Here is a 72,089-nt window from a genome sequence, read left to right as displayed (position 1 = left end):
GCATAGAACTTCTAGCTAAATCTAAAACTACATTCATCACACATAAACATTTCAAGTTATTGGTAGGCACAGCATTAACCATAACACAATCCTTTGTTGTTCTTTGGTCATAACACAAAATAAAAGTAGAACCTGATATTGGTTACTAGGACCAAAATGTTAGAGGAAAGGAGGGTTAAAGGTTAAAAGGCTTATCCTTGGAAATGATTGGGGTTAACCTGTTGGATGGGCTCAGACTGGTGTGTAAAACGCGGCTGTACGAGAAGGAGGGAGTCCAGTCTGGCCTGGCGTGTGCAATAATTGCAGTGATGATCTAACCACTAAGAAGGAGCCAGAGGGCAACCAAACTGATAGGGTGTTCTTGGTAAGATGACGATCTGCTTATGTGACTAGAAAATATAGTGGTCAAGCCAGTCGGTTTGAGACTGAAATTCACTAATTTTGTCCCTTCAACCTGAAGCTGCTGTTAAAGGGTGTCATCAATGGTGAGGTTGTGACCTCTAAATGCGTCCATGATCTCAATTTCTGCGTCATGTTTGTCGACATTGAGATGATGGAGGACAATATTGTCAATGTGCATGGTGGCTCCTTGGGGAACGATTAAGAACACTGTTTGGTTTGGTAGCCTTAGTTTAGTGGTTGTATCATAGCAGTTGTATGACATTGGACTTCGGTGGCTGGTGTGTTAACAAGCCAGCGATTGCCTGCTCGCTCTACCCATGTCTCTGTTCCTTCGTCTTTGACAGACATGCTACCTTGACACTTTTGTTCAGGGGATTCGGGCACTTAGGCCACAGAGGTAGTTAGTCACCTCTCTAGCAAAGGTTTGTGTTTGGACAAACCCATTGAATGTCCTTTGTCTTGGTACACATGTTTAGGTTAGGGATAAGGTAGAGCGAGGGGTCCTCATCATGGTAGGCGAGTGTTGGTGGTGTTTTGAGGTGAATGTGTGCATTACCTCTCTGAAAACCAACATTAAAGCAGATCTAAGGATTTGTTCGACAAAGTCTAGGGAGACCAAGTAAGCTGGAATCCTTCCACCACTCAGACTGCTGACTGAGGAGCTAATTTCCCTGAGGTCCTGCATTAGATATCTAACGATACGCACATAAGTTGTCTTCTCTGACAAAGTCCCTAAAGCGTGCAAAGTGTTATTGATAAGAGCGGAGTGCAAATTTACAGTGACTATAGTACCCTGAAGGGTTTTACCCTGGCCCTGTAATTGTTCTTGTTGGAGTCGTCGTCTCTACTGGATTTTTGGATGATGGCGACTTGTCCATCTGAAACTGGCAAACTGTTTTCTGGACCAAGTGGTCTCGGTATGTCAACCTGAGCCCACATGTGTTCACGACAGCAGTCAATGAGCAGAGCCAATCGGTTCAGTAGGTCCTGGCCAATTAACAGTGGTTTCATATTAATGGGACATTTGTAAATAGGGTGTACTAGCGTCATCCCTTGAAAGATAATGTCGATCCACACCCGTTTTGTGATAGATGACCTATCTTGCGTGTAGCTTGTGATGCTTACGCTGCAGTTCTGTCTGTAACAGTTTGCCAAGGGAAAGCTTTGCTCTAGCCACCTCTGCGAAGATGTTGGAACCCATTAGACTTATTTCAGAACCAGTGTCGAGCAGTGCGTGGGAGCTGATGCACCCATGTGTCAGGCGTTACCCTTATGGAACAGATCACCCAAGAAGGTCAGAAAAGGAGGGCATGGCATGTTAGGAGTGACTGTTTTGGGGAGCAACTTGGACCCTGTTCCCCCTTTCCCGACCTACAAAGTAAACTTTGGCGTTAATGGGAGAGGGTACATCATCTAGTCATACTGACGGGGTTTCAGTGCCGTGTTCCTTTGAGGAGTTCGGCGGACCTGGTGAACGACGGAGCATGTCAAGCTTCGTTACTAACTCAGTCAAGCATCTCCTTATATCCTCCATTTCCTTTCTCAAATCTTGTTCTCTGAGGGGGTTTGAAACTTTTTCTACCCACCCACCTTCTTGGTTGGGTTTTCGTTGGAACTGCACCTTTCCTTTCGGCCGGCCAACGTTTTGTCGTTTAGGCCTGCTGTGACCCTGGGGGTGTGTCTGGTCACCACCCCCCTGGTTCTGTTGCCTACCCTGCTGGTGGGGTGATCGGCGCCTCTGGGGTCCTGTTCTAGCATTCACCTTAATGCAAGGCATTTCGTTGCCTTCAAGCGCTAGGTCTGCATATTCTGAGGCTTGGATCCCCAGGGCTCTGGCATCGCCTTCGTGCCCTCGGGCAGGGCGCACACGTGTCTCCCATGCCAGTTGCACGTACCTTCTGATTTCCTGCATGGTGAGGTTGCCCGTTCTGTAGTGCATCGTGACGTCATATCGCACGCACTTGTGGAGTTTGTGAAGGAAAAGATACTTGAAAGCTCGTTCCTCCTCCAGACCTGGTGCGTTACTTCCTTGGAAGTACACGGTTCTCAGGCGTCTGTAATACTCATGTGGAAGCTCGTGCGTCTTCTGGGTGATGGCGAAAGCACCTATGGTAGCGGAGACTTCATCGCCATACAGCGAATACTCCTTGCGTAGGGCTTTACACAGAGCTGAGTAGTGGTTTCGGGTACCAGTCGGTAGTGTTTCCATGAACACATGGACACTCCTTACCGTGGTCTTCCATATGAGCTTGAGTTTTTCACGTGACGAAGCATAAGGCAAGTCAACCAGGCAGTGCTCAATTTCTCTGAGATAACTGTCGATGTTTGAATCTCGATTACTTGGGTCAAAGCGCTCTACATCCCCTGCGAGGGACTCGAGTTGTCAGATGCGCAAGCCTTGGTGTCGGTATGACCATGGGTCATCCGAGTCATCCGAAACACCATAGTCACTCGGATCGCTTTAGCAATGAGGATGACTTCCTCCCCTTTGTGGTGGGGAAGGAGTCCAGTCGATGTGTGGGGGTGGACACCGGGTTGCATACAGCTCCCTGGCTAATGGGATCTTCAAGCCGCTTGCACCACTCTGGGCTTGGAAGTAATTTTCCCCCCTCCGTGGTGTGAAATCAATCAGGTTTGAAACGCAAGGTAGCATGACTTAAAGCTGACTGAGGGGGGCAACTGTAAGGAGGGGCACCTGCATCCAACCAGCAGGTCCCTGGGTTTCTCAGGGGAGAAACCTGATCTGCACTTACCTGATCTGACTCTACTCTTAGCTGGGCAGCTTGAAGCTGCCTGCGCAGGGTTTCGTTTTCCTCCTGCATCCGGGCATTATCTTCCTGTGCCTGGACTTTTTCAGCTTGGGTGCACCTAACTTCTTGGTGCAGGCTGATATTTTCCCTGGTAGCTGCTCTGCAGCTGGGCGAGCTGGGCCTGGTGCTCTGCTATTTACAGTTGGGTTTTGCGGTGATGAAGAAGGAACATTTGGCCAACTAGGTCTGGGATTGTGCGCTTTGGCTTCCCGACCGGGTTGTTGACATAATCAACTAGTTCCTGCAGTGCTTCATCACAACGACTAATATTGTAACCGTTAAGGTTATCTTTCTCTTCTACGGAGAGACAGAGGACAGCAGCGACCACATCTTGCAGTGCTGGGTCTACTGACCTCTGTGGAGCTTCAGCTCCAGTCACGCGGGGCGATTGGTGACTCATTTTACTGGGGCAGTAAAAATACTTGCGACACAGTAGCTCTGATAGCTTGTTGTTTTACAGTTTCTATAATGCTGACACGAACTCACAGGTGAGTGGCTTCGACCTGTGGCTTACGGGCTACTGTTATGTAACGTGCAAATTTCATTACATTCTCTCTTTGGTGGACGTCAATGAGGTGACCTGACATCTCTCTGTAACATCTAGGTGAAAGTGTTAGGAGTTAAATAACAACAACAGCAGGCTTTGAGCAGACTATCATAAACTTACCAACCCCTAATTCACTCTTAAAAGCACTTTCACACCACACTGGCTTATGCTTGGCAAGTTGTGAGAAGTCAATTGTCAAACAGAACCAAACTTTGAAGTAATGATTCAAGTTATTACTTCAGATTCTTATGCATACACACTGTAACAAACTGGCACGTAGGATTCCTCACATGGGGCACCAATTATTATGTAGGTTCTACTGGTTGTTGAGATCAGTGTTACTATCAGAAATAATTAATAATTATTTCTTTAGTTATTAATTAATATTTAAATTAAATAATAGAATCTAACTCATTAAAACCTCACATGGCGCACCATTAAATGTAGTGCGCCACGTTCAGGAGCAGGTTTGGTTTTAGCAATAATTAATAATTATCAAAGGTAATTATTCATTATTAAAATCAATAGAACATTGATGAGAATCAATGTTAGCATTTTTAATCCTTTAAATCAACAATTATCAAAGATAATCATTAATTATTAACATTGATGAAACATTGATTAAAGTTAACACTAGCTTATTGATCCTTCAAATTCAACAATCATCAAAGATAATTATCAATTATCAAAAATCAATAGAATATTAATAAGGATTAATATCACCGAGGTACCACCCTGGAATCAGGGACTAATAACCAGATAGTATAACAGTCTCAATATTAGATTGTTCTCTTAGGAAAATCGACATCCGAAGAATATCGACCTTTGAAAAGAAACAATGAAGGCTTGAATCCGAGCACAGACATCCCCTGTCAGCATTTGACACAGGTGTATGCAAAACAAACCAAAACACTTCTCTTTGTAATATAAACAAAGTTTATTTATGCAGTAATATCAATTAATAATCAATACAATGCAGTCAGTAAACTTCCGACTTACAACTACAAACTAAACAGTGACATGATTAGATATGGTAACCAAAATAAGCCTATAACACATGAAGGGAAGGTGTGTGTGTGTGTTTGTGTGTGTGTGTGTGTGTGTGTGTGTGTGAATGTGTGTGTGTGTGTGTGTAAGGTGTGACGCGCACAAAATGGCGGACGTGACCCTCGTGGAGAGTACGTCACGTGAGATTTCCGGCCAGAGAATATGGCCGCGAATGTGGGCGGAGAGAAGCTGGTTAATGGCGTCTGCCAGTTTACCGCGTGTCTCCGCTCGTACGATAACTTAGGAACAAAGCTGAGTTTTATCACGGAGTTATCTACTAGCCAAAAGTGTGTGCGAGAATGTTTGTGAGGGGTCACGTGTGTGTGTGTGTGTGTGTGTGTGTGGTTAGTACGAGAGAGAGAGAAAATAAAGTGGCGGCACCAAAGCCGGTTTTGCGATCGTGGGAGAGAAAGCAGCTGTTAGTTTATCACTCAGAGACGCGGTGAACGGCTCGTAAACCGTCCCGCGGTCTTTGGTTCTTTAATGGATAAACTCAGTGTGCCGGTCTCACCCGCAATGGCAGAAATACACAACAGTCCAATGTGGTTGGACTACGAACACAGCATATCTCATTTGTGATAACAGTACATTACAGTAATACCTTGAGTATTATTAGCAATGAGCGGACTCGGCGGTCCGTAAACTTTACAAGCAATAACCTTGATACACAAGAATAACACACTATAATATTCTACCTTTGCCCAGACGTAAACCTCTTACTTGAATCGTATGAGGATGCAGGTAGAATATGTGTTCATCCTTCCTTTAACTCTGACTCGGTTCCTCGAGGCTCGGGTGATGACGGGAGGCCGTTTCCTCGCTCTGTCGGCAGGCGGTAAGGCTGCTGATTCTCAGCGGGCTGGTGGAGAAATCAGCGACGTCGACTTGATTGAAGAGGGAAGAGAAATCTTTTCTCTTCTCTTCTGCAGGCAAACGGATGAAGATGCGGATTGCTCAGCAGTCTCCTTCGGATCCGTTAGAGTGTTTGGTGGAACACAGAGTAATCTCAAATCGTCCAGCGAGATGGAGATTGTATGGCCAGTTTCAAGTTGGATGTTACTTCCTTGTGCCACGAGGCTACACCTGAGGGCAGCGATGAGCTGCGTCTACACCCGGTGAGCAAAGTTGCTGAAAGCAATGCCCGGAAGGGTCTCAGAGTTATTTCTACTCCCGATGACGTCATGGTTGTGGGCCGTTCTGTTGTGTGCCTCATCCAATAGGTGTTGAGAGTTCGATCCTTTAGGGAGCAAGGCTTCATGGGATTTGTAGTCTGTTTTGGACTCCCTTTGTTTGATTTTGGCGCGGTTTTTATCAGTAAGATTTATGACTGTTTGTGGGCCTCAGTCAGGTTTTACGACTGTGTTAGGCCTGCCTTTGTCTTCTATCTGAATACATGAGGCCCACCACCTTCCTGAACACAAAAAAGTTAGTTCAGGAAGAATTAGAGGCAATGCTCGAGATGGGAGTAATAGAAGGGTCACACAGCGATTGGGCCAGCCCAGTGGTTCTGGTACCTAAGAGCGACGGGACGGTCCGATTCTGTGTGGACACTCGAAATGTGAATGTGGTGTCTAACTTTTACATGAACCCAATGCACATGATTGACGAATTGCTCGATCAGTTGGGTGCGGCTCAATTTTATTCGACACTGGATTTAACAAAGGGTTATTGGCAGATCCCCTTAACTCCAATCTCCCGAGAAAAAAACTGCATTTTCCACACCGTTCGGCTTACACCAATTCGTGACCCTCCGTTCGGTTTGTTCGGGGCCCCCGCCACGTTCCAGCATCTCATGGACAAAATTCTCATGCCACATACAGCATATGCTGCCACTTATCTAGATGATATCATAATTTATAGTGATGATTGGCGGTGGCACATGCAGCATCTGAGAGCCATCCAGAGATCGCTGCGGTGGGCGGGGCTCACAGCCAACCCAAAGAAGTGCGCAATTGGGCGGGTGGAAGTTCGGTATCTGGGGTTCCACTTGGGCCATAGGCAGGTGCGTCCCCAAATTAACAAATTTGGCAGGCCAGATGTGATGTGAGCCCTCTTTGGCTGATTGAAGACCAGACGAGCTGCAGCATTCTGGACCATCTGCAGTGGCTTATCATGCTAGCTGGGAGGCTGACCAACAGGGCATTGCAGTAGTCCAGTCTTGAAATGACCAGAGCTTGTGTGACGCTCCTGTTCTACCTGCTCCGTACAGGACTCGAACCGGCGTCACTGGCATGGGAGGCGGATGCGCTAACAAGGAGGCTAAAGGCTACAGCCCCAAGCGTCAGACGCTAGTGCACCACTTGAGGTCAGGAGAGTGAGCTTTATACACATTGCACAGCTATCTATCAGCTGACCACCATTACATTTGGATCAGGAGCTGTGCAGCATATTCAGACGGGAAAGGTCTGATTTTCCTGATGTTGTAAAGTGTGAGCCTTCAAGACTGGGTGGTTGTTGAGATGTTGGCAGTGCAGTTAAGTTGGTCATTGACCACAACTCCCAAGTTCCATGCTGTCCTGGTTGCTGTTAGTGTAATTGAATCAAGATGAATAGAGAGGTTGTGATCAATAGATGGGTTGGCTGGGCTCACAAGGAGTCTTGGCAAGGTTGAGCTAAATGTGAAGTTCCTTTATCGAGACCAAGATCTCAGAGAGTCAGGCAGAGATACAAGCTGAGATGGTGGGGTCATCAGACTGGAACGACAGGTAGAGCTGCGTATTATCTGCGTAGCAGTGGTAGGAAAAGCCATGTGCCTTAATGATTGGTATGAGTGATGTATTGTAGATCGAGATGAGGAGGGGTCCAAGCACTGATCCTTGAGGAAGAGGAACACCAATGGTCAGATTTCCGTCAAACTGAATTGTTTAATCGTTTCGTTTTGCTTAGGACCCCCAAAAGGCTAGCTGTAGCTGTTATGTGCACATTCAGGTTTGTTTTTCTAGCAAATAGTAAACTAGTCAGACTGTAATGTAGTTTATTTTTTTCCAATAACCTCAAACAGATGCTTTGTGTTTTCAGGTATTAGAACCAGATAGAATTAAATATAAAATTGGTTGTTGATGTTATTCATGACTGTTATTATAACTGTTATAGTGTGTGTTACCAAATTCTTTTCAGCAAATCAGTCCACTCTTCGGTCATCTTTGTAACACACCTGGGCGGCTTTTTTCTATGTCAGTAAGTGCCATCCAAGTGCAGCTCCTATCTACTTGAATGGGGAAATCAACAAAACAGTTGGTCAAGATTACAATCAAAGAACATATTTCAAATCAGCAGTAAAATCTGACAATAATAGTAGGCTATCATAAATTGTTCTTATTCACCTCAGATTACACTAAAAACCAAAATTTTTCCGGCTTGTTTAGCTCATGCGCATGCGCGTTCTCGGTTTAATTAACAGGCGATGTCTGTATCTAAAAGCTGATTGGCTCTTTTACCTGTAAGGCAGGTCTTCCTTTCTGCATTCATTGACCGTTGGGTGTTCCAATTTCTCCCATTAATTTTAATAGAAGTCTGTCTCTGTCTCCGATGTTTTGAATAAAGTCTATCTAGTATTTTTTATGTTAGGGGTCCCTGAGTTGGAAAAGGTTATCAAACCCTTTGTTTGCATGTTTAAGTCACCCAAGTGATGTGATTTTATTCCAACATGATCACACGGCAGGTCGGCATGTTGTTTTTCGAGATTCCTAGTACCTTAGAATCGGCTGTATTATGCCGACAAGCACCATCAGACATTTTTGCATCGACTCCAGTGACCCTCCCTTGTGGCGTGACCAGAAGTATATTGCGTCAGCACCGCTGGAGACCTGGAGATCCCATGTAAAACCAAAAAGTAATCGCATCCGCATAATAAGTAAAGAGCGTGATTCGGAGGTTGCATTTTTCCTTCAAACATTAAATTTTTTTCTCCACTGATGGTTAGGTTTAGGTTTGGGTCGGGAGGTACAGTTTATAAAATATGCATTCCTCTTTCAGCCTGTACACTGAAAGCAACTCGCTTTACAACTCTCTTTTGGAGCCCCTCTGTGGACATTTCACCAGGAAAAATGGAGTTCCCATGCACCCAGGGGCGGAAGGATAAAAAGGGCAATGATTTTTTTTTTTTTAATGAGTAGTAATTATAAATACTTAAAGGGATATTTCAACCAAAAATAAAAATTTTCTCATTATTTACTCACCCTCATGATATCCCAGGTGTGTATGACTTTCTTTCTTCACCAGAACACATTTGAAGAACAATATTTAAGAACTTTTTAACTATAATCCAACACTTCACGAGAGGGTGGAGTCCAAGGGTCTCTGGTGATACACATGTAATCTCACTTTCTCCACTCAGTTGAGACATCCAGGACGAGCGCACAAACGCACCACTGTGAGTAAAGAAACAGATCAATACAGATCTAAACAAAAACCAACCAAGATACTGTACAGCATTCCTACTCACTTGTAGAACAGCGCTGCTCTTCCGGTTGTGACGCATTTGCGTCAGTTCTCGAGTTTTTCAAATGCCACTGCGATTACGTCACGCGCGTACCGCTGCTCACCGAAAGCATGATTTAGAGTTTAAAAAAGTACTTAAATATTTATCTTTTTTGCACCAAAAGCAATCGTGTAGCTTTAGAAGACATTAACAGCTGGTGTCGTATGGATGAAGTTGTATGCTGACTGTGTGTGATATTTGGAGAGAAATAGGTAACACTTTACAATAAGGTTCCATTTGTTAACTTTAATAAATGCATTAGTTATCATGAATAAACAATTAACAATATATTTGTTACAGCATTTATTTATCTTTGTTAATGTTTGTTAATAAAAATACAACTGTTTATTGTTAGTTCATAGTGCATTAACTAATGTTAACTAATAACTTTTGATTAATATATGTTGAAATTAACATGAACTAAGATTAATAAATGCTTAATAAGTATTGTTCATTTTTAGTTCATTTTAACTGATGTTGTTAACTAATTATAAACAAATGAAACCTTATTGTAAAGTGTTACTGAGAAATCTCCATTCACTTGCATTTTAAGGACCTACTGAGCTTTCTAATTTTCTTCAAATGTGTTCTGGTGTAGAAAGAAAGTCATACACACCTGGTATATCATGAGGGTGAGTAAATAATGAGAAAATTTTCATTTATGGATGAACTATCCCTTTAACTTTTTTTTAGCATGCTAATTAGTATGTTCACTAATGCTTTTGAGTGCTCACTCTAAACTCACCATGTCTCTTTCAGATTGTTGATGTGAATAAGCTGTTTGGCTTAGTGGTTAAAGCCTTGGATGTTGGTTCAAAAGACCTGATGAACCTTGGTTCAAATCTCACCTTAGCTAGTCTTAATGTTGTGTCTTTGTTATACCAGAGCTCAGTGCTATGTGCTCAGTTCATGATAGAAGTGGCCGTGAATATACCCCACACAAAATTTGGTGCCTCTACAACAAACTCTATTGTGCCACCACCATGTCAAATATTAACATTTCTTTTGTGTGTATCTTGTAAACCATTTGTTTTAGAATCAACATTATTTTTGTGTCTGATTACACTCCTCTTGATGATTTGAATGAACCCCATACATTAAAACTCTGCCCATTACAGTGGCCGCCATCTTGGATTATAATATTGATAATATTTCCCTACTATTTCTTGAGATTTCATCCGACTTGCCCAAACAATGGCTCAAAATATTTGCCAGACCAAGCTGCACAGAAGAAATAATAACACATTTTGATTTTCACCCCTGTTAAAAAGTTAAGTTTACACAAATTGAATGAGGTAATGTGAGGCTGTATTTCGGCAATGGTTTGTCCTATTGAAATGAAACTTGGCATGCTTCATCAGGACCATGATCTGAGAATACATGAACAGTTTGGAAACAGTGCCACCTATGGTTCAAAAGATGTGAAAAATTGCTATTTCTGTCCGTAACTTTTGACCTGTATGTCCAAAAATCATGGCAAATTTGTTGTCTATGGATTCTGTGGGTCATGAGGGTTTCAACGATACCAATTTGCCCATACCAACCATACTTTCCCTCTGCCAAAGTGAATTTTATTAAAACGTTACAAATCTTTTAAAAGCATTGTCAGATTAAAAAGAAATCTGGAATGCATCATCGACATTATGTCCTGAAGATAACTGAGCAGTTTGGAGACAGACCTATAGTTCAAGAGATACTTGTGTGCTACTCTAAACTCTGGATGTCTCTTTGCTTTGTCTGCGCCATGGCAACCAAGTTGTGTGGTGTATTAAACACTTGACTATAGTTCTAAAGTTTACAGGTTTGATCCCTGCCTCTGCAAGTCATGCAGTAGAAATTTCTGTAGTTCTGGTGATTTTGTATTGTGGTTGCTGGTGTTTTCCAAAATTGGTAAAATTGGTAAAAGAAAATTGGTATGCATCATCAACATCATGTCCTGAAGATAACTGAGCAGTTTGGAGACAGCACCACCTATAGTTCAAAAAATAACCTACACTTGTGTGCTGACTCTAAACTCATTTGCCATGATTGTGCCATGGCAACCAAGTGGCTCAGTGTGTTAAGCACTTGATCATAGTTACAAATGTTGCGGTTTGGATCCCTGCCTCTGTAAGTCATGCAATAGGAATGTGTGTAGTTCTGGTCATTTTTGTATTGTGCTTAGTGGGTTGCTGGTGTTTTCCACAATCAAATTCTGATTTTATCTCTGTTGGAATGGAAAAGCATAGGTTCGAATCTATCCTGAGGTTACTTAAAATGTTGTGTGTGTTTGCTCTGTGTGTCATATGTGCTCTTTGGGCTATGCTTAGTGTTGTGCAGTGGTTGCTATGTTGGTTCTTGGCCCCATAATTGCTGCTTGCAGCTATATTTAGGGGTTCAAGCCTGAAAGGCTAGAAACCCTATTGTATTTGTTAGGATTTTTAGGGGTTCAAGCCTGAAGGGTTGATATCCTTTTGTATTTGTAAGGATTTTTATTATTATTATTTTTCTGCCCTAAAACTGATCATGCAGACCAAACCGTAAGGCCTAAAAACTTGAAACTTTGGGGAAAGGTAGTACTCCTCCAGTCTACAACAGCGCAAAGTCTCACCCGGGTCGACCTCACGCTACAGTGATCAAAACAAAGAAAATTCTTGAACCGTAAGTGCTAAAAACAAACTTCTTTTTTCCCGTGATTCCTTGCATCCGGCCAAAGAGTTTTACCCCCGTGTCCAATTTTTGCTCTGCCCCTTCGTTTTCCTGCTATTTTGGATTGTTTGAAAAAAATTCAAAATGAACTCGTCCTAGGCCGTTCACCAATACATAGGGGGCAGGGCCACTTTTACTTAAATTATTATAACTCTTGGACGGAATGAGATATTATCACCAAATTTGGTACACTTACGTAAGTGGTCATTCTGAGGACACACAAAAAATTGCACACCTCTGCCTCTTGGGGGCACTATAATAATTACAATTTTTAAAAGCCAATAACTATGGAACCGCTGGTCTGATCGACTTGAAATTTTGCATGCAGTTTGTACAAGGTGCCATCAAGGTCTATGAGGACAGTCGCATATCTTTAAAAACATGGTCGCCATCAACCAATAAGCTTTCAGCAGCTTTTATATAGGGTTAAATAAAGCAGATCGAAACTAAACTTGGTAGGCCTATTTGTCTCTTGGCCCAAGAAATTGGCCACCGGGAGGTGCTATTGCGTTTTACATTAATTGTTGAATATTGTGCGGTTTGTCACAAAGTCAAGCATTGTTCATATCATATGATACATCTCTTACTGAACAAATTTGCCTCAAGAACCACTGTTGTAAATGAAATAATTCATTTCATATTTGAGTTTATTTGAAAAACCTATGGCAGCCCGTAGAACCATTCATGGGAAAGTTATGAAATTTTGCAGACAGGTAGAGGACAGTGTGAAGTGCAACCATAGCAAGTTTGGAGTCTTTATCTCAAGGCCAGTAGCACCACCAACAGTTCAAAGTTTCACTTGTGTTTATGCTAATAACTTTTGAAATATAAGTCCTCTGATTCCTGAGCTCATGCCGATGAAAGCATACCATATTTCAGTTTCCACCCGACTAGATTTTCTGCCATTTTGAATTTTCAGAAAAACCTAATTTTTGGAACTAGTCCTAGGCCGTATGTCTGATTTGCATGAAAACTGACATGTGTAATCTGGAGACACTCAGGACAAAAAGTTATTAAAAGCATTTTGATAGACCAAACCGTTTTTGAATAGTGCTTCAACAAATTCAACAAAGAATGCATAAAATTTAATTTGAGGTTGTATCTCCACAACGCATTGATGGATTGTGACGAAACTTGGTATGTGTCATAGCCATCATGCCCTGAGGTGACCTGCAGCATTTCGACACAGTGCTCCCTACAGGTCAGGAGATATAAAAAACTTTTAAAATGTTTATTTTAAAAATATAAAAAGAAAATGTTGCTTATAACTTCTGAATGGTTTGTCCTAAAATCATGAAACTGGACTCTTTAGATTATGTAGGGCATACCGTGTCGAATGATACCAATTTTGCCTATGTCGGCCATTTTGTCCGTCGGACATTTTGAATTTTGCTGTAAAATGCTGTATTTTACAAACGCATCAGTGTATCATTACGAAGCTAGGTATGTGTCATCAGCACGATGCCTTGAAGGTGCTCAAAAAGTTTCAGGACAGTGCCACTTCGTGGTCAAAAAATATAACTAAATATACAGTATAAAAATGCTAATAACTTTTGATAATTTTATTGTTATGGCACTGTCTTGATCGAGTCCATGGGTCAAGCCAAGTTCAACGATACCACATTTGTCATGGTCGGCCAAACTTCCTGTTGGCCATTATTAATTTAATTGAAAACCTACTTTTTCTAACTCCTCCTAAAAAGAATGTGAAAGTGATCTGTTTCTCCTCCACATAATCCCATATGTGATATATGGCTTTAATTTTCTGTAATTTGTTTGGGTGCCACATATATTTTTTTATATATTTTTTAACAAATGAAATAAAAGTTTAATGCATTGCATTTTTAATTAACAACTGGTTTCACTTGCAGAATAATCTCCCAAATGTTTTCTTTAAAAAGACCTAAAAATTAGGTCCCTAGTCCCATGCATTCAAGAGTAACAACCATTTAAAGTTGTAAATGTAATTTTCTGGTAAATGTTAAAAAAGGGGAGTGCCAGTTAAAGGGATAGTATACCAAACATTTGTTATTTTGAAGTCAGAGATGACTGAGATTTAAAAAATGCAGTGCAGTGAGTCAGATGTTTATTTATTAACTGGTCTGGGCTGTGTTTCCCAAAAGCATCAATAGTGTAAGTTGATCGTAGGTACCATATGCACCAATCGTCTTTACGATGTAGGCTAACAATTGATTTGGAGTTCTCGTCGTCAAATTTCTTCACAAGTTATTCAAGAATGGTTTGGTCTTTTAAAAGATCTTTGAACAACTTTTTGTCTGCATGGTCTGAAGATGATCTGAGCAAAATTTGTTGAAAATCGGACCAACTGTCTAGGAGGTTGGTGATCCACAATCTTCTCTGCATATCTTCTAGCAAAAAATGTCTTAAATATTGATCTGTTTCTCACCCACACATATATCACTTCTGAATATATGGATTTAACCACTGGAGTCATATGGATTACTTTTATGGTGCCTGCATTTGCTTTTTGGTGCATAACACTTTTGGCATACTTGCATTGTACTGACCTACAGAGCTGAAATATTCTTCAAAAAAATCTTAATTTGTATTCTGCAGAAGAAAGGAAGTCATACACATTTGGGATGGCATGAGAGTGAGTAAATGATGAGAGAATTTACATTTTTGGGTGAACTACCCCTTTAAAGTGATAGCTCAGCCATAATTTAATATTCCGTCATCATTTCCCTACCCTCATGTTGTTCCAAACCATGTGACCTTCTGTATACTTGGAACCCAAAAGATGTTAGACAGAATGTTAGGTACTGACAGTCTCAGTCACCATTCACTTTCAATATTTATATATATATACACAGTGCATCCTGAAAGTATTCACAACGCTTCACTTTTTCCACATTTTCTTATGTTACACCTTTATTCCAAAATTTATTAAATTCATTATTTTCCTCAAAATTCTACAAACAATACCCCATAATGACAACGTGAAAGAAGTTTGTTTGAAATATTTGCAAATTTATTTAAAAAAAAAAAAAAAAACACACATGTACATAAGTATTCACAGCCTTTGCTCAATACTTTGTTGAAGCACCTTTGGCACCAATTACAGCCTCAAGTCTTTGAGTATGATGCTACAAGCTTGGCACACCAATTTTTGGGCAGTTTCTCCCATTCTTCTTTGCAGGACCTCTCAAGCTCCATCAGGTTGTATGGGGAGCGTCGATGCACAGCCATTTTCAGATCTCTCCAGAGATGTTCAATCGGGTTCAAGTCAGGGCTCTGGCTGGGCCACTCAAGAACATTCACAGAGTTGTCCCGGAGCCACTCCTTAGTTATCTTGGCTGTGTGCTTAGGGTTGTTGTCCTGTTGGAAGATGAACCGTCGCCCCAGTCTGAGGTCCAGAGCGCTCTGGAGCAGGTTTTCATCAAGGATGTCTCTGTACATTGCTGCATTCATCTTTCCCTCGATCCTGACTAGTCTCCCAGTTCCTGCCGCTGAAAAACATCCCCACAGCATGATGCTGCCACCACCATGCTTCACTGTAGGGATGGTATTGGCCAGGTGATGAGCGATGCCCGGTTTCCTCCAGACATGACGCTCGCATTCAGGCCAAAGAGTTCAATCTTTGTTTCTCATGGTCTGAGAGTCCTTCAGGTGCCTTTTGGCAAACGCCAGGCAGGCTGTCATGTGCCTTTTACTGAGGAGAGACTTCCGTCTGGCCACTCTACCAAACAGGCCTGATTGGTGGAGTGCTGCAGAAATGGTTGTTCTTCTGGAAAGTTCTCCTCTCTCCACAGAGAAATGCTGGAGCTCTGTCAGAGTGACCAACAGGTTCTTGGTCACCTCCCTTACTAAGCCCCTTCTCCCCCGATCACTCAGTTTGGCCAGGCGGCCAGCTCTAGGAAGAGTCCTGGTGGTTCCAAACTTCTTCCATTTATGGATGATGGAGGCCACTGTGCTCATTGGGACCTTCAATGCTGCAGAAATTTTTCTGTACCCTTCCCCAGATCTGTGCTTCAATACAATCCTGTCACTGAGGTCTACAGACAATTCCTTGGACTTCATGGCTTGGTTTGTGCTTTGACATGCACTGTTAACTGTGGGAACTTATATAGACAGGTGTGTGCCTTTTCCAAATCATGTTCAATCAACTGAATTTACCACAGGTGGACTCCAATCAAATTGTAGAAACATCTCAAGGATGATCAGTGGAAACAGGATGCACCTGAGCTCAATTTTGAGTGTCATGGCAAAGGCTGTGAATACTTATGTACATGTGATTTTTTTTTGTTTTTTATTTTTAATAAATTTGCAAAGATTTCAAACAAACTTCTTTCACATTGTCATTATGTTGTATTGTTTGTAGAATTTTGAGGAAAATAATGAATTTAATCCATTTTGGAATAAGGCTGTAACATAAAATGTAGTAAAAGTGAAGCGCTGTGAATACTTTCCAGATGCACTGTATATAAACACATTCAATGAAACTAAATGGTGACCAAGGCTAACATTCTGTCTAAAATCTCCTTATTGTGTTGCATGGAAGAAAGAAAGTCATACGGGTTTGGAACAACATAATGGTGAATGATGACAGAATTTCCATTAATTATAATAATAATAATAATAATTCTGTAATTCTGTAAAATGTTAAATGTTAAATGTGTATTATTTAATGAAATGTAGGGAGTTAACATCCATTATGTCATTTGTGAAAGTAACGAGTTACTCACTACTTGAATACTCTTTTAATTGGATACTTTCTTACTCAATTATTTATGTTAGCACTTTTACTTCTACTTGAGTAATTATTTTTTAAAGTAATTATACTTTTACTTAAGTACAGTTTTTGGCTACTCTACCCACCTCTGGTAATGGTGGCCTTAGGTTCTCTATCCAAACAAACACTAGGATGACATAACTGTTCTGGAATGAGCAAGGCCAACCCCTGTAACCATAGAAACGTCATACCAATGGCTACATGACCTGTCAATCAAATCTTGACTAGCGATCCATTGGCTGAATCTATTCACTGAAACAGCCAGTGCGCATTTTGGAGAGGCCATGGAGCCTTTGATCTGGTTGATTGACAGCTCCACCTGTGAATCAAAGAGAGACTCCTGGGTGGGCTCAAACAATACAGAAGTTTCACCAGAATAGCAGAGACCTCAAGACCCTGATGCCGATTGATAAAATAAGTTTTATAATCAATATTTGATTGATAATAGACATTTTAATTTACGTGATGACGCAAGCAAAAAATCAGTCGGTTTTTCCTCAGTTTTCGCTGTTTTGGATAAAATGGTCAAGTCTACTTTCTATTGTGGACATATACCACGGATTGTATGCTTGAATTTCCTGCCATCATCCGTTAAGATCAAAACCAGAAGATATAAAAGATAAGTAATACCACTCACATGTTGCATGTTTTAAAATCCACTCTTTCAGTATTTTAATGCATTACTGTAATGAGGCCATTCAGATCGCAAAACAGTGTGCATATTTGGAAGCTAGAGACTTGTAGCTTTCAAACGATATAAGGTTTATCAAGATTAAAGTTGGATATGAAGGTAATATAGTCCAATAAAAAAAAATTATAAAAATAAAAAAAAACAACGGTAAAAAAGCATATATGGGACAATGCCAGTTAACGGGCTAAACTAGCTCTTCAGTATACTTACTGCCTGATTGTTCATATGACAACTAAAGAAGAAAACATTTGCAACTTTTTGTAAGGAATTTATTTCAATTTTAATTTATTGTATTTAAATATTTTATCAATTTTATTATGAAATGAAAAAAAGAGTTCACATCTATCTGAGTGTATATTTTTATAAAATAATTAAAATACGATAAGATGTATCATGCTGCATCAAGACTTATTTTGTAATCAAATCATAATGTTTCTAAAAATGCTAATAACTTTTGATAATTTTAGTCTATTGTCATTGATAAGACTCCTTGGCTGATGGCAAGAACAATGTATATTACATTACAAGTGACTCTATTCATTGCTTTTCGAGCAGTTTGCCTAAAATCTAAACAAAAATGCTCACAAAATATATATATTTTTTTTACCATTCCTGTGCTTGGCCATGATAATTGAAGCTTGCAGCTATATTTCAAACTGTGTTCATTTAACTGTCCGAGGAAACTGAATGGTTTTTTTTTTTTTTGTGTGTGTGTGCTGGTTCCGCTAGAGGCTGGAGTTTGTTTTGTGGAGGAACACACCTTCGGGACAGTTATGCAGATGAACCTACACATTCGTTGTGTTTATTCTGCCTATTGGCTGGAGTTTGTTTTATGGATTTTCTTCTGTTATGTAATTCTGTCTCACAAAATTTGTATAGAAACACCGGACTTGAGCAATCTGACGGCAAAGTTGTTGCGGGGGCCCTCGTACACAGACTGTTTGAGTTTAGAAGGATGGACGCCAGTTGGTGCTGTTTTCTGTTTGTTTGGTTCGGGGGGAAGTTCGGGATTTGACTGTTGCACTAATGTTGGAATGTGGTCTTTATAATTTTGTTTTTGACACACAATCTATTTTTTCTCATATGTCAAAATGTCAAATGTTAATATGAGTGGATTCTCTCTCACAAGTGGAAGGTGAATGGGTTGGGGCACCCCATAAAAAGAAGGAAGGTTATTTCTTTTCTTAAACGAAAGAAATATGATATAGTGTTTCTTCAAGAAATGCATCTTTCCCCACAGGAAGCTGAAAAATTTGGGAAGATATGGGGTGGACATTTTTTCTTTAGTGCTGGCTCAAGTAAGAGCAGGGGAGTCATTACATTGATAAATAAACATCTACAATTCAAATGTCTCAAACAAAGTAAAGGTAAATTAGAAAGAGTCATTATTGTTTTAGCAGAAATTCAGGGGCAATGGTTGATTTTGGCTAACATTTACGCACCTAACACTGATGATCATGGCTTTTTTATAAATCTTGAAGGGATGCTGCAAGCTGCTGGCACCCCTCATAATATAATATTGGGAGGAGACTTTAATCTTTTGATGGACTCAGTCCTTGATCATAGTGAAGCAAAACTGTGTAAGCACCCTAGAGCAACATTGACACTTCACAGGATGTGTAAAAATCTTGGTCTTACAGATATTTGGAGACTTCTGAACCCATCTGGTAGGGACTATAATTTTTTTTCATCAGTCCATAAGATTTATTCTAGAATAGATTTTTTTTTTTTTATATCTAAGTCCCTCATTTCATCTGTTGTTGATTGCTCAATTGGAAACATCTTAGTCTCAGATCACGCCCTGGTGAGTTTAGAGGTGTTGCCACATATGGAGAAAAATAAATAATATAGTTGGCACTTTAATGTATACCTTTTGCAAAATCCTGATTTCCAACAAATGTTAAAGGCTGAAATCAATGTTTATATGGAGACCAACTGGTCCTCAGTATCATCTGTGGGCATGGCTTGGGAGGCACTTAAGGTGGTTCTTAAGGGTTGGATCATACAGTACGCCTCACTCATCAAAAAATCCAAAGCACGAGAACTCGTGGAGTTGGAAGGGAATATTAAAAGTACAGAGACAGAGCTGAAGCGCCAAATGTCGTCTGATGGCCTCAAAGAATTGACCCGATTGAAATACAGATATAATACTATTTTGTCACGGAAAGTGGAGTTTTGGTTATTCAAGGCAAGACAGTCATACTTTGAGTTGGGGGACAAAGCAGGGAAGCTTTTGACTAGATATATAAAGCAGAGAGAGTCTTTTTCTACCATTCCCTCAGCTATTGATATTAATAATGCTTTTAAAGAATTCTATCTTGATCTCTATAGTTCCACATCTTCATCTACTGATGAAGATATTAGAAACTTTGTGGAACCATTAGATCTCCCTAAACTGACGACTGAGCAAAAAAATTCTCTTGATCCTGAGATAAACTTGGAGGAGCTTGGTGAGGTAATTATGTCCCTGCCTACAGGCAAGACTCCGGGGCCAGATGGCTTTGCCGCTGAGTTTTTTAGATCTTATGCTACAGAACTGGCTCCACTTTTGTTAGAAGTTTATACGGAATCATTAAAGAATGGAAAGCTTCCGCCAACCATGAAACAAGCCTGGATCAGTCTGATTCTTAAAAAAGACAAAGATCCAAGTGAGATTAAGAGTTACCGTCCAATTTCCCTGATCTAGTTAGATGTTAAAATATTGTCAAAAATTTTGGGTAACCGATTAAGTAAAGTTATGACATCTCTTATACATATAGATCAGGTGCGGTTTATTCAGGGCCGCAGCTCTTCTGATAACATTAGGTGTCTCATCAATATTATGCGGTCAGTGGCAAATTATCAGACTCTGGTCGCGGCCATCTCACTTGACGCTGAAAAGGCATTTGATATGGTAGAATGGGATTATCTTTTTAAGATTTTGGAAATATATGGGTTCGGGAATACTTTTATTGGATGGATTAAGTTACTTTATAGACACCCGGTAGCGGCGGTACAAACAAATGAATTAATTTCAGATTATTTTACTCTGGATAGGGGCACCCGGCAGGGTTGCCCTCTTTCCCCATTATTGTTCTGTCTTGCCCTGGAACCATTAGCAACTGCGATAAGAAGGGAAGATGATTTTCCAGGGGTGATGGCGGGAGGTGTGGCACATAAGCTTTTGCTTTACGCATATGAAATTGTATTATTCGTCTATGACCCCACTAGATCTATGCCTTGCCTCCATAGAATTATTAATTCCTTTTCTAAGTTCATAGGATACAGAGTCAATTGGTCTAAATCCGAAGCTTTGGCTCTGACAGCGTACTGCCCAGTAAAGGCTTTCCAGCTGGGTGCCTTCCAGTGGCTCAAACAGGGCATTAAGTATTTGGGCATTTTATTCCCAGAAAATTTGTGTGATTTAGTTAATTTAGTTAATTTTGATCCCTTAATAAAAAGGTTTTCGAGTGATGTGGGCAGGTGGGCTTCATTACATTTATCTATGCTGCGAAGGTTAATGTTATTAAAATGAATTGTATTCCAAAATTTAACTACCTGCTACAATCTCTCTACCTGGTGGAACAGTGGAGAGAGAGGGGTAGTTGTTAATGTTTGTGATTTTTTTATATATATATTTTTTTATTATTTGTTTTTTGTTTTTGGGGTGTTTATTGAGGGTCGGGGTGGGGTTGGGGAGGGGTGGTAGTGGGAGTTATCTGTTAAGCCTGTTGTAAGGACTGTAAAGAGATGGACCAATGAAGCAGAGCTGGAACTACAAGCCTGCGTTGACTGCACTGATTGGAGTGTTTTTGAGGCTGCAGACACCAATCTGGACGAGCTCACAGATACTGTTACATCATATATCAGTTTCTGTGAGAATATGTGCATCCCTGCTAGGACTTATTTAACATTTAACAATGACAAACCATGGTTTACAGCAGAACTCAGGCAGCTTCATCAGGCCAAGGAGGATGCTTACAGGGGTGGGGATAAAGTCTTGTACAATCAGGCCAGGAACACGCTGAATAAGGAAATCAGAGTGGCTAAAAGAAGATACTCTGAGAAGTTGAAAAACAAGTTTTCATCCTCACCCTGCATCAGTGTGGAGTGGCATGGAACAACTTACGAATTACAGGACTCCTACCCCCAACCCTGTGGTGGACCAACAACTGGCTGATGACCTGAATGTGTTCTACTGTAGATGTGAAAGGCCCAATCTCACACCCCACACCTGCTCTAACCTTCACTTCACACAAACACCAACACCTCCTGCAACCCCCCTCCTTCCCCCTCCTGCTACTCAACCTGCACTTAAGATCTGTGAGATGATGTGTGCCGTGTCTTTTGAAAACAAATGATAAGGAAAGCACAGGGCCCAGATGGCGCTTCACCTACATATCTTAGATCCTGTGCTAACCAGCTGGCCCCAATCTTCACACAGATCTTCAATAGATCACTGGAGCAGTGTGAAGTCCCATGCTGCTTCAAACACTCCACCATCATCCCCATCCCAAAGAAACCAAAAATCACAGGACTTAATGACTACAGACCTGTCGCCCTGACGTCTGTTGTCATGAAGTCATTTGAGAGACTGGTGTTGGCCCACCTGAAGGACATCACTGGACCCCCTTCAATTATCGAGCAAACAAGTCTGTGGATGATGCATTCAACATGGGATTGCATCACATCCTGCAACATCTGGACAGACCAGGGACATATGCAAGGATCCTTTTTGTGGACTTCAATTCAGCTTTCAACACCATCATCCCAGCTATTCTCCGGACTAAATTACACCAACTCTCTGTTCCCATGTCTATCTGTCAGTGGATTACCAGCTTTCTGACAGACAGGCAGCAACTTGTGAGACAGGGGAAATTCACTTCTAGCACCTGTACAATCAGCACTGGTGCCCCCCAGGGATGTGTGCTCTCCCCACTACTCTTCTCCCTCTACACCAATGACTGCATCGCCAAGGATCCCTCTGTCAAGCTCCTGAAGTTTGCAGACGACACCACTGTCATCGGCCTCATCCGAGATGATGATGAGTCTGTATACAGAAGGGAGATTAAACAGCTGGCTGTCTGGTGCATTCAAAACATCCTTGAGCTGAACATGCTCAAAACGGTGGAGATGACTGTGGACTTTAGGAGGAACACCCCAACACTGTCTTCCCTCACCATTCTAAACAGCACTGTGGCAGCAGTGGAGTCATTCAGGTTCCTGGGCACTACCATCTCACAGGACCTGAAGTGGGAGACCCACATTGACTCCATTGTGAAAAATGCCCAGCAGAGGTTGTACTACCTTCACCAGTTGAGGAAGTTCAACCTGCCACAGGCGCTGCTGATACAGTTCAACTCAGCAGTCATTGAGTCTGTCCTTTGCACTTCAATATCTGTCTGGTTTGGTTCAACTACGAAATTGGATATCAGAAGACTACAAAGGACAGTTCGGACTGCTGAGAGGATTATTGGTTGCCCCCTGCCCTCCCTTCAAGAACTATACACTTCCAGAGTGAGGAAAAAGGCTGGAAAAATCACTCTGGACCCCACTCACCCTGCCTACTACCTTTTTGAACTGTTGCCTTCTGGCCGACGCTTCAGAGCTCAGAGCACCAGAACCGTCAGTCACAGTTTTTTCCCTCAGGCTATCCATCTCATGAACAGTTAAAACTGCCCCATTGAGCAATAATTAATGTGCAATACACAGCTTAGTCTTTTTATATTATCCAACACATACATCCTCTTCTGCCATTACATTCCCTTGCACTGTATATAACCAATTTGTATTTAGATTTGCACTACGTATGTGTATGTGTGTGTGTGTTTGTGTGTGTGTGTATATATATAAATATATATGTGTGTGTGAGTGTGTGTGTGTGTGAGTGTGTGTGTATGTGTATGTGTATGTGTATGTATGTGAGTATATTTTTTTTATTATTATTTTTAAGTCTTGTTGCTGTTTTGTATTGTTGTGTACTGGACGCTCCAGTCACCAAGACAAATTCCTTGTATGTGTAAGCATACTTGGCAATAAAGCTCATTCTGATTCTGATTCTGATTCTAAATGTTGATTCCGTGTATTTATGTTTTGCTTTTATGTGTTCGATTGCAGGAATCAATAAAAATGTTAATCATAAAACAAAAAACAAAAAATAAATTGTATTTTGGAAATAGTAAATGAAGCCTAATTTATTATCATTAAGATTTTTTTTTTTTTTTTTTTTTGTAATGTAACATTATTTTCATCACAATATTTTCAATTCTCAGTAGATTCACATGTCTGTAACAAGAATCATCCTGTCAGAGGAAAGTTTTTTTTTTTTTGTAAAATCAGCATCAGTTAAAAGTAAACATTTCCATGATGTATAAATATTGCACAATTAAAGGAATGTGTCATTGTATGATTGTTCTTAATTATGATGAAAGTAATGTCACAACATTCAAATATTAGTGGTCCTAAAATATGCTTAATTTTCTATTTGCACAATATAACTGATTTTGGGGTGATATATGAGCTGGTTCTTAACAAGGTTTGTAAGATATATAAAAACCCAAATAATAGCACAATAAACACATGCGACACCCTAGCAACCACCACAGTAGTCACCAAAACACTACAGGAATCCCCCAGCAACACTCTAGCAACCACCTCGAAATGGCCTAGCAACAACTGATCACTCTAGCAAATACCTGGAAATGCCCAAGCCAGCATTTAATTGACCATAGCAACCCCTTGAAAAATGTCCTAACAACAACCTAAGTCACCATAGCAACCACCCAGACCACCACAGGAACTGCCCAGCAACATCCTAGTAACCAACCAGAACACCCTAACAACCATATTATAAAAGCCTAGCATTTGCCCTGATCACCCTAGTAACTAACTGGAAATGCCCTCGCAACTACCCAGACCACCATAGAAACTACCCAGCAATATTCTAACAATCATTCAGAACACCCTAGAAACCAGCCAAGCATTGTGCCGGTGAGTTTTGCACGGGCAAGCACTATCGAGTCTTGCAGTTTCTGCTGTGTTTGTCAGATTATGTGTGAACAGAGAGTTCAGTCCTTATGGGCCACACATATGAGACTTTGAGGTGTGTTTTCAGCCCCCCTGCAAGATGCTGCCCCGTGCGGCTGTCCATGTCACCCATGCCTAAATCTGCAACTGACATCATGAACACTGTTTCTGCTAAACACTCAATTAGTGAAAGACGTCTCACAGTCACACGTCAATTATGCTGCAGAACTGTGTGCATGTGATTAATGTAGGTGTGAAATGTGCCATTGCATTAAATGTACTTCAGAGTTCTGTGTGTATGATGTGGTTTTGTAGTATGATGAATCAGACAGAGACACATTACAAAAGAAGATTTTAAACCACAGATACTGAAAGACAAGAAGAGAGCAGAGGATTCAGGGTGGTTTCATCACTCTGTTCTTTTCAGTATAATAACAGCACAGGTTTCTGTCACGGTTACAGCTTGATGATTCAACTCATTGTTTCTGTATTAAAACTCTGGAGTCCAAAGGACTGAAAATTGGGAACAAAACAAAGACTGCTGTATAGTGCCAGCTTTAGGCCTTGTCCACACTAATATGTTTTCGTTTGAAAACGCATCTTTTTCTCTCCGTTTTGGCCTTCCGTCCACACTGAGATGGTGTTTTTGTCTGCAAGCTTTCTGAAAATGCACTCCAAAGTGGATAAATTTGAAAACGCTGTTTTTGCGTTGTAGTGTGGACTGTAAAAACGGAGGCTTTTGAAAACGATGATGCATTTTTAGTCATGTGACGCAGTCATGTGACCCATTCAGTCCAAAACAAGATGGTGGATGACACTGTATCGCAGTTGATTTGGTTACTCTCCAGTTTGATTGCGTTGTTAAAGATTAATGTCAGTTTGTACATACTTCAGCTTACGTTTCTTCAAAGGAGACGGGATGTTTACTCGCAGTTGTTGTTCAGTGGCAGAACGCGAGGACAGTTGTGTTTTCAGACCATACATGGAGCGGAGATTTTGGGTGAGACCTGGACGCATCCGCGCGTGGTGGGATAATTTTGTACATGAAATTATCGTGCCCGAGGAGTGGCGTGAGAACTTTAGGATGTCTAGGGACTCTCTATATCATCTGAGTGAGCTTCTATGACCTCATATTCAAGGCCAGACAACACGACTGAGATCACCGGTGGATGTTGTTACAAAGGTTGCATGTACTCTATACTACTTAAGCGACGAAGGTAGACTCCAAAAAATGGCGAATGGATTAGCCCGACAAACTGTGTCTAAAATAATCAGAGAAGTGTGCAGAGCTATTACATTACACCTGGGTCCCGAGTATGTTTGTCCGTCCATTTAAAAAACTCGGTGCCTTTCCTCGACATTGCCATGACGTTTCAAAGAGGTGGAAAGTAAATAAATGCCTGACAGAAATGACACATGTTGAAGTCTCTTACATTTACATTTATGCATTTGGCAGATGCTTTTATCCAAAGTGACTTACAGTGCCCTTATTACAGGGACAATCCCCCTGGAGCAACCTGCCTTGCTCAAGGACACAATGGTGGTGGCTGTGGGGATTGAACTAACAACCTTCTGCTTACCAGTTCAGTGCTTTAGTCCACTACACCACCACCACTCTGTCTTATACGTGTGTTAATGTTGCATAAAATTATTTATTTTTTTACACAAACCTATCAATTTGCTTCAGAAGACATTAATTGACTGGAATCGTGTGGATTATTTTTATGCTGCCTAAATATGCCTTTTGAACCATCAAACAGCCAGCAGCCTGATGGCACCCATTTACTGTACATGCACTGTATGAACAAACTGAGCTGAAATCTGCTTATAAAAATCTTCACTTTGGTTCTGCAGAAGAAGGAAATTGATACACATCTAGGATGGCTTAAAGGTAAGCAAATCATGAGAGGATTTTCATTTTTGAGTGAAATAACCCTTTGATCAATCATGTCCTAAAATCAAATGAGAGATGAACAATCCTCCATACCCTAAAACAACACCTAAACCTAACACGTGTCAGCTTATGAGCTATCGACGAAGGTAATCACATTAGAATGAGGGTGTAAATGTAGATGAGTCTGTAATACAAGCGTTAAAATGAATCGTTTTTCAAATGATGCGTTTGAGTAAAAGTGTTTAGATATCATAACAGTGTGTCAGTTAATAGTGTGAAAAATAAGTGTTTATTAAGTCATAATCAGCCAATGTAGTTATTATTTGTGTGAAAGTGAATAAAACGCACAGTTGTTGTAGTGCCTGTAGTGTTCATTTCACCAGGAAACTGCAGCGAAATGTAGAATTTGGCATGTAAAATGTAGTTAAAGTTATGTTCATTCTATAAGACTAGGTTGGATCTTTGCCACACACATAGCCCTCCCTCAACACTTGCTGCACAAAACATGATTAACGGTCACAAACAATGGATAACTTTTTGATCCTGAATGGGTAATTTCTAATAGAAAAACTTTACACTTCACAAAAAAAACAAACAAAAAAAAGTTACCAAACGTGTCAACAAAATCAACAATAACAACAGTGTAAATAAAATTGGCAAACATCGAAACACTGCAAAATAATTAATTATACAAGCCCACTTGAATAATTCGAAAAGTTATTCATTTTATTTACCAGTGAAATTGACTCACATCAGTAAATAAATATTACTGATATTCTTAATAAATATATATATATATATATATATATATATATATATACATACACATGTGACACACCTAAGCTAAATACATTTAAACTCAGTTTTTCACAATTCCTGACATTTAATCATAGAAAACATTCTCTGTCTTAGGTCAGTTAGGATCACTACTTTATTTTAAGTGTGTGAAATGTCAGAATAATAGTAGAGAGAATTATTTATTTCAGCTTTTATTTCTTTCATCACATTCCCAGTGGGTCAGAAGTTTACATACACTTTGTTAGTATTTGGTAGCATCTTTAAATTGTTTAACTTGGGTCAAACGTTTTGGGTAGCCTTCCACAAGCTTCTCACAATAAGTTGCTGGAATTTTGGCCCATTCCTCCAGACAGAACTGGTATAACTGAGTCAGGTTTGTAGGCCTCCTTGCTCACACACGCTTTTTCAGGTCTACCCACAAATTTTCTATCGGATTGAGGTCAGGGCTTTGTGATGGCCACTCCAATACCTTGACTTTGTTGTCCTTAAGCCATTTTGCCACAACATTGGAGGTATGCTTGGAGTCATTGTCCATTTGGAAGACCCATTTGTGACCGAGCTTTAACTTCCTGGCTGATGTCTTGAGATTTTGCTTCAATATATCCACATAATTTTCCTTCCTCATGATGCCATCTATTTTGTGAAGTGCACCAGTCCCTCCTGCAGCAAAGCATCCCCACAACATAATGCTGCCACCACCATGCTTCACGGTTGGGATGGTGTTCTTCGGCTTACAAGCCTCACCCTTTTTCCTCCAAACAAAACGATGGTCATTATGGCCAAACAGTTCCATTTTTGTTTCATCAGACCAGAGGACATTTCTCCAAAAAGTAAGACCTTTGTTCCCATGTGCACTTGCAAACTGTAGTCTGGCTTTTTTATGGCGGTTTTGGAGCATTGGCTTCTTCCTTGCTTTCAAGTTATGTCGATATAGGACTCGTTTTACTGTGGATATAGATTCTTGTCTACCTGTGTCCTCCAGCATCTATACAAGGTCCTTTGCTGTTGTTCTGGTATTGATTAGCACTTTTCACAGCAAACTACATTCATCTGTAGGAGGCAGAATGCGTCTCCTTCCTGAGCGGTATGATGGCTGCGTGGTCCCATGGTGTTTATACTTGCGTACTATTGTTTGTACAGATGAACGTGGTACCTTCAGGCATTTGGAAATTCCTCCCAAGGATGAACCAGACTTGTGGAGGTCCACAATTGTTTTTCTGAGGTCTTGGCTGATTTCTTTTGATTTTCCCATGATGTCAAGCAAAGAGGCTCTGAGTTTGAAGGTAAGCCTTAAAATACATCCACAGGTACACCTCCAATTCATTACACCTCCTATCAGAAGCTAATTGGCTAATTGTCTAAAGGCTTGACATAATTTTCTGGAATTTTCCGAGCTGCTTAAAGGCACAGTTAACTTAGTGTATGTATACTTCTGACCCACTGGAATTGTGATATAGTCAATTAAAAGTGAAACAATCTGTCTGTAAACAACTGTTTGAAATGTAGACATCCTAAACGACTTGCCAAAACTATAGTTTGCTAATATTAAATATGTGGAGTGGTTAAAAAATTAGTTTTAATGACTTCAACCTAAGTGCATGTAAACTTCTGACTTCAACTGTATGTACTTGTATGAAACCAACATGGACACCAATATTAAATTTTTACATATCAGGTTTTATTTATTTATTTATTTATTTTATTCTCAGTTTTATCATCTCGGACAACCTTATTTGTCTATGACCCATAAATAAATAATTCAGTATTATATTTATACATAATATTAATTCATATTTTATTTGAAAAAATAATTAAAATATGACCTATTTGCATATGAAGGAATATTTGATTCGTCATGACCTGCAAAATGTGTACTTTGTACTTTTAATGTCTAAATAAAACTGTGAGGAGAGAAAAGTATCCCCCCCCCCTTAAAAATGTAATTGAGAAAACAATTCCGTTCTGCACCTTTTTTTTTTTTTTTTTTTACACCCCTGTACATCGTCTGAACGCATTTTCAGAAACAAGAAATTGGTTTAGTATGTTTATATTTGTGTATAAAGATCTACAATAATTATATGAGATATACAAAATATTGTCATATAGTCTAGGTTATAGGTAATTTTGGCCTATAGCCTAATATTCAAAACAATACAACACATTGGTTTTGATTGTACTGATCATATGATGGCGCTCTCGAACAGAACAACAAGACTGAACAAACTCTCCCGCTTTACTTCCGAATGTTTGAGACACCTCCATCAGATGAGCACCTCCTCCTGCTGCTGAGCTCGTGAGAAGACACATCCCCGGAGATCATGACTGACAACAAGCGCGCGGCGAGAACTCTCAAACACCTGCTGCAGAAGGCGGGAAACAGCAGCTGCGCGGACTGCGGCGTGGACAGTAAGTTTGAGACATTCACTTGCGTTAAACCACCGACAAACAGACCTGAACCGGAGCACGCACGACAGACATGACATGCCCGAACCTGCGCGAGAGGAAAAATGCGCCCTTGAGACACACAGGGGGCGTGACGCACGTCAACTCACTTGAAATTCCTGAACACCTTTATTACTCGAGAATACAAGACGAACTTTTACATTTGAGCAGGTGTAGCTTAGAAAATGAGATGTTTTGAATGGAATATTACATACGTATTATATATGTTTTGACTTTTTAAACTCGTGGAAAATGTGTTCCTGTTTTTGAATCGAAAAGATACCTGTGTCATGAAAGAGACTGCAGTGTAGTTTGTAAAAGGGAATGTAGTGATTTTTTGGTGCTTGTGGTTTTGCTCAAGGCAGGATTGCATTTCAGCAGCTTCACTAAAGCAAAGGATCTGAAAAAGCGCGTGCGTGTCTTTTGAAGTCAGTCAGTGAATTAGAAATTACATCCCAGACTTTAGGATTGTGGGGACGTGTTTGAAGGTGTGGCTGTGTTTTCTAGGAACATGTTTCTGGAAAGAGAAAAGAGACAGACAGATATAAAAGGGGATCTGGGTGGAGTTTAAGGACGCAGATGAAGAAATAGGAAGTGAGTTTCTGACGACTGTACACCCAGATAGCAAAATAGCTTTGGGCCAAATTTGGCGATATTTCGGCAGTGAGTTTTGCCCACATCCTGTACCACTGTCAATCCATGTGCAGATCTTAAAAGTGGTATATTTTGTGTTTATTAATCTATTTTTATTCCCCGATGGCCTCTTATAATGTGTCTTGCACCAAAATCAGTCATAATTTAGTTTATGACAATTTTCCGCTCTCTGACACTTAGAAACAAACAGGCTGTTTTTTTTGCTGCTGTAACTTTAAGACATCTATGGAAATGCCCTCTTCATAAGTGAGTAGCAGCGCTTTGCTATTTTCATGAAGTTATCTGAAAACAGTGTGGTGGGCATTCTTTACTGCTATATGGCTAAATTAAATCTAGTTTGTAAGGCACTGTAACAGCAGCTACAGAATAATCTCTTAATAACATAGTGATCCATTCAATCATCACCAGCCAAAACCTTGATTTAAAGGATAAACTCACTCTATCAAACTTAGGGGCCGTTTACACGACAACGTTTTCAACTAAAAACGGAAAAACTTTTTATGCGTTTTGGCTCTTCGTTTACACGACAACGGCGTTTTGGGGCCTGAAAACGCAAACTTTTGAAAACGGTTTCAAAGTGCAAATTTTTGAAAACGATGCCGTTATCGTCTCCGTGTAAACATACAAAAACGCGAATTTGTGAAAACGATGACGTCATGCGCACGCGTATTACGTGTTCAATCTATAAGCATGCGCGCGAGTACTTAAAAACAACGCGCGAGTATAAAAAACTACAGTGGCGGACTACAGGACTGTGTTTGTGCTGCTCAAGATTTTGAATTTATTGACGCTTCTACTACGACCAGCGATCGCCATCATCATTGTTTGTATTCACCGCTCTGTAGAAGAATGCTTATGTGCGCAGGCGCGTAGTGTTTCTTTACAAATTGACATCGCCACCTACTAGCCTGGCATGCATAATACAGAGCTTTTAGTCGGATCCGTGTGAACGGGGATCGTTTTGACATGTTGTCGTCTGTACGCGAAACTTTTCAAAAACGCAAAGGAAAAACATTTCCGTTTTTAGTACATCGTTGTCGTCGTGTAAACGTACCCACAGTGTGACAATTTCAAGGGTTTGTCAGCTGTTCTTCAGACATTGATAACATAGTATTTGTGTTCTGTGTGCCATACTGGAAAATCAAGACTGAACGCTTACACTTTATCTGACACGTATTTATTTTATTAATCTTATTTATTTTTCTCTCTTGCTCTCTCAGATCCGGAATGGGGCTCTTGTTCTTTAGGTGTGTTCATCTGTCTGGGCTGCTCTGGAATTCACCGGAATATTCCCAGTATTGGAAAAGTGAAATCACTTCGACTCTCGCGCTGGGAGGATTCAGAAGTTCAGGTTTTCATTGATGTTTCTGCCTTTTGCTCATGTCATGCTCTCAGACATCCAAATTAAAAGATAGTTCACCTAAAAATGAAAATTCTATCATTATGTACTTACCATCATGTAATTCTAAACCTGTATGCTGTTATTTATTCTGCGGAACAATCTTCACGCAGCTCTTTTCCATACAACGATGGTTCATATTGACAAAGCTCCATATAAGTTGTCCAAGTCTTCTGAAGCCATGTCCGCATTCTGAGTCAAAACATTACTTCTGACACCAAACACCATTGGTTCTCATATATATTTTAATCGAATGCAGCGCTCCAGTTGGAATTAAGTTTTCTGAATAACAACTTAAATTTGGAAAATAGCACACAAGTTATATGGATAACATTTGTATTATATACAGGTGCATCTCAATAAATTAGAATGTCATGGAAAAGTTCATTTATTTCAGTAATTCAACTCAAATTGTGAAACTCGTGTATTAAATAAATTCAGTGCACACAGACTGAAGTAGTTTAAGTCTTTGGTTCTTTTAATTGTGATGATTTTGGCTCACATTTAACAAAAACCCACCAATTCACTATCTCAAAAAATTAGAATATGGTGACATGCCAATCAGCTAATCAACCCAAAACACCTGCAAAGTTTTCCTGAGCCTTCAAAATGGTCTCTCAGTTTGGTTCACTAGGCTACACAATCATGGGGAAGACTGCTGATCTGACAGTTGTCCAGAAGACAATCATTGACACCCTTCACAAGGAGGGTAAGCCACAAACATTCATTGCCAAAGAAGCTGGCTGTTCACAGAGTGCTGTATCCAAGCATGTTAAGAGAAAGTTGTGTGGAAGAAAAAGATGCACAACCAACCGAGAGAACCGCAGCCTTATGATTGTCAAGTAAAATCGATTCAAGAATTTGGGTGAACTTCACAAGGAATGGACTGAGGCTGGGGTCAAGGCATCAAGAGCCACCACACACAGACATGTCAAGGAATTTGGCTACAGTTGTCGTATTCCTCTTGTTAAGCCACTCCTGAACCAAAGACAACGTCAGAGGCGTCTTACCTGGGCTAAGGAGAAGAAGAACTGGACTGTTGCCCAGTGGTCCAAAGTCCTCTTTTCAGATGAGAGCAAGTTTTGTATTTCATTTGGAAACCAAGGTCCTAGAGTCTGGAGGAAGGGTGGAGAAGCTCATAGCCCAAGTTGCTTGAAGTCCAGTGTTAAGTTTCCACAGTCTGTGATGATTTGGGGTGCAATGTCATCTGCTGGTGTTGGTCCATTGTGTTTTTTGAAAACCAAAGTCACTGCACCCATTTACCAAGAAATTTTGGAGCACTTCATGCTTCCTTCAGCTGACCAGCTTTTTAAAGATGCTGATTTCATTTTCCAGCAGGATTTGGCACCTGCCCAAACTGCCAAAAGCACCAAAAGTTGGTTAAATGACCATGGTGTTGGTGTGCTTGACTGGCCAGCAAACTCACCAGACCTGAACCCCATAGAGAATCTATGGGGTATTGTCAAGAGGAAAATGAGAAACAAGAGACTAAAAAATGCAGATGAGCTGAAGGCCACTGTCAAAGAAACCTGGGCTTCCATACCACCTCAGCAGTGCCACAAACTGATCACCTCCATGCCACACCAAATTGAGGCAGTAATTAAAGAAAATGAGCCCCTACCAAGTATTGAGTACATATACAGTAAATGAACATACTTTCCAGAAGGCCAACAATTCACTAAAAATGTTTTTTTTATTGGTCTTATGATGTATTCTAATTTTTTGAGATAGTGAATTGGTGGGTTTTTGTTAAATGTGAGCCAAAATCATCACAATTAAAAGAACCAAAGACTTAAACTACTTCAGTCTGTGTGCATTGAATTTATTTAATACACAAGTTTCACAATTTGAGTTGAATTACTGAAATAAATGAACTTTTCCACGACATTCTAATTTATTGAGATGCACCTGTAGATATTTTTTTGTCCTTTTGGAGCTTGACAGATGTAGTCACTACTGTATCAGAGACTGACTGATATTGTTTTTTTAATGACTGCTATGAAACTGATTATTTTTGTTTAATTGTCTGATAACCGATATGCACAACCAATTTTTTATTCTTGTTTTATTTCTGTTTTTAGGCACATTAACAACTTAATTGTTTATCACTAACCTCTGGTGAACTGCTTTACAAAACTAATATTGTACACAGTCTACAAATAATTAATTTGACTAGTTTTAGTTGTAATTTATGTTTGTTCAAAGCCCATCAAAGCCCTTAAGGTAAAGTCCAACTTTATCAGTAAACCCAATTTTAAAGAACTGTTAACCGATTAAGTAAAGAGAAATCGGTTAAAAATATCAGTCAAATCGATTATCGGTCCATCTCTAGTCACTATGAACTGTCTTTCTATAGAAAAGAACTGTGTAAAGATTCTTAAAAAATTCTCCATTGTGTTCCATGAAAAAAAGCTAAACAAAACTACAGAATACATTTTTGGAATGACATGAGGATGACAGAAGTTTGGGTGAACTATTCTTTAACTAAATATAAATCTATTTAAACTATATGCATTTATGTTTCATATGTGTTTGTCTGTGCATTTATCCAATGACATGCCTATTAATCATGTTTAATTGGTGCTACATAAATGCAGATTTTGCTCAAATTGTTGTTGTAATGTAAATGTAAATATGTATGTATGTTTTTGTTTGTAGTTTTTGTCTGAGCATGGGAATGAAGCCATGAAGGCCAAATATGAGGCTGCACTTCCTGTTTACTACCACAAACCCACTCACAGAGACTACCAGTGAGTTACCAAGGCATCATGCCAGCATCTCCTGAGCATAAAGAGCACATTTATAACAATCTGTCTTCTCTGGTATCGCAACACTTCTGCCAGTCTGAGACACATCTGTCTGTGTGACATGACAGTTAGTTGGATATTTAGTCAGATTTGAGAGGACAACAAAAGACTCTGAATTCACTCCAGATTCTTACCATCTCCAAGTACTTCAGTCTCTCCCATGGCGAGGAAACCTGACAGATTTAACTTTAGGGTGAGATCAGGGTTACTTTAACTTTAGGAGAGGTTTTTGAGTTAATTTACCTGTAGGGCAGAGTTAGCCTCATCCCAAGGACCGCCCACAGTCCGTTCACTGACTGTCTGATGCACATTGCACCCAAAAATGTCAAGGCCTAGTTAAAATCGTTACGGTTGACTTTACGCAACTTTTAGAGTTAGTGTTGTGTGAGAATGAGCATCAGAGAGTAACACATTATTTCATCATACTGTATGTATGTGTGTGTTTTTAGGGTTCTAAAGGAACAGTGGATTCGGGCGAAGTACGAGAGACAGGAATTCATTGAAGAGGGCAAGAAGCTGACCTACGAGGATGGTACATGTGTGTGTGTGATTCTGAATACTCGCTTTTATGATGCTGAAATTCTGGGATTCTGTTTCCTGTCTAATGATTGACATGCTTGTTGACTAATCACAGAGACGAAAGATGGCATGCTAATGAAGAGAGGACGGGACAACGGACAGTTTCTCAACAGACGATTCGTCCTGTCTTTGAGGGACGGCACACTAAAGTACTACACTAAACTTGATGTGAGTGACACACATACACACACACATGAGCTTTATTAGATATATACTAGTGATTACTGTAGTCTGTAAAGTGTGTTTCTCAGATTTCCCAGGTTGTCTCCTTACACATATTTTTTATTTATTTTTTCTGGCCGGTGACTAAAAAAAGAACTCATTCCACCATTCTTTACTGAAAAGTTCTTTCTCCATTTTCCAGTTTTTGAATATGCATTAGCTGCAGTCATAAATAATAAAACAGTCTTCTTACATTCTTAGTCATCTTAAGTCAACATTACAACAATGCCAGTCTAGAATCTATTAATATTTTTTCTTCAAGACTGTTAACATCACAAATGTATTCTACCTGAATATTTCTAATCTTCTACATTTCCAAAACATATGGAGCATTCTGGCCTTATCTGCACAGCACAAGTGGAAAATTTGAAGATGCATTTGATGCAACTAAATACATTTTGTAAGGGGTAAAATATGAGCAGTTTATTATGTTAAATTTAGTGCTGTCAATAGGGGTGTGACGATTCGCTCTGACAACGATTTGATTAGGTTATGATTCTCTACCTAACAATTACGATGCATTGTGATGCATCGTGAAATCTGAAACCAGAAATTACAGATGAAATGTAATGTGCAGGCAGATAGTCTGAAATCACTCCCTATTCTGTAGCATTCACTATAAATTGAATGAATTAAAGAGTGTGTTTTCGTTCAAAGCCAATGTCTGCCCACCAGTCACATTTATTTAAGCTGAGTTCTATTCGTGGTTAAACTGTTTTATGGAGAAATTACAAATTTTATGTAGATACAAAAGCAATATTAACCTAATATATATCGTAATTGGGGAAGAAGGCAACAACAATGAACCTATGTTGGTCAAATGGATGCAAACAGTTTTGAATAATGACACAGAAAGCCAAACTCGGCAGTATCCATCCATCCTAAGTAGGTTCGCGGGGTGAACTCAGCTGCATAAACTATCTGTATTTCAAGTTTTCTCGCGTGCTCCGCTCCGTGTCTGTTGCGAGAAGATTCATGTAATATGAGACAGACACATTGGATATTAATATATAATGATAATCGCTTCTTAAATTTCGTAACCGATGCATCGAAATTTCTTTGATAGATCGTTGTACCGCAATGCATCGATGCATTTTTCCACCCCTAGCTGTCAGTCAATTAATTGCATGATCTTTCATAGTTAATTGCAGATTAATCGCAGATTTTGAAAGTGCTGACATTTTTGAAAACTCTATATATACTCCTTTTCCTGTCAAAATGCATATATTTCCTTTTTAGGCAAGAAAACAAAACAATATATAACACTAGTGTTTATTAACATTTTCCAAATAAAGCCTTACACAGTACAAAGATAAAAATGCACTAAAATAGCTCCAATTCAAGTAACATGTTTTCCAAAGTCTAAGTGGGAGGTTGACTAATTGATAGAACTAGTCCCAATAGATTGTGTTTTCATTGCAATGAACATTAAACCTCTCCACAATATTAATCCGGTCTGTCCACTTTGCTACAGCAATCGTGAAGCCACATTCACATGATTCACGCTGTTTTGAATTCCACATGAGAAGCGTTAGCAGAGAACATCTTGTTTTGCTCTGGCATTGCACATGTAAATTAAATTTTATCCTAATTGTACAGTTAGACAGGAGCGCAATGCGGCGCCAGGGAAATGTTAATGCTTCAGAATCTAATGTCAAAATTGGTAAATGTGTTAATCGTGTTAAAGAATAAATTAATAAAGAATTTAATAAATAAAAATAAAAATTAAAAAATTGCATGTGTTAATGCATTAAAGTGAATGGGTGAAATTGGAATGCCCGTTATGGCGGATCTAGAAAAGGAAATCCCGTCTTACAGGTAAAAGAGCCAATCACCTTTTAGATACAGACATCATTTGCCAGTCAATACAAGAATGTGCATGTGCTTTAGCTGGACCAGCCAGAAAAATAGTGTTTTTTAGCCTTATCTGGTTTAAAGAAGCACAATTTATGATACCATTGTTGTCAGATTTTACTGCTGATTTGAAATATGTTCTTTGATCGTAATCATGACCAACTGATATTCCCAAATGTCTCTAATGTTGCACTTACTATTTAACAATAATAATAACAATTTAAAAAAAAAACCTTGTCTGTCTATTTCTTCTACGCTAGCTTTCTATTGTTTCAGTAATGTCACTTTTCCCCACAGCCGGCATATTTGTGACCATTAGTTAGGGCTGGGGGATATGGCAAAAAAATTAAATCTCGATTTGTTTTTCAAACTTAAGGATGATTTACGATTTGATTTTCTTACATTTAAAGGTATTTTTCAAAAAAGGTAACTCCAACATGATTCAAATATCACGTTCCTTATTAGAATGCACAGCAACCTGGTTAGAAAAATCTGTTTTTTCATTATAGAAAACAAAGGTTTGTAACAAAAATGCACAAAATATGTGCAACACACAGAAAGTTGTCAACAGTGTAAAAGTAAAATAAACAAATTTATTTAAAATAACATTGTTCAGAAATAATAGTATAAAATAAGAAAACTACAAAATACCTCAAAGCCAATTTAGATATTATTTTTATTTAAATCATGTCCATCTAGAAAGTTGTCCATAAATCCATATCTAGAAACAGTCATGTTTATCTAGAACGGGTCGGCAACCTATGGCATCAATGCTGGCACGCGGAGGGTAATCACTGGCATGCCAGCAACAGCGAGAGAGGAGTAGGCAATTGTATTTATATCAGTTCGCACCTGCATTCCAATCTACATCTTGATGTAATCCTCATGATCACGCAGCGTGTTTTCATGAGCTGAATGGGAGACTAAACAAAAAGTTAAAATGTGTCGAGTCTACAGTATACCCAACAGACTCGTGCAGTGCGTGCAAGCCATTGCGCATCACAAGCCGGCAGAGCTTCCCTTCCGGTTAATCGCGCGAGTAAACGTGCCCGCTTTGCTTCGGTCAGGCTGCGCAGTTAACCGTGTTTCATTTGTTTCTTTTTGTTTTCAGAATAATAAGGAAAACATTACTATTAATCCTTGAGATTTCCAACCCAGCATACAGGTACACACCCTCCTTAAACCATGGTCACACTCAGAATTACATTAAACGATAAAAGAGAAAACATAAACCCACATCGTGGTTCAAATATCTGAGTCTATTCAAAATCTAAATTAAACCTGGAAATAAAGTTTTAGGATTTTGCAGGTGCGATTCACCGAAAAGGGCTAAATAGTTGATCGGCTTGTGATGCGCGAATGGCTTGCACACGCAGCGTGAGTCTCGTCACACTTTAATAGTGTTTAGTCTCCCATTCAGCTGATGAAAACACGCTGTGTGATCATAAGGAAGGATTACATCAAGATGTAGATTGGAATGCAGGTGCGAAAACTTAATATAAATAAAATAGCCTGCTCCTCTCTTGCTGTTGCTTGCGTGCTATGATTACCCCTCTGTGTGATTTAGAAAAATATACATTCATAATATAAGGAATATTTAAGATTCCACACAGTTTCGTGATTAATAATCAAATAAGAAAATTTGTGACATTAACTGTAACTCATTTTGTACAAAAGGACAGGTTTTCTTTCATTAAAGAACTTTCAAAAGATGCTTTGTGAAAATTCACATGCAGGATCATGATTATATCATAATCATCGGGCTTTGCACAAATTGACCAGGAAAATAAAAAATGGCACTCCATGTCAAAAAGGTTGCCGACCCCAGATCTAGAAAGTATTTTTTAGTATATCAGTCAATTTGTATGTATAACCATAAATATCTGCAGATAGAGTCCAGATATCAGAAACATTTCAGTGTGGTTGATAACGCAAAAAGCTCAGTTTAAAATAATGACATCAGTCAGTGCTGTTAGTACGCAGCGCCATCTAGTGGTACACGCTGAGCAGAGCAGCTAAATGGAATAATATCACTGTTTGTCTAGGGTGACCATATTCTGGTTTTCCAAAAAGAGGACACCTCTTGGGGTGGGGTGGAATAATAGGGTTCAAAAGAGTGTTACTATGAATGCAAACTTTAATACAGTGAAAAAGACACTCTATTAGCATAACATAAATATATATAAATAAATAAAAATTTCCAACCTTCTTTTGAATGTCCATGTACTAAAATAAAATATTTGATGCCATGAGTGTACCTTCATTTACTATTACTATTATTTTGAATGGCCATGGAAAATGAAGCAATGTGATAACAATTTTACCTGGTTGCAAAAAGTAGTCCGTTAATCTACCTTGCTGACACTTTATGCTTCGCAGAGCTAATGTGTGCCTCTAAATCACTTGCACCTTTATTAGCAACTGACACATAAGTGCCAGCTATATAATTATAATTTTTATAATTTATCACACATATACAGTGAAATTCTTTTTTTTTTTTTTTTTTTTCACATATCCCAGCTAAGCTGGGGTCAGAGTGCAGAGCCATGATATGGCACCCCTGGAGAAGATAGGGTCAAGGGCCTTGCTCAAGGGCCCAACAGTGGCATCTTGGCAGTGCTGGGGCTTGAACCCCCAATCTTCTGATCAGTAACCCAGAGCCTTAACCACTGAGCCACCACTGCCACAGCTCTGTCATACATTCTGTTTTCATGGGAAAAGCATGGGAATTTTTGTGTGCAAATCTTCTGTAAATTTGCACTTTCGTTTTGGGCATTGTTTCCACTCAACACAACAGCGCTTCTCTCGTTCACGGAGAGATTGACAGGCAGGAATTTGGCCAATAGTTGCTGCAAGCCTCTTATAATCGACCAATTGGTGTGCAAGAAGGCGGGACTTACAAAGAGGGGTTAAAGCAATGCAAATATGCGTGCTCACACATGAAGTATTAGACCAGATGCACATCATAATGCAAGTAAAGCCGAATCCCGGACATTTTCGCAAATTTAAAAATCCCGGCCGGATGCTTTTTTAAGGTCCGAAAAAGAGGGCATGTCCAGGAAAAAGAGGACGTATGGTCACCATATGTTTGTCAAAATGATTGCTTCGCTTCCTAAATGTTGGCTATGAATGCAGTACATTTGAAACGCATCACAGATCAAAGCAATAATTAGCGATCTATCTAAATCATCATGTAAAAAGGAGATTTGGATGATTCTCCCATTTATAGCCTATCCATTATATGATTTGATATGAAGCGCCCATTACTGTCACGTATGTTCTAACACTTTATTATAAACACATACATTTCTGTTGACATCTCAGAAAATGTAGCTTAGTGCTTCATGACTTAGACAGCTTACACAGAACATTAAGCTGGTGTAAACATGCATGATGGACGAAGTCTACCTACAGTCACACTGTACAATAGTACTGGAAATATTACCAGCTTTTATATCGGTGTTACGTTGGAACGTGCAGCTGCGCATAATTCCACACATGTTCAGTTTATCAGATTGTGGGTGGCATCAAGCCAAGTGCTGTGAATATTTGTTTTTCTCTTTTATATTCAGCCATTGGTGGATTGACAGTGTATCCAACTACAGTGTCTGCAAATATTTTATTCAAAACCTCAATTCCACGATTTAAAAAACAAAATCGTGTCAAAAATGTAAATTCAAATGAATCGAAAAAAATTGCCCAGCTCTACCATTAGCGGGAGGAAACAATGGCGGTGAATGGAAAAACACCCGAAAAACGATATCAAGAAAAACATCAAAATTGCTTTTGATCCATGCCAAGCCCCAGAAAAAGTTCATACAGATTTGAAGACAGCACAAGTATTGCCAAATTGAACTTTCGCAGACATTTAAAGATATTTTATCCACGATTCATTCACGGACGCAGGTGAGTCTGATATTTGACCGGCAAGTATACACGGCCATTGGCACATCACCGCAAACATCTCTCATTCAGAAGTTACAAATGTTTTTGTGTTGTTTTCTGGTCTGATTTAGTCACAGTGTTTAAAAACGTCTTTGGTGATCTCATCTGTATGAATGTAAGAGCTTCTTTTAACTCCTGAAGAATGTTTTTGTCGCATCTCACAGCGCAGCACAATGAAGGTATATAGAATATTGGTCACAAACATAGCGGTGCGGTCATAGTGACGTTACATGATACAGGTCAATACTACTCCAGCCACTTTGAGAACTTGGCAGTGCAATATATTATACTGCAAATATTGTTGACTTTTGTATGACAAATTGCTTGCTGTGTTCCTTATTTGGCTTCTGATTAAAGTGTCTGTTGAATTGTAAATGTAATTTCGGTCTTTACCCATTCAGCTGTACTTTTATGCCGCTTGTCTGCATAGAAAATAGCTGCCTTGGAGCATTCCAAAGATGACCAAAGAGTAAACTAAATTACCTTGAAAGGACATTAGTATGCTATCCACCTTTTTCTTATGTCCCGTGATGCCTAGCGAGAAATGTGGGCGTTAATCCGTAGTCAAGTAAACACAGCTGTTGTTGCCGTGTATGTCCATTCATTCTTTCATTGTGGTGTTGGGATTTTGAGGAGATTTCATGAGGACATACATCAATCACTATATCAGTGTGTTACTGAACGATAATAAACTAGGGATGGGCATTCATCAATAATTTGGTATTCGAATTTTTAAGCTAATAAAAAAACGAATTCTCTAATATTCTGTTATTTAAATGAAGGTAATTAATGAGAAAGAGACATTGTAAAATAATTGTTTTAGCATGAGAACTGCATTCTCTGTCTGGGTTGCGCCCACACAGAGTCAGCTCTCATGGAGACAGACTGTCTTCACTGCGAGGGCATGAGTCTCAAGACACTGCGCTCGCGAATCGCTCTCGTTCTCAGGGACAATTCAGCCTCCTGCACCCTCCCACCCGTCTCTTCTGTGATACCCGAGGGGTCACACGAGGAGGCATGGTGGGGCCGCGAGGTCAAGCAGGATGAATTTGAGGAGGACCTCGTGCCAGTACACGCCCCGCGAGCCCCTCTCCATGCATCGTGTCTATGCCGATACATTATGTCCGCAGGAGAGCATGGCCTCATCTCGTTTGGTGGTTCTGATGCTGGGGATTATGACAATGTCTGTGTATGATGCTATCGTCCCTTACAGCCCCTTCCGGCTGAAAACCCCACACCAGCTGCCTCAGCACCACCAAATGTCATCGCAGAATCAAATCAAATCACTTTTATTGTCACACAGCCATATACACAAGTGCAATGGTGTGTGAAATTCTTGGGTGCAGTTCCGATCAACATAGCAGTGGTGACAGTGATGAGACATATACCAATTTACAATAACATCAAATTAACACAGCACAATTTAAAGTCTAATATACACATAATTACACACAACAATATACAAATAATAACATACACTGTACAGTATACAATACACAAAATATAGATACACATTCAATTAAAAAAAAAAAAGTTTATATAGTAGTAAATATAGAATGTACAGTAGGTTGTATTGTACTGTATTGACCTTCAGGCTGTCGGTTGATAGTAAGTTGTTAAGAGAGAATATAACATAATAATAATATAATTTATGACAGTCTGGTGTGAGATATAAGAGTAAGAGTAATAAAGTGCAGTGCTGATGTATTTTGATCGTGGGAGATCAAGAGTTCAAAAGTCTGATTGCTTGGGGGAAGAAGCTATCATGGAGTCAGCTGGTGTGGGTCCTGATGCTGCGATACCGCCTGCCTGATGGTAGCAGTGAGAACAGCCCATGGCTCGGGTGGCTGGAGTCTCTGATGATCCTCCGAGCTTTTTTCACACACCGCCTGGTATATATGTCCTGGAGGGAGGGAAGCTCACCTCCGATGATGTGTCTGGCAGTTCGCACCAACCTTTGCAGTGCTTTGCGGTTGTGGGCTGTGCTATTGCCGTACCAGGCGGAGATGCAGCCAGTCAGGATTCTCTCTACAGTGCAGGTGTAGAACCGTGTGAGGATGTGGCGGTTCATTCCAAACTTCCTTAGCCGTCTCAGGAAGAAGAGTGATGTGGACACCCAGGAACTTGAAGCTGCTGACTCTCTCCACTGGTGCTCCATTGATGGTGATGGGACTGTGTTCTCTGTCTTTTCTTCTGAAGTCCACCACAAGCTCCTTTGTCTTACTGACACTGAGGAGAGGTTGTGCTCCTGACACCAGTGTGTCAGAGTGTGCACCTCCTCTCTGTAGGCTGTTTCATCATTGTCAGTGATCAGACGTACCACCATCGTGTCATCAGCAAACTTAATGATGGCATTGGAGCTATGTGTTGCCACACAGTCATGTGTGTACAAGGAATACAGTAGTGGGCTGAGAACACAGCCCTGCGGGGCTCCAGTGTTGAGGGTCAGTGATGAAGAGATGTTGCTGCCTATTCTAACCACCTGGCGTCTGCTTGACAGGAAGTCCAGGATCCAGCTGCACAGCGAGCTGTTTAAGCCCAGAGCCGGGAGTTTCTCATCTAGCTTGGAGGGCACTATGGTGTTGAATGCTGAGCTGTAGTCTACAAACAGCATTCTCACATAAGTGTTCTTTTTTTCCAGGTGGGAGAGAGCAGTGTGTAGTGTAGATGCAATGGCATCATCAGTGGAGCAGTTGTTGCGGTAAGCAAACTGCAATGGGTCTAGAGAGAGAGGCAGCATAGAGCTGATGTAATCTCTGATTAGTCTCTCAAAGCATTTGCTGATGATGGGGGTCAGAGCAACAGGATGCCAGTCATTTAAGCAAGTTATTTTTGATTGCTTTGGAACAGGCACAATGGTGGATGTTTTAAAGCATGTGGGGACTACAGACAAAGAGAGGGAAAGGTTGAAAATGTCTGTAAAAACACCAGCCAGCTGGTTCGCGCACACGTTCTGATGACGCGGCCCGGAATGCTGTCTGGGCCTGCGGCTTTGCGGATATTCACCCGTCGGAAGGATCGGGTTACATCCGCTAAAGAGACGGAGAGTGAACTAACCTCTGTAGCTTCGGCCGCGAGAGCTCTCTCCGTGAGGGCGGTGTTATTTCCCTCAAAACGAGCATAAAAAGTATTTAGCTCATCTGGGAGAGAGGCAGCGGTGTTCATGGCGGAGTTTTTATTCCCTTTAAAGTCAAATCAAATCAAATCAAATCACTTTATTGTCACACAGCCATATACACAAGTGCAATGGTGTGTGAAATTCTTGGGTGCAGTTCCGATCAACATAGCAGTCGTGACAGTGATGAGACATATACCAATTTACAATAACATCAAATTAACACAACACGATTTAAACATCTGTTATACACATAATTACACTCAACTTAAAACATCAAATTAACACAACACAATTTAAGCATCTGTTATACACAATTACACTCAACTTAAAACATCAAATTAACACAACACAATTTAAGCATCTGTTATACACAATTACACTCAACTTAAAACATAAAATTAACACAACACAATTTAAACATCTGTTATACACATAATTACACTCAACAATATACAAATAATAATATACACTGTACAGTATACAATATGCTGTTTTTGTTTTTGTTTTTTTGTTTTTTACTATATAGATACACATTATTCAATAAAAATTAAAATATATATATATAAAAAAAAGTGTATATATATATATATATATATATATATATATATATATATATATATATATATATATATATATATATATATATATATATATATATATATATATATATAGATATATATATAGATAGATAGAATGTACAGTATTGTACTGTATTGACATTCAGGCTGTCGGTTGATAGTCAGTTGTTAAGAGAGACATAATATAATAATAGTAATATAATTTATGACAGTCCGGTGTGAGATAAAAGAGTAATAAAGTGCAGGGCTGATGTATTTTGATCATGGGAGATCAAAAGTTCAAAAGTCTGATTGCTTGGGGGAAGAAGCTATCATGGAGTCGGCTGGTGTGGGTCCTGATGCTGCGATACCGCCTACCTGATGGTAGCAGTGAGAACAGCCCATGGCTCGGGTGGCTGGAGTCTCTGATGATCCTCCGAGCTTTTTTCACACACCGCCTTGTATATATTTCCTGGAGGGAGGGAAGCTCACCTCCGATGATGTGTTTGGCAGTTCGCACCACCCTTTGCAGTGCTTTGCGGTTGTGGGCTGTGCTATTGCCGTACCAGGCGGAGATACAGCCAGTCAGGATGCTCTCCACAGTGCAGGTGTAGAACCGTGTGAGGATGTGGCGGTTCATTCCAAACTTCCTCAGCCGTCTCAGGAAGAAGAGGCGCTGATGAGCCTTCTTCACAACGACTTCAGTGTGGACGGACCATGTGAGTTCCTCAGTGATGTGGACACCCAGGAACTTGAAGCTGCTGACTCTCTCCACTGGTGCTCCATTGATGGTGATGGGACTGTGTTCTCTGTCTTTTCTTCTGAAGTCCACCACAAGCTCCTTTGTCTTACTGACGTTGAGGGAGAGGTTGTGCTCCTGACACCAGTGTGTCAGAGTGTGCACCTCCTCTCTGTAGGCTGTTTCATCATTGTCAGTGATCAGACCTACCACCGTCGTGTCATCAGCAAACTTAATGATGGCATTGGAGCAATGTGTTGCCACACAGTCATGTGTGTACAAGGAATACAGTAGTGGGCTGAGAACACAGCCCTGCGGGGCTCCAGTGTTGAGGGTTAGTGATGAGGAGATGTTGCTGCCTATTCTAACCACCTGGCGTCTGCTTGACAGGAAGTCCAGGATCCAGCTGCACAGCGAGCTGTTTAAGCCCAGAGCCCGGAGTTTCTCATCTAGCTTGGAGGGCACTATGGTGTTGAATGCTGAGCTGTAGTCTACAAACAACATTCTCACATAAGTGTTCTTTTTTTCCAGGTGGGAGAGAGCAGTGTGTATTGTAGATGCAATGGCATCATCAGTGGAGCGGTTGTTGCGATAAGCAAACTGCAGAGGGTCAAGATTGAGTGGCAAGACAGAGCAGATGTAATCTCTGATTAGTCTCTCAAAGCATTTGCTGATGATGGGGGTCAGAGCAACAGGACGCCAGTCATTTAAACAAGTTATTTTTGATTGTTTTGGAACAGGCACAATGGTGGATGTTTTAAAGCATGTGGGGACTACAGACAAAGAGAGGGAAAGGTTGAAAATGTCCGTAAAAACACCAGCCAGCTGGTTCGCGCACACGTTCTGATGACGCGGCCCGGAATGCCGTCTGGACCCGCGGCTTTGCGAGAAGTCTGTGATGATGTTAATTCCCTGCCACATGCTTCTTAGAGTTGGTTGTGTTAAACTGTCCTTCAGTCTTGTTCCTGTACTGGCGTTTTGCTTGTTTATGCTCCTCCGCGTTCCCGGAATTGAAAGCGGAGGTCCACACATTAAGTGCCGTGCGAACATCGCTATTTATCCATGGCTTCTGGTTCGGATAGATCCGTGTTGTTCTGGTCGGAAGGACGTCCTCCACGCACTTTTTGATGAAACACATTTTGCTATCAGCGTAAAGCTCGATGTCGTCATCAGAGGCGGACCGGAACATCTCCCAGTCTGTGTGATCAAAACAGTCTTGTAGCGTAGAGTCTGATTGGTCCGACCAGCACTGGATCGTTCTGAGGGTGGGTGCTTCCTGTTTCAGTTTCTGCCTGTAAGCGGGCAGAAGCAGAATGGAAGAGTGGTCCGATTTGCCAAATGGTGGGCGGGGGAGGGATTTGTAGCCATCCCGGAAGGGAGAGTAGCAATGGTCCAAAACCCGGTCCCCTCATGTCTTGAAACTAATGTGCTGGTGGTATTTTGGTGCGACTGATTTGAAACTGGCTTTATTAAAGTCCCCGGTCACAATGTCCACACAGCAAAGCGCTCCTGACACACAATACTGTTCCCCTCTTCCCCACTGCTGTGTGTCAGGAAAGGAATATTGTTGTTCAAAATGTTGTTCAATATGTTGTTTTCTGTGTCTCACATTAATCACATGCAATAAAGTTTGCACATTATGCACAACCGCTTCCCAATGTTGAGTGGCGCATTATATCATGTTTGAACATACAAAGGTTGCAAAAAGAGTACAACGCTCAAACTTTTTCAATAAGGGCTTTCCCACTCCAAAGCCCACATATTTTGCACAACCGCTTCCAATTCGTGAGTGGCGCATTATATCTTGTAATGAATTACAAAGATTGCAAAAAGATTACAGCGCTAGTTGCACATGCACGAGACACTCACATTTTTTCAGTAAAAAGCTTTCTCTCTTCAAAGCCTCACATTATGCACAGCTGCTTCCCAATGGTTAGTGGCGCAATATATCATGTTATGAACATACCAAATTTCACTCTGCCTGTTACGCGGATGCGTGGTGAGCTCTTACTGGCATTCCGACTGGGTGCTAAAAAATTATCAAACATGATTATACGATCTAATTTGCATGTCAGCCGCCCCGTTTCAATGGTGTTCTGTCTTCCACGGTTCTGTCTGAAAACGCACTGGTGTTACGAGCCGAAATACACAATCCTCTCGCAATGAATGCGATAGAGGTTGTTTCATATGAATTAATTAAGCCTGCTGTCCCGCTGTGCGAATGTGTGGCAAGTCCTCACGGGTGTGTCAGAGCTGGTGTTTACAACGATCGAACACAATCTGTGGTCCGACCACGCGGTGCCGGTGATGCGTGTACAGACTGCGAAATTGCTGTGAAATGTCAACCACCTAGAGCTACTGGCTGTCTTTCTAGCTTTGAGAGCTTTTCATTCTGATTTTGGGAATCACCACATTCTGATCTGTTCGGACAACACGACAGCAGTGGCGTGTATATGTCGCCATGTCACACTAGCCCACGTATGGTCGGTCAAATGCAAGTATGCGCTTCCCCTGAGTGGATATGGAAACAGTTCTGTTCATTGCGCCGAAATGGCCCAATCAGTCCTGGTTTCTGGAGATGGTAGAAATACTGGATGGGCCTCCATGGGAAATATATCTGAAGAAAGATCTTCTCTCTCAAACACAAGGCACGGTTCAGCATCCCCAGCCAGAGCTGCTAAGCCTACATGTGTGGCCTTTGAACGGAGCGCGCTAAACGTGCCAGAACTGACGCATTCAGTCATGAACACCATTTTACAGGCCAGAGCGCTATCCACGAGACGCCTCTACATGCTAAAATGGAATGTGTTCACTGATTGGTGTTTTTCACATGGCAAAGACCCAGTAAACTGCCCCATACATGAAATTCTCATATTTCTTCAAGAGTGATTAGACGCAGGACTCAACAGTCCAAGTTTATGTGTGACTATATCTGCGGATCATGCACCTGAAGCCGGCGCCACTATAGGCAAATATGATTTAATCATAAAGTTCCTTAGCGGAGCAAGACAATTAAATCCATCTTGGCCTGCTACAGTCCCGACGAGCCTTTGTAATCTGTTGATTTGCACATGCTCTCCATTAAGACCGCACTACTGCTGGCTTTGGCCTCAGTAAAATGAGTCAGTGACTTACATGTACTATCAATTGACAATTAATGTCTGGAATTTGGCCCCGGTCTTTCAAAAGCCACTGTCTGTTCTGCTCTTTGTGTGCTATGGAGGACGCACGAAAGGAATGTCTGTCTAGAAGCAAAGACTTTCTCACTGGATCATTGATGCGATTGCCCTGGCTTACGAGTCGCAGGGTAAGATTTGCCCAATTGGTGTTAAAGCACACTCAACTAGAGGCATGGCCTCCTCATGGGCATGGACGAATGGTGTGTCTTTACAAGACATATGTTTTGCAGCAGGATGGTCTTCTCAAAACACATTTGCAAGGTTTTACAACCTAGACGTAACATCTCTCTCTTCTCAAGTCCTCTCTCTTTAGAGCACTTGCCATTTTGTTCACCCCGCCTCAATCCGGGTGGCGGAGGACGAATCTCAGTTGCCTCCGTGTCTGAGACGTCAATCCGTGCATCACGTGGCTTGTTGAGTGCATTACCATGGAGACATAGCGCGTGTGGAGGCTTCACGCATCCCACCGAGAGCGAACCACATTATAGCGACCACGAGGAGGTTACCCCATGTGACTCTACCCTCCCTAGCAACCGGGCCAATTTTGTTGCTTAGGAGACCTGGCTGGAGTCACTCAGCACGTCCTGGATTCGAACTCGTGACTCCAGGGGTGGCAAACTGCATTATATTAAAATATAAAAGTTACACTGTTTCCCCACCTTCATTATTTCATAATATATTTTTTGTAAACTTTGCCACCTGTTTTTAATGCAGTGAAGAGCTGCGTCAATGGCATATTTAATTTTTTTTTTTTCAACTTTTTTTCCTTCTTGTCATATATGGCAAGGTGGGCCAAAACAAGGGTCATCACAGGCCAGCTTTGGCCCGCAGGCCCTGATCTAAAATGACTGCAGCCAGAGCTAGGGAATGCTATAGAACAACTTCCGGTGGAAGTCCCACCCTCATTCGTTTCCTCAGTAAGACCCCCAGGAAAAAGGTGGATAGTATGGAAATATTTAGCTGAGCTTTATTTGCATTTCCGATGTTGTACTATCTGTGGAAAATTTGTTTTCCTTGTTTTATCCCATAATGGAGTTGCCTTTGTAAAATTTACAAATCGCAAAAACTCATTACACTTTTTAAATGAATGAAAAACACAGGATTGATTGATCTCAAAGTACTGTGTGGAGCAGACTGATGCTTGAATACTCACTTGTGCTGTCACATCTCTAGTCTCTGTCTGTCTCTCTGTAGGCAAAGGAACCAAAAGCGGTTATAAAGGTGGACACCATCAACGCCTGCTTCCAGCCAGATAAGATCGGAAACCCAAACGGTCTTCAGATCACCTACCTGAAAGACAACATCACACGAAACACCTTCATTTACCATGACAGCAGTAAAGTGTGTGAAAACAGACAGATATGCACACAAACTCAAGCAGATGTAGCTGTCATATCTCAGACCTCTGTGTGTCTTTCTCTGTCTCTTCATCAGGAGATTGTGGACTGGTTTAACTCGATCCGAGCAGCTGCACTATCTGAAGGTGGCGTTCCCTGGAGCGACGGATGCTGAGGTGAATTGTGTAAAAAATAAATATTGCCGCATCTTTATTTAATTTCCTAAAAACTGATATGATCATTGGCAGTAAACTGATAACACTTGTTTCATGTTCAGCTGAGGCCCAAACTAACACACAGCTTCTTGAAAGAAGGTTTCATGGAGAAAACAGGGCCCAGGGTGAGAGATGTGCACGCAAACAGTATTAATTAACTCACTTTAACTCCTTCATTATTATACCAAATCATTATAGTTTGGGGACTTTTTGTGTCATCACTTGGTAAAACTAATTATAACTAATATACAGTAAATATATATACAGTATATATTAGAAGTAGACCGATATATCGGATTGAACGATTAATCTGTGCCGATAGTTGCTTTTTGGAACTATCGGTTATTGTTAAAAATCTATTCCAATAGTTGCCACTTGCCAAAAAAAAATTTTTTTTTTTTATTCCTCTGTGGTGCTGGATGATTTTACATCTAGAATGGCTTGGGTCTAGAGGTGAAATAAAAACCATCATAAAAAAAAAAAAAAAATCATGTGGGGATTTTCTTTATTTAATAATCCATATTTTTTCCTCACTTCATTGTATATTTTGTAATTGTAATTTTAACGGAGCTAAGTCCCCAGTGTGTTTTAAGCTGTTTATAGTTAAAAGTCCCGTATTATGGGGGCCTGGGTAGCTCAGCAAGTAAAGACGCTGACTACCACACCTAGAGTCACAAGTTCAAATCCAGGGCGTGCAGAGTGACTCCAGTCAGGCTTCCTAAGCAACCAATTGGCCCGGTTGCTAGGGTGGGTAGAGTCATGTTGGGTTAACCTCCTCATGGTCGCTATAATGTGCTTCTCGCTCTCGATGGGGCGCGTGGTGAGTTGTGCGTGAAGCCTCCATGCGCTCGGTCTCCACGGTAACATGCTCAACAAGCCACGTGATAAGATAGGCGGATTGGTGGTCTCGGACACAGAGGCAACTGAGATTCATCCTCCGCCACCTGGATTGAGGCGAGCCACCACGAGGACTTAGAGCGCATTGGGAATTGGGCATTCCAAATTGGGGAAAAAAACTACAATAAAAAATCCCGTATTATGCACCAGGCATTTTGGTTGAACAATAAACTGCATCTGGAATTTTATTAATTTTGGGCTCTTATATCTGTACCTGTTACAGTAAAGAAAGACAAAGATTTATTTTTATTTTTTAATTTACATTCTATAAATCAATTTCAAAAACTTTCAGCCGATTAATTGGTTATTGGTCTTTTAGGCCACCTTGGTTATCGGTGACCACAAAATCCATTATCGGTCAACCTGTAATATACACATACACTGAACAAAAATATAAACGCAACATGTAAAGTGTTGGTCCCATGTTTCATGAGCTGAAATAAAAGATCCCAGAAATTTTCCATATGCATTAATTAGATTAGATTAGGGCCTAATGAATTTATTTCAATTGACTGATTTCCTTAAATGAACTGTAACTTAGTTAAATCTTTGAAATTGTTGCATGTTGCATTTATATTTTTGTTCAGACTGAAATTACTGCTAAATCTGTGTCGATAGTTGCTTTTTGGAACTATCGGTTATTGGCAAAAATCTGTGCCAATAGTTTTTGTTTTTTATTCCTCTGTATTCCTATTCCTTTTGGTTCTACAGTTAGAATGGCTTGGTTCTACAGTATAACAGCGGCCTCTTGAAGTAAAATAAAAACAATCACGGACACCTGGTGGAGGGGAGGGTGGTGGTAGTGTAAGGGGTGTGCGGAACACATCTAGAACTACGCCTTTCTCTCCACAGTCACTCCCCGAGAGTCCCCCAAAAAAAGTCAAATAACTGCCCCATTTCCCATCAAATGAATCCCAGATCCCCAGCCTTCTACACAACACCTCCTGATCAGGAGCATTTATTAAGAAAGTAAATATAGTCCATTTTGATTTCATGTTGATTTTAACAGTTGTTTAAATGTGATCGTGTGTGTCTGTGTGCAGCAAACAGAAGGCTTTAAGAAGCGCTGGTTCACTCTGGATCACAGACGGCTCATGTACTTCAAAGATCCACTGGTGAGATTTGCTCTTTTTCTCTTAGATTTGCTCTTTGATTAAGAAACTTCCTGGTTTGATTGCGGTAAAACAGGTTAGTTGTGAGTTGATCAGAAAATAACATCAGATATTTCATGTTACTGGCTGCTCTGAGATCAGAATTTTCTGTATTTAAATGTTTTTGGTACCAATTTTAATGGGTAAAGCTGATAAGATGTCAGAAATCTTGAAGATTCAGACATTCCACATTTCATCTGAATTCCAGACAGAAATTTTATTTTATTTTTAGAAACTCATGCACAGATATCTGTATTTTTAGACAATCAGAGCAGACTGGAATAGCAGCTATTATTCCAGTAAATCATAAGGAGTTTGATGAAGTGTGCAGATATGGCTGGAATATTAAAATAATATTTGTTTTAATTATTATGGTTTAATAAACAAACATACAAAATCGCAGTACAAAAAAGTCACAGTAATTGTGTTAAATATATATAAATATATTTGTTAAGTTGACGTGTCTTTAATATTAATAATGTTTATCATTATTATGCTTGCAGTTTTTATTAGCTCATATTAAAGGACTATGTAAAATATTTGTACTTTTAAAAATGTATTTGTTATTTCAAAATGGTGAAAAACTTTAAAGAACCGACAGCACCACAAAAATACACTTCTGCATTCATATACATACAGTATACATTAAAATCTTGATGTTGATTAAAAAAGTTTTAATGGGCATGTTATGCATCAATTACATATATTTAAAAGAAAAAAACAAAACACAAAGAATAAACATATAGAATTATGAAAAAAGAAGATAGAAAATTAATATTATCATTATAACTATGGGATGGGACGATATGGTTATCTCACGATGCGGTTTGATATATGAGGTTCACGATTCATATTATCTTGATTTCATATAATAACACTTAAATGACAAAGTAGGACAGAAAATTGTGTTTTTAAAAATGTTTGAAGAAAATGCACATTGTAATTTATCATCAAAGTTATTAATACAAAATATTAAAGAGTTTTTCATATACCTTTCTCTATAAGAAAAGATCACAAACAAATAATCCTTAAAAAATAGTGGCTTCATTCGGCTGATCAGGTGCAGAACACGAGATAGAACTGAACAGAATCTGTCCTGAAAAAGCATGTGAAAGTTGAATTTTTTTTTTTTTATAATTTGTCATCAGTATTATAATCACATTAACTTTTTAAAAATATTAAAATTCTACTTTCTACTGTATCAATTAATATTATTTCATTAAATTGTACTGTATACTGCATATAATAATGATATGAGCTGTCACTCTTTTAATAATACAGTGCATCCGGAAAGTATTCACAGCGCTTCACTTTTTCCACATTTTGTTATGTTACAGCCTTATTCCAAAATTGATTAAATTCATTATTTTCCTCAAAATTCTACAAACAATACCCCATAATGACAACGTGAAAGAAGTTTGTTTGAAATCTTTGCAAATTTATTAAAAATAAAAAAACGAAAAAAGAAAAAAAAAATCACATGTACATAAGTATTCACAGCCTTTGTTCAATACTTGAAGTATTTGGCAACAATTACAGCCTCAAGACTTTGAGTATGATGCTACAAGCTTGGCACACCTATTTTTGGGCAGTTTCTCCCATTCTTCTTTGCAGGACCTCTCAAGCTCCATCAGGTTGGATGGAGAGCGTCGGTGCACAGCCATTTTCAGATCTCTCCAGAGATGTTCAATCGGGTTCAAGTCTGGGCTCTGGCTGGGCCAGTCAAGGACATTCACAGAGTTGTCCCGGAGCCACTCCTTTGTTATCTTGGCTGTGTGCTTAGGGTCGTTCCTGTTGGAAGATGAACCGTCGCCCCAGTCTGAGGTCCAGAGCGCTCTGGAGCAGGTTTTCATCAAGGATGTCTCTGTACATTGCTGTATTCATCTTTCCCTCGATCCTGACTAGTCTCCCAGTTCCTGCCACTGAAAAACATCCCCACAGCATGATGCTGCCACCACCATGCTTCACTGTAGGGATGGTATTGGCCAGGTGATGAGTGGTGCCTGGTTTCCTCCAGACATGACGCTCGCCATTCAGGCCAAAGAGTTCAATCTTTGTTTCTCATGGTCTGAGAGTCCTTCAGGTGCCTTTTGGCAAACTCCAGGCAGGCTGTCATGTGCCTTTTACTGAGGAGTGGCTTCCGTCTGGCCACTCTACCATACAGGCCTGATTGGTGGAGTGCTACAGAGATGGTTGTTCTTGTGGAAGGTTCTCCTCTCTCCACAGAGAAATGCTGGAGCTCTGTCAGAGTGACCATCGGGTTCTTGGTCACCTCCCTGACTAAGCCCCTTCTCCCCCGATCGCTCAGTTTGGCCAGGCAGCCAGCTCTAGGAAGAGTCCTGGTGGTTCCAAACTTCTTCCATTTACGGATGATGGAGGCCACTGTGCTCATTGGGACCTTCAATGCTGCAGAGACTTTTCTGTACCCTTCCCCAGACCTGTGCCTCGATACAATCCTGTCTCGGAGGTCTATAGACAATTCCTTGGACTTCATGGCTTGGTTTGTGCTCTGACATGCACTGTTAACTGTGGGACCTTATATAGACAGGTGTGTGCCTTTCCAAATCATGTCCAATCAACTGAATTTACCACAGGTGGACTCCAATCAAGTTGTAGAAACATCTCAAGGATGATCAGTGGAAACAGGATGCACCTGAGCTCAATTTTGAGTGTCATGGCAAAGGCTGTGAATACTTATGTACATGTGATTTTTTTTTTTTTTTTTTTTCATTTTTTTTTTTTTTTTTGATAAATTTGCAAAGATTTCAAACAAAGTTCTTTCACATTGTCATTATGGGGTATTGTTTGTAGAATTTTGAGGAAAATAATGAATTTAATCCATTTTGGAATAAGGCTGTAACATAACAAAATGTGGAAAAAGTGAAGCGCTGTGAATACTTTCCGGATGCACTGTATGTACAATTTACAAGTAATAACATTACATTCATTTGTATAGTACACACTAAAATGGTAGTCTCTTTAAGAGTGTCTTTAGTTCTGTGTGATTAAAATTAATATTTCTTTCTACTTTTTATCTGACTTTAAAGAACAGAAAAGGATATTATAAGACACATTATTCGATGAAAGTGGAGTGTGTGGATATCATCTTTGAAGGACACACCTGATACTCTTTATATCTGAAGCACTTTTCAACAAAACAAGGTGATTTTCCAGATATTACAGTACTTAAATTTCTGAAACCTAAATTCAAGCACTTTAAGCTAGGGGTGAAATCAAGCGATAGAGAGATTATGATGTTTGATGGGTCATTTCATTTATGATCTCATGGACAGAAAAAACAATGTTGCAAATTTCAAAATATCGAGTTTTGACTATATGGTTCTTAATCTTTTTTGGTTTGCAATATATCGAATTTAAAATAATTAGGGGTGGGTAAAAAAAGTATTATTTTTTTGGTTGCATCACGATCTTCATTTGAGCGATCTGGATATCGATTCTCAAACCCCAAGATCATCATTTTACTCCGTGCACATCTCTCTACTACAATGAAAGGAAATCACTCGGAGTTGCAACACAAATTCGCGCTGTGCGACTAAAATGTAAATATTTGGCAATTGGCTGGTAAATGTTTAGATTTCACTTACCAGTAATTGTGTAGTATAGCAGTGGAGTATTCAGAACCAAGATCCTTTCACTGTTGAGAGTAAAAGTTGTTCTTGAATAATAAAAAAGATTGCCATAATGTCTCTTTAATATCCTTTCTGTTCTTTACAGTCAGTTATTGATCATTAAAAAATAAATAAAAAATAAACATTTCATTCTAATCACGCTTAGCACGGATGAGATAAAGCCATTCGAGTCTGTCTATTTAACATGCGCTCATTTACAGACACTTTTTTTCCTTAAAGAGACAGTACTGGTTTTTAGCACATGTTCAACAAATCAATGTAAATACTTGTAAATAGTACAAATTATGCATATAAACAATAAATAAACAACAAAAATAATAAATGAAATATTATATCTTATTTATTGATTGAATACATGAATCTGTTCATTTTTAAAAACTAAAAATGTGACCAAAATTATGAAAAACGAATAAAATATAATTAGTACAATTAATTATTTCGTAAAGTACCTAGTTAGAAGGTCCCCTGTATAATTAGAATTAGTTGGGAGATAATTCCTTTCATATGCAAGCAAAAGGGACATTATAACTGAAATATACCCATATGAATCGATATCGAATTGGAATCTAATTGAAATGGGAAACCTGTATCAATACCCTGCCCTATAATATGTCGTCCCATCCCTGTTAATAACTATTGACAGCATCTGCATCAAGGTGTCAGTTGTGTGTACTGTGTGTGTGTGTGTGTGTGTGCGTGTGTGTGTGTGTGTGTGTTATATGATTATGTTGTGTCTGCATTTCAGGATGCATTTGCTAAAGGTGAGGTGTTCCTGGGTCATAGAGATAACGGTTACCGCGTCACTCTCGGACTGCCGGCAGGAACTCACTGTAACGGCACCTGGCAGTACGGCATTACCATAGAAACACCCGAACGCAGTTTCTTGTTCACCTGTGAAACAGATACGGAGCAAAAGGAGTGGATGAGCCATTTTAATGATGTCATCAACATTCCCATGGGCCCTCAGGAGTACACAGGTAACACAACATATCATATATACTGTATATAGTGTAGTACTGCAGGAATGTGTGAATGTGAAAACAGGAGTGATCATGTGTTTTTCAGTGGAGGTGTACTTCAAACACAAACATTGATGGAGCACTGAGTGTTCACCTCGTTTGACCTTTCACCTGTGACTTCTGCAGCCGTGTGTTTATTAATGAGCCCACAAACTGGACCGACACGGATCTCACAGTACCTGTATCAGATATGTGATTCTGTAGTGTTTCTCCTGTTTGTTTATGTTGTTTTACACTAAGTCTTTGTTTTTTATAAACTTTACTGTGATACTGTATCATTACAATGTGGCACCCACCCTAAATTAAGATTAATCTGTCACTAATAAAAAAAAAAAAAAAAAAGGGTTACCATGGTTTTTGGACACGGTACCATTGTATCATTCACCAAAAATGAAAAAAATATTTAAATTATAATTTACATTTTTTTTAATTAATTAATTATAATATTTTTTTTTCTTTTTTTTTCATAAATCTTAATGAATACAAGTACCATACTGTAGTATAATTTAAAATACCATGGTGTTACCATCTGATCAATGTACAACCAAAGTATTTTTAATGGGTGGTTTAATAGTGGTCAGTTGTATTTGCATGTTAATCTGTGGCTAAAATTAGTTTCTGCCACCTTTTAATATTTTGCCGTACAGCTCCCCCTAGTGCTGATATTGAGTTATGAATTGAACAGCTGAAACTTAAATTTCTCAACAAATGTATTAAAATTACAACTCTAAGCATTCATCAATGTTAAGATTCCATGAATATATTTTCTTCACATAATAATGTTTAATATAATGTTTCATTAAATTAGAAAAGGGTGCGCAAGACTGTTAATTATCATATGTTATTACATGGCTACTTATCAAAAAATAAATAGACATGAAATTTTGATTAGAGTGTAAATTATTTCATTATGCGAGAAAATCTTAAAATTAATTTTGACTCGTCCCTCTTTAAAACGAGCAAAAATCTGGGTTACAGCAAGACACTTGGAAGTCAATGGGGCCAATTTTTGAATGTTAAAATACTCACTTATTCATAAGTATAGCCACAAAATGTAAACAATATGTGTTAACATGATTTCAGTGTGAGAAAATTACTTACTAAACTTTTCTGTGTAGAGTTATATCCAATTTTACAACTTTGTTGCCATGACGACAATGCTGTAACCCTAAAACCCAAAAACTATGTTTTAAGCAACTTTACAGCTCAAATAATACACAAGTTTTAAAAGAAGAATTAATTTAAGTGCTTTTATAAAATTTTAAGCTTCACATTTCTGCCTTTTAAACCCTCCTAAAATAGGCTCCATTGACTTCCATTGTAAGTGCCTCACTGGAACACAGATTTTTATTTATTTTTTTAAGAACAGGAGGGACGAATCGAAAAAAAAAAAAAATTTGGGTAATCAATATTATGACACAAATGCTGTCGATTGAGCTTAACTTGTATTGAACCCGGAATATTCCTTTAAATTTATACAAATTATGACACAGTTCAGTGGTCAATATACAAAAAGTTTTGAATTCCAGAGAAACACACTATTCAAATAATCCCAAAAAAATTTCTAGGGATCTATGTAATAATTAAGCAATAATTATTACTGTTGTGTAACAGTTTGTGTTTATAGTCACAGCTAAAAGTAGTTTTAGACACGACACACAGACTATATGCACAGTATAGCATGACCTAAAGTGCCTTCTTGCCTTTCTAACACTGTTACTTTATAATAAACATATTAAGGATGCAAAATTTAATTAATAGATTATTTCATGTAGCAAATTTATAAATATCATCCTTTCACTAGAGGATCTATTCCTGACATGTAAACTGCGGTTAATAGTTGTTCTCAATGTGTCCTGTGCATTGGTATGCACAGTAGCGGTCACGTCATAACGCCAGGTTCACATATCCTCCATGAGCATGGTGTGAGTGGTGTGTGAGCGGGGCAATCGCTTCGGACGTTCACATTGGCCGCATCTCCTCCGCGAGAAACAGCAGCACCTCTGCGCAGAAAATAAAGTTATCTATGGGGTCCTATGGCAATTTTTTTCTTTAAAAAATTAATAATGTCAGAATAAGCGGAGGTTATTGCTGCTTCAAGGACAACAGCGGGCAGTCATGTGCACTTCATGTTTATCAGCACACTTGGTTGTGATTGGTTAATATTGTGTCTATATTGTACACCTATATACACAGAATGGCAGTTTATTAATTCTTTCCTTTATTAAGTTATTTTATTGAGTTTACTTGCATGCAGACATATACATTGTCGTGTATTTTGGTTCAGTTTGAATAATTTTGATTTGCTTTTGTATCTTTTCTATAATCTCCTGATTATTTTAGTGTTTTACTGCACCCAGAGCCGCTGAACTCAGCATGAGCCACGCTGCAAAATTAGGCTCAACGCAGAAACAATTCACTCACTGCCGTGTCTGGGACGCATCACCTCGTGACTCACGCTTGCATTGTAAATGGTGTCATCTGTTAATATGGGCGCCGCTCATGGAGAATGTGTGAACCCGGAGTAACTGTTACTATATTGTGTATTTTAACATGACTGGAACACTGTATTGACCAATCCGAAACCAGAACTGGTGCTATGTATTTTGCAAGTATTATGTTTGCCTGAAACTGATCTTATACTCTTCATATGTTCATGAGGTTTGATTTGTTTTTATATTGGGCCGTTAATCGATTTGATTTTTTTATCAAATTAATTACATAATATGGCAATGAATTAATCAAATCAGTATTTGCAGAGAAAGGCCCCTAAGTAAAAATAATTCAATATTTAATGATTAACTATAAATAATGTTATTTAAATAATTTATATATATATATATATATATATATATATATAATTCAGACAATTAAAATGCATTACATGATTGTGGCAGATGAGTAAAGCATTAATAAGACCAGGGATCAAGTGATATAGATTTTTCATCAACCAATACGATACTGATTATTTGTATGTTTACGTGTCCGATAACCGATATGCAGAACCGATTTTTTGTTTTTTCCCATCTTAATATTACATAAGTAAAAAATAGAGCTTGCGCTCAAGTACGAAAAATCTACGAATTTTGAAACACCCAGCAGATAGCGGCATTTACTGGTGGATCCGATATCACAAAAACGATATCCGATTAGGGAAAAGCTTGAATAACGGAAAATAACATCAGAAAAAACGATTTCTGGTCAATCTCTAAATAAGACAATACAAACAGTAATTTTAGAATGATTTTGTTTATTTCCAATTTTCCATTGAACAGGCCTATCATTGGCCTACAGTCTGCAGCAATCCATTTTGCAATTGAACTCGTCAGTCTGGCCAAAGTAGATGACCTACAGTATAAAGGCTTTTCTACTGAAGCTTTTGGAGTGTCTCACTTTGGTTGTGTTGCATCATAAACACTGCACTGGTAGGACACTGTCAAGTTAAATGTAGTTTGAAACTGAAAAACGCATCTTGAAATCCTGGCATTCAGAGTTCCGCTCTGTCCAGCTGTGGTTGAATGCAAGAACGCGTTCTCATCTTGAGCTGTCTGCAGTCTTTAAATGTGGTTTGCTGTCTTCAGCTGTTCAGCTGCGTGTTGCTGTTCAGCTAGAGTTGTGCTTATTGCCCCCTGCTGACTGAGACACATAAAAACTTTAAGTACTTCAAGCTTGAATTTCTCAGATGGTAAAAATATTCCTTATTACAGTCCAGTTGCATTATAAATTGTGTGAATTTTTTAACATGTTAATTTTAATATAATTAATCACACTGAATTAAAGTGTTAGATTGACAACCCTAGTTTTATAATTCGTTTATTTTAATTATATTCACATGAGGAAGACAATATTGCTGTATGTGTGTGTGTGTGTGCTGTGTGTTTGTCTATAAGTGTGAAGGCAACATTGAGTTCTGCTGCTGATCGGAGTGTGTGAAACAGCACCAGGGTGTTTAAAGACTGTTTGAGTGACTCACAGTGGAGCTCTCACAATTCATACACTAAACGTTACATTACACCTTCCTGTGAAAGATAGAGTGCAGAGCAAATTCATTGGAGAATACAGAAGAGACACAAAGAGAATTCTACAGACACAACAGCACAGAGAAAGATGAAGTATCATAATTCAGAACAACAAGACTCAAATCAAAAACTCAAGGCTGAACTTTCTCTGGGTGGACACACCAAAGACCAGCAGGATTCTGAAAAACACGAGACTATACTGGAAAACTCCTTGGAGCATCTTTACAATCAATGAGAGTTTTATTTTTTGGACCAGCACAGAGCAAATAATTCCAGCACAAATTTGGATCATGGTCTTGTTTAGGACTTCATGTTGCAGGCTCTCGAGGGACTTGTCAATCCGCACCTCCATTTTTCCATGTTCATGGGCTCATGGGTTCATACGCAGGTCTCGCCCGTCATTACTGGACCGCCCAGACCAACCTGGCAAGAGGAACCGGAAACAGATCTTCATCATCGACCTTGTCCGTACGGAGACACAGACTGAAGCACAAGGTGGTGGGAATGATCTTCTGTATTGTGGTGGCATACTAGGCGTGCTTCCTGCCATTTTGGGGTTGGCAGATGGTGACAATTTTCTCGTCTGAGTCGCTTCGTTCACTGTTGAATGCTGCTCAAACAAACATCAGCTTCTTCATCACCTGCCTGATGTACAGCAACAGCTTCATGAACCCGCTGCTTTATATGCTGCTAACACGCAACTACCGCGAGAGGTCAATCCTTGGGGTCGAGTCGAGCTGACCAGGGGTTCGTCGTAGGGGTCAATGTCCAGGATCAATTAGGCTGATTTTAAGATGACTAATTCTAGATGTAACTTCTTGTGAAAAACGAACAAAATTTGAAAGTTTTTTTTTTTTTCCCCAACATGATGGAAGTCATGCAACTATTAAGTCGTCATTTTTATTTGTATAGCGCTTTTCACAACACATCGTTTCAAAGCAGCTTTACAGAAAATGAAACTGTAATATCTATAAAGTCTTAGAGTCATCATTGTGTAGTTTGATTAAATATGATTGTAAATTGTGTATAAAAATAAGTAATTAATTTATAAATGTTATTTAGAACCCCAGTGAGCTAGCTGAAGGTGACTGTGGCAAGGAACACAAAACTCCATAAGATGTTGGTTAATGGAGAAAAATAACCTTGGGAGAAACCAGGCTCACTGTGGGGGCCAGTTCCCCTCTGGCTAAACATCATGAATATAATGCCAGTATTAGTTATTAAGTTGTGTGCAGTGCCAAGTCATGGTTTAAAATTAGTAAATTAAGTAAGTGTTAAGGGCCAGAGTTTAAACAAAGATGTTGTATGAACTGAAAAATTAATGACTAATGTCTTTGAAGTCCGTCCTGGATTAACTACAGAAGTTTACATAGATGCATTGTCCTTTGTTAGTTGGCTGATAAAGGCGTCTGTTGGCAATTAATTGATCCAGGGAAACATATAAATATAGCTGCAAGCAGCAATGCGGATTCCTCCTCAAAATGGCAAATCATTTAAAAATTGATCAGTAGAGGGTTGGGGTTAAACCCTCCCGATGGAGGAATCCTAAAAAACATGCCTTTCTGACTGAATCCTAAACAAAAAATTATGGCTGTGGCTGGATTTGAACCTCTGACTCTTCACTTACCAGCACAACATCTTAGCCAAGTTAGCTATTCACATTGCTGAGTATTTCTGCTTTCAGTTTCTGTATAAAAAAAGAACCAGTGGCTAGCATTGTCAGATTTGGCCCAAGTTCAATCAGCTGTAATTCAGTCATCTTTTGACATATCAAGGTGAAACTGTGCACGGTACTTCAGAGCGATGTCATCTTGAAGCATGGTAGGTTTGAAAAACCATCAGTCAAAATGACATTTGATTTATTGACACATATATATTGAGGCAATGTGGACATTTACATAAAAACGCCCCTTTCAGCCATTTTGTATTGTATTCATTTTTGCAAAGTAACAAATTGAAAGACATCAATTCTACACATGGGTACCAAATTTCAAGTCAATTGGATCTACGGTTCAAGAGAATCCATCATGGCAGACCTTGTGGGTCCTTGATGCTTTTTTGTTCCCCATGAGAAATGAGGCATGTACACCAAGTTTCAGAAGAATTGGATAAATGGGGTGGAAATGCCATCACTTTGAAAATGGGACATTTGGGCGTGGCCTGTAGCGCCCCCTAAGGGCGAAAATGGGCCATTCTTGGTGTGGGGGTTCCCGGTGGGCTGTAGTATCAATGTGCCAAATTAGAAAATTTTTGACTGATCAGTCCTACTGGAGGAATCCTAATAAAACCACCAAAAACAATAGGTTTCCTCCTACCGGAGGAATCCTAATAATATTAGCGTAGATGCCATTTAATTTATTGCAGAGTTATAGATTGAGGAATGTTTCTGGTTTCAGCAGACCTAACTTAAGCAGCCTAATTGTGAGTTGATAGATAAATTAAGTGTATGCCTGGCTAAATAGTGTGTGTCTGTGTCCCAAACAGTGTAAGGGAGACTATTATTATATAAAAGGATCTACCTCATTTTGTGGATTTTGATATTCCAGGAACTATTAACAGGCCAGACTTTTGTGATCGTAATGAACGTGTTGGAATAAAGCATGGTAGAAAGTCACTTAAGTACTGTGGAGCTAGACAATTCAAAGCTTTGTATGTAGTTAACAGAATTTTAAAATTAATATGAAATTTAACAGGTAACCAATGTACGATGACAAAATGGGGCTAATATGATCATATTTCTTGGTTCTAGTCAGCACTCGGGCTACTGAATTTTGAACCAATTGAAGTTTATTTATTGAACCTGCAGTACATCCTCCCAGTAATGCATTACAATAATCTAGTCTTGAGGTCATGAACGCATGAATTAGTTTTTCGGCATCAGCAACAGAGAGCACGTGTCATAACTTAGCAGTATTTCTGAGGTGGAAGAATGCTGTTCTACAAACATTGGAAATTTTATTTTCAAAGGACAGATTGGTATCAAATATAACACAAGTTCTTCGCTGTAGAAGACAACATAACAGTAAATACATCAAGAGTCTAATTATATTTTAGCTGTTTATTTTTAGATGTTTTTGGTCCTATAATTTGTACCTCTGTTTTGTCGGAATTGTGTTGAAGGAAATTACTGGCTATCCAATCTTTGATTTCATTGATACACTCTGCTAATTTGGAGAATTGTGAAATTTCGTCGGGTTTAGAAGAAATATAAAGTTGGATATCGTCATATAATGGTCATATAATATCGGTATTTGGTATTAAGGATGCTTACACACTATGGAAAGCTCAGACGGAGCCAATGACACATGGGAGTGCGAAAGGTCTGTTTCGAAGGTGTGTACTTGAGGGAGGAGGTGGTTAAGTTTGAAAACAAGCTGCAATCGCCAATAGAGATGGCTATCTAAAATAAAAATTTTCGACAATGTACCAGTAAACATTGAAACACTTCTCTAGGCTCTCACTCTACAATTACTATCTTTATAGCCAGGCAGAGAAAAACAATAAAAATTCTGCGAGATTCTCAGTAGTCAACGCTTGCCTACATCAGAGTGCATTGCAGCAAATGCTTTCAACTTCAAGTCGCATGACAGAGCGTCACTATTGCAAACGCTTGCGTTTTCTCTCTTCATCATTCTGACGCACCATTCCCATTGAAATTAGTGCATTCACAGCATTCTCTGATGCAGTGTAAACTCTAGAATGTAAGCGCCCTAATGGGATACAGTAGCTCACCCAAAAATGAAAAGTCTGTCAACATTTAATTACCCTCATGTTGTTTCAAACCTGTATGACTTTCTTTTTCTGTTGAACTCAAAATGAGTTTCACCATTCAATTTCATGGCATGTTTTCCATACAATATAATGAAAATTGTATTTGGGCAGACAATTGGAATCAGGCACTTTTGCGTGTCATGTGAATGGAGACAGACTTCACATGATGTCATGAAAGGTTTTAGGGTCAGTGGATATTCTGGGCTTAGCCCAGTACTCTGTGGATAACTATGGGCCATTCTTTGATGAAATATTGGAAAATAATACACATTATAATAAAAGTTTAAATGTTACATCTGTAAGGTGTCATTTGTAAACCTTTACATTACTGAAACTAAAAGTAAAAGGTCCCACTAACTTGTGTCTCAGCCTCAGATGATAAGCTTTTAACACTACAGTATGTACTTTAAAACATGATTTAAAAAATAATTTTTTTGTCCCTTTTGGCTTTCCGTAGTTCAACGCACATTGTGTAAAATTGAGTCTTTGGGTGAATTCCAGTCAAAAGTGAGCATATCAAGGCTATAAAAACATTCAGGTTTAAGCTCCAAGCATGTTATCATGAGCTTAAATCCATTCTCATAGTTTAAATTTTGGAATATTATATTTATATTTTATTATTTATGGTGCTTTTTTTTTTTTTTTTTTTTAACTTATTGTCTTTTTAAAAGAGTATTTGGCATCACATTCAAGCTAAATACATTTAAATGTGTTCATTCATGGAACTGGCGATTTAACTGTTTAATGTGTATGCATACGAGGTGTGTGGAATGTGTTTGCTGTCTGTCACATTCCTCAGTTTGTGCTTCAGACTTTTTCGAGTGTCTCTGTAAATTATCGTGAGGATGGAGGGTCTTCTCGGTCTGAATTGAATTAACATACACTGAAAAGACGAAGTTGTCAACACTGAAACAGACAAAAGAATCATGTGCAATTCAAAGAACCATTTTACCAGGATGAATCAGATGGTAAGCCAGTGAGTGGTAGTGGTTGTAGACTAACACTGTGTCTTAACCTGATGCGTCGCGATAAAAGGTATCTTTTCCACGTTAATCAGAGGTTTGAATCTAATTGCAGCACATCTGGTTAAGACACTGTCTAATGGTTATGGATCTGGACTGCTGACACATGAACAAATGTTTTCTGAAAACCCTGGGGCCTCATTTATAAAATGTACATACGATTAATCCTAAATTCCATGGATTTGATCCTACTGTATGTCAAAAGTGAGGAACACATTAAAATTTATAAAGGCAGAAACTGACGTGAACATGTTCTTATGCATACATTAACTGACAACCATGCATACAAACTTTTTTTGTGTTCATGCTCTGGTGTGCCAGTGTATGCTGACATGATTTTTTGTTTTACTCAAGTCAAATAGTCAGTGACTGACTGAATTTATAAATAAATGAGTGAGCTTGTTTAGGTGAACAAGAATATTCCAATATGAGTCAGAATGTGCTCTTATATACAGTATGTATGTATGCATAATGTAAATGCTTTATTTTGTATATCCACTGTAACAATATTTATTTATAGCCATATCTGCACGTTTCCGTAATAAATACATTTTGAGACCTGTGAGATAATGCATGTGTTATATAGGGTATGTAAGATGTCAAGCACATTTTTGGAGAGATTATAGTTTACAGCCCTTAAAACATAGCTAAATCAATATACAGATGGGCACAGAGCACAAATCAAATCAAATCACTTTATTGTCACACAGCCATATACACAAGTGCAATGGTGTGTGAAATTCTTGGGTGCAGTTCCAATCAACATAGCAGTCGTGACAGTGATGAGACATATACCAATTTACAATAACATCAAATTAACACAACACAATTTAAACATCTGTTACACACATAATTACACTCAACAATATACAAATAATAACATACACTGTACAGTATACAATACGCTGTTTTTGTTTTTTTGTTTTTTACTATATAGATACACATTATTCAATAAAAATTAAAATATATATAAAAAAAAAAAAATATATATATATATATATATATATATAGAATGTACAGTATTGTACTGTATTGACATTTAGGCTGTCGGTTGATAGTCAGTTGTTAAGAGAGACATAATATAATAATAATATAATTTATGACAGTCCGGTGTGAGATATAAGAGTAAGAGTAATAAAGTGCAGTGCTGATGTATATTGATCATGAGAGATCAAGAGTTCAGAAGTCTGATTGCTTGGGGGAAGAAGCTATCATGGAGTCGGCTGGTGCGGGTCCTGATGCTGCGATACCGCCTACCTGATGGTAGCAGTGAGAACAGCCCATGGCTCGGGTGGCTGGAGTCTCTGATGATCCTCCGAGCTTTTTTCACACACCGCTATATTTTTCCTGGAGGGAGGGAAGCTCACCTCCGATGATGTGTTTGGCAGTTCGCACCACCCTTTGCAGTGCTTTGCGGTTGTGGGCGGTGCTATTGCCGTACCAGGCGGAGATACAGCCAGTCAGGATGCTCTCTACAGTGCAGGTGTAGAACCGTGTGAGGATGTGGCGGTTCATTCCAAACTTCCTCAGCCATCTCAGGAAGAAGAGGCGCTGATGAGCCTTCTTCACAACGACTTCAGTGTGGACGGACCATGTGAGTTCCTCAGTGATGTGGACACCCAGGAACTTGAAGCTGCTGACTCTCTCCACTGGTGCTCCATTGATGGTGATGGGACTGTGTTCTCTGTCTTTTCTTCTGAAGTCCACCACAAGCTCCTTTGTCTTACTGACGTTGAGGGAGAGGTTGTGCTCCTGACACCAGTGTGTCAGAGTGTGCACCTCCTCTCTGTAGGCTGTTTCATCATTGTCAGTGATCAGACCTACCACCGTCGTGTCATCAGCAAACTTAATGATGGCATTGGAGCAATGTGTTGCCACACAGTCATGTGTGTACAAGGAATACAGTAGTGGGCTGAGAACACAGCCCTGCGGGGCTCCAGTGTTGAGGGTCATTGATGAGATGTTGCTGCCTATTCTAACCAACTGGCGTCTGCTTGACAGGAAGTCCAGGATCCAGCTACACAGCGAGCTGTTTAAGCCCAGAGCCCGGAGTTTCTCATCTAGCTTGGAGGGCACTATGGTGTTGAATGCTGAGCTGTAGTCTACAAACAGCATTCTCACATAAGTGTTCTTTTTTTCCAGGTGGGAGAGAGCAGTGTGTATTGTAGATGCAATGGCATCATCAGTGGAGCGGTTGTTGCGGTAAGCAAACTGCAGCGGGTCAAGATTGAGTGGCAAGACAGAGCAGATGTAATCTCTGATTAGTCTCTCAAAACATTTGCTGATGATGGGGGTCAGAGCAACAGGATGCCAGTCATTTAAACAAGTTATTTTTGATTGTTTTGGAACAGGCACAATGGTGGATGTTTTAAAGCATGTGGGGACTACAGACAAAGAGAGGGAAAGGTTGAAAATGTCCGTAAAAACACCAGCCAGCTGGTTCGCGCACGCTCTGATGACGCGGCCCGGAATGCCTTCTGGACCTGCGGCTTTGCGGATATTCACCCGTCGGAAGGATCGGGTTACATCCGCTACAGAGACGGAGAGTGAACTAACCTCTGTAGCTTCAGCCGCGAGAGCTCTCTCCGCGAGGGCGGTGTTATTTCCCTCGAAACGAGCATAAAAAGTATTTAGCTCATCCGGTAGAGAGGCAGCGGTGTTCATGGCGGAGTTTTTATTCCCTTTAAAGTCCGTGATGATGTTAATTCCCTGCCACATACTTCTAGAGTTGGTGGTGTTAAACTGTCCTTCAATCTTGCTCCTGTACTGGCGTTTTGCTGTTTTGGCATAACTGGCTTGTTTATGCTCCTCCGCGTTCCCGGAATTAAAAGCAGAGGTCCGCACATTAAGTGCCGCGCGAACATCGCTATTGATTCAAGGCTTCTGATTCGGATAGATTGGCACAGTTCTGGTCGGAATCACTTCCTCTACGCACGTTCTGATGAAACACATTACGCTATCAGCGTAAAGCTCGATGTCGTCATCAGAGGCGGACCGGAACATCTCCCAGTCCGTGTGATCAAAACAGTCCTGTAGCGTAGAGTCTGATTGGTCCGACCAGCACTGGATCGTTCTGAGGGTGGGTGCTTCCTGTTTCAATTTCTGCCTGTAAGCGGGCAGAAGCAGAATGGAAGAGTGGTCTGATTTGCCAAATGGTGGGCGGGGGAGGGATTTGTAGCCATCCCGGAACGGAGAGTAGCAATGATCCAAAACCCGGTCCCCTCATGTGTTGAAACTAATGTACTGGTGATATTTTGGTGCGACTGATTTTAAACTGGCTTTATTAAAGTCCCCGGTCACAATGAACGCGGCCTCAGGGTGCGCGGTTTCTTGCTCACTTATAATCCCGTACAGTTCCTTGAGTGCCCGGTCTGTGTCGGCTTGTGGCGGGATGTACACAGCTGTGATAATGACCGCTGTGAATTCCCTCAGTAGCCAGAATGGTCGACACAGAAGCATAAGAAATTCCAGATCAGGAGAACAGAAAGACTTGATGGAATGTACGTTTCTCTGATCACACCAGGATTTGTTGATCATAAAACATACACCACCTCGTCTAGTTTTACCTGAGAGATCTTTCGCTCTGTCCGCTCGGTACACGGAGAACCCCGCGGGTTCAATGGCTGAGTCTGGAATCTCCGCAGACATCCAAGTTTCTGTTAGGCAGATAATGCAGCAGTCCCTCGTCTCTCGTTGGAAAGAGATCCGCGCTTTCAGCTCGCAGAGCTTGTTATCCAGAGACTGAACATTTGCCAGTAGAATAGTGGGTAGCGGGGGTCGATTTGCGCGGCGTCTTACTCTGATGAGAACGCCGGCTCTGTTTCCCCTTTTCCTCTTGCGTTTCCGCGGCCATGCTGCCCAGACAAAGGGCTCCGCTGGCGTGTTTGTAAACAGCGGGTCGGCATTGAGGAATGTGAAGTCCGGTTTTCGGTGTGAGATCGCTGAACCAATGTCCAAAAGTGTTTGTCTGTCGTAGACAATGAGGCAGACAACATCCAAGACAAAAAACATAAGAATTGTAAACAAAACAAACAAAACATTGCTATGTTGTGTCGGAGCTCGCAACGCAGCAGCCATACTCGGCGCCATCTTGAGTGCCCGTCCACTTTATCAGCCGTCTTGGTTCCGGAAGTATTTTTCCCATTAATTTTTTCTATAGGGATTTTATAAAATCCTTCATAAAAGAGTTGTGTGCCTTGAATCAATACAACCAGCTCTGAGGTGAATCACAACATTACAAACTTTGATTTGAAGCAAAAAAGTTTTTTTAAAATAAGACAAAAAGACAAAGATACAGTACAAGACTGTGTATTTAACGTCTTTAATGAGGAAATGAACTACAATCCCATGAAGCATTGCAAATGATGCAGTTGAATAAAAACCATGGGGAAAATATACAGCTGTTATAGAAGTATAGAAACAACATATTTTAATTTTATTGCAAAATATTCAGATGCATGCTAATATATACTGTAAGTACTTTGAGAGTCTAGGGAGAGTGACTCGATTGCATCATTTACAATGCGTTATGGGAGTGGGCGGAGTTGCAGAGTGCTTTTGGCGCAATTTGTTCGCAGTGATTCTCTTATTGGTGGATCTTTCTCTTCAGGATCATGGATAGTTATTCAACAGGACTTCCATTATTTAACGTGTTTTTTTATCTATTTAATTTATTAAGTTGAACTAACATGATGACTGATGGCTTCAACAGAAGCATACACCAGCGATTAACAACCTCAGAGCTCACGGTAGGTCTGTCTTTAAAGTTATAGTTAATAATCAATTCACCTATGGAGAAAATGAATGAGATTTGTATTTCCAAGACCAGACTGTTGCGCTCTGTAGGCACCTATCCTTTATTATCACTTATTATAGTGCCTCAGAACACCAGATAATAAAAACTCCATTCACATTTTTTGGATTCAGTGGTTTTTTTGGCAGTGTGGTGTGGTTTTCAGATTAAGTGCATTCAGAACTCAAAGCCACTGCTGCTGTAGAATACGAGACAGGAGCTCTGATGCTGACAGGAGTGCAGAAACTGAAGGTGTTGAGGTGAGCGTGACTGTCTGTCATCAGAACTCTGCTCATTTGACCTTAATGCTCAGGATCTTCACGTCTCCGGCCACATGGATGTGTTTGAATGCGTCATCTCCAAAGCGGTTGGGGAAGCTCATCATGGTGCCTTCAGGGAGTTTGATATAGAAGGTGTCATTGTTGAAGGTGATGCTCAACTATTGGAGGAAAGACACATAGCAATTTATGAAGGTAACATGAAACAGAACAGGAACAGTCACATACAGGGACGTATTTGGACACTCAAACATGTATGAATATCATTGTATTAGACAAAATACAAATCAAAAATATTAGGTGTGCCATGGCAGTTGAATTTATCCTCAGATCTATGTTTCAGCCAACAGAGGACGCTTCGTTTAGTGCCTCACTTGGGTGGTGGACGGTTTATTGCATAAGTAGTTGGTTAATAAGTACAAAGGGTAAAGTTCTATGAGTCATTGTGTCATGAGCTGCTGTAATCTTTCAAACGACCAAATCCCTACAGAAGATATGTTATAGCACTGCTCAAAGAACATTCAGATAATGCAGTTAGACATGACTGGTGGACGGGGTGCCCCTGCAGCCCCCTCATGAAGTTATTGTGAGCCAATTAAACTCTGGGTAGATTTGAGTAGTCTTTACACAGCAAAGGAAGCAACATCTGAATATATAATTCCAAGAAAAATACCCATTTATACTAGTGTTGTATAGTCAGACTTTTGACTCATAGCATAAAGTCTGGTCCACATTGCAGCTTATTCTGGTCAGTTTGTTTTGTTGTTTGTGTTTTTTAGGGACGGGTTTATCTGAAATAGATTTTGCCACAATAATAGACTGGTGCTGAAAAAAAATTGTTTAAAGGAATATTTCAGGTTCAAAACAAGTTAAGCTCAATAGACAGCATTTGTTGTATAATGTTGATTACCACTAAAATTTAATTAATTTCGACTCGTCCTTACTTAAAAAAATTAAAATAAATCTAAATTCTGGGTCACAGCCAGGTACTTAGAATTACATTAAATTACTCACAAGACGTTAACAATATGCGTGTTCACATGATTTTAGTGTGATAAAATCACTTGCTAACCTTTTCTGTATAAATGTATATCCATTTTTACAACTTCATTGCCATGACGACATAATGTCATAAACACTTCAACCCTAAAACGACTATTTGAACAACTTTAGAGCTGAAATAATACACACATTTTAACAGAAGAATTAATGTTAGTGCTTTTTTTAAATTATAAACTTCACATTTCTGCCTCCAAACCCTCCAAAAATTTGACCCATTCACTTCCATTGTAAGTGCCTCACTGTAACCTCGATTTTTCAATCTCAAT

General features: G+C 39.7%; 1 pseudogene; it reads left to right on the top strand.

The window, feature by feature from the left end:
* The first annotated feature begins 29,372 nt into the window (after positions 1–29,372).
* On the top strand, positions 29,373–64,962 carry LOC127449065 (arf-GAP with dual PH domain-containing protein 1-like; annotated as a pseudogene).
* The last annotated feature ends 7,127 nt before the right edge of the window (positions 64,963–72,089 follow it).

The sequence above is a fragment of the Myxocyprinus asiaticus genome, chromosome 12 (genome assembly GCF_019703515.2).
Source record: "Myxocyprinus asiaticus isolate MX2 ecotype Aquarium Trade chromosome 12, UBuf_Myxa_2, whole genome shotgun sequence".
Taxonomy (NCBI): domain Eukaryota; kingdom Metazoa; phylum Chordata; class Actinopteri; order Cypriniformes; family Catostomidae; genus Myxocyprinus; species Myxocyprinus asiaticus.
The sequence above is the reverse complement of the archived record's forward strand: the minus strand, read 5'-3'. Positions and strand labels throughout refer to the sequence as shown.